We start from the raw sequence: 72089 nt of genomic DNA on the forward strand, positions 1-72089 counted from the left end.
TTTGTGTTCTATATAGGCTATATTGAAAAAGATTCAGAGGAATTTTTAGGCGAAGCATTGACCTTGGCATTGACCTTTGATTTGAGAGTGTTGAGACTTTATAGGTACTCAGGTATATATATAACTTTATGTGCTATATATAAGTTCTTGTTTGCACACTTTTGTGGAGATGGTGTATGATATAACTTTAGTGCAACTTCTATCATGATGTGTGATTAATCCATTGTTTTTTTAATTGATTGCATGTATCATCATATTCCTAGATACCCGTTCAAGGCTTTCTCATTAGGAGAAAGTCTTGAATAGTTCCCGGTTGGGACTGTTCTTGAACGTTTACTCTCACTTAGGCGGTGAATGTATGTCCTTTTTTTCAATTTTAAGGAACATCTTGGCTTACTATTTCCTCGATCACCATGTTCTCTGGGTACATATGTGGGTAAGTAATTACCTACGTCGTGTACTTGGAGAACTAGGGGGAAATGCTGCCGGATTTTCCTTAAAATTGGAAAGTCGACATACATTCACTAGTGAGAGTAAACGTTCAAGGATGGGTTAGGTTGGAGTGATAAGGGCCCTTTGGAAGCATATGCATTTTTTTATCTATATGAATGTTATATGCATGTTGTGTGTTTGAATTTTATTTACATATATAATAGATGGTAGCAATTATACATGATTCGTAATATGTTTCCCTGTTTAGAGACAATTTACTTAATGGAGAAGGATCGTGGCTGGATGTATGGTAGACGTGATACATTGGAATTCTTTAATGGGGTTCAAGAGTTTTGCGCGAGGGCTTCATCTTATCAGCGCAGAATGGGTTTCGATTGCCTCTATTGTCCTTGTGTAGATTGTAATAATGTGAAGGTGGTCAATAGTGTTGATATCATTAGAGATCATGTAGTTTGTCGTGGGTTTAGGCTTAAATACCATGTGTGGATTTGGCACGGTGAAGAAGGAGGGTACAGTGGGGATGTTATTGGGAATGATGTGCATGATGATGGAAACAATGACATTTGTGTGGACGATGAATACAAGATTGATGAACATATTGTTGATACTGGTGTTGAGGATGGATTTGAGGATGATCATGTGGATGAGGTCGAGGATGAAGGGGTGGATGAGATGATGCGTGGTTTTGAAGGTGACGTGTTTGAGTCATTATCGGAGGCTTCTAAAAAGCCTTTGTATCCTGGGTGCAAAAAATACTCTAAACTATCCGTCGTGCTAATGCTTTTTAACATTAAGTCGAAGCATTGGTGGACGGACAGTAGTTTTACTTCTTTGTTGAGCGTGTTAAGTGAGATGTTGCCCGACGGGAATGAAATTCCTAAGTCTTACTATTACGCTAAGAAGCTCATGTGTCCATTTGGTTTGGAGTATAAGAAGATACATGCATGTCCTAATGATTGTATTCTTTATCGAAATGAATATGAAAAATTGGAGGAGTGTCCACGATGTAAGAAGTCGCGCTACAAGCGCAAGAGTTGCAATGCTGGTAAGCAGGGACCGCCTGCTAAGGTGTTGTGGTATCTTCCCATTATTCCAAGGTTTAAGCGTCTATTCTCAACACCAACAGACGCTAAAAACTTTAGGTGGCATGCAAAGGGAAGAAAGAATAACAGAATGCTGAAGCATCCAGCCGACTCCCCGCAATGGAAGAGCCTTGATATCAAGTTTGGAGAATTTGGTGATGAAGTTAGAAATTTAAGGCTTGGTTTGTGCACGGACGGGATAAATCCATTTGGCACTCTCAGTACCCAGCATAGCACATGGCCGGTACTGTTAGTGATCTACAATTTGCCTCCTTGGTTGTGCATGAAACGGAAATACGTAATGCTTTCTCTATTGATATCGTGGCCAAGGCAACCTGGAAATGACATAGATGTTTATCTTGCGCCCCTTGTTAATGATTTGAGAAAGATGTGTGACAAAGGGGTTTCTGTTTTTGATGCTCATAAGAATGAGATGTTCATATTGCGTGCAGCTCTTATGTGGACCGTTAATGATTTTCCTGCGTATGACAACTTGTCCGGGTATAAGAACAAAGGGAAAAAAGCATGCCCCATTTGTATTGATGATACACCAAGCAGACGCCTTGATCGTTCTCACAAAGAGGTGTACTTGCGCACCTGAAGGTTGCTCAGGCGCGATCACCCTTACCGTAGGCAGAAAAAGGCTTTCGATGGGACAGTGCAAGAGGGGACTGCTCCTAGGCCGTTGACTGGTGAGGAGGTTTACGTTCGAGTAAAGGGTGTACGAACAGTCTTTGGGAAATCAGAAAAAGCGGCGGAGTCAACTACTCTCTTTAAAAAAGAATCAATCTTTTGGTTGCTCCCGTACTGGAAAGAACATGACGTTAGGCACTGTCTTGATGTAATGCATATAGAGAAGAATGTGTGTGATGCTCTTGTGGGAACGCTGATGAATATTCAAAGCAAGACAAAGGACGAAAAGGGTGCACGGGACGATTTGAAAAAGATGGGGGTTCGTCCAGAATTGTGAGTTCAGCAAAGGGTTAGTAAGGGAAAGGAACAGGAAAAGGAAAATGAATTGAGTTCGAAAACAGGAAAGGGGAAGAGCAAGGGAAAGGCCACGGATGCATCGAAGAAGAAAAATGAGGGAAAAGCCAAGGAGGGCACGGTCTATTTACCTTCGGCTTGCTACACATTGTCAAGGGTAGAAAAACGGATGTTTTGTGCATGTCTGTATGGAATTAAGGTTCCATCAGGGTACGCATCTAACATGAAAAGATTTGTATCCTTAAATGGAGAATTGAAGCTGACAAGTATGAAATCCCATGATTGTCATGTTCTGATGCAAGTTTTCCTACCAATTGCAATACGTGGTATTTTACCAAAGCACGTGCGGGAAGTCATTACAAGCCTCTGTTCATTTTTCAATACAATATGCAGAAAAGTGCTTGATCCTTGTACACTTGATGCTTTACAGGCGGATGTGGTTGTGACTTTGTGCAAATTTGAGATGTACTTCCCACCCTCGTTTTACGATATAATGGTGCATTTAATTCTTCATTTGGTGCGTGAGATTAAGTTATGCGGTCCAGTGTTCATGCGGTGGTGCTATCCTTTTGAAAGACATATGGGTACATTGCAAGATAAATTCAGGAATCGGGCTCACCCGGAAAGAAGTATGATTCAAGGGACCGTGGCTGAGGAGGTCGGTAATTTTGTGGCCGACTATATAGCCGTTGCTAAACCTATTGGTATTCCTACTTCTCGACACGAAGGGAGACTTGATGGTCATGGCACAATCGGGTCAAAACGAATGTCACCTGATCGAGATAAGTTCTTACAAGCGCACCTATATGTGTTGCACCATGTTGCAGATGTTCACCCATATTTAGACGGGCACATGGCTAGTTTGCGTGATGAATTTCCATCGAATGGTGAACGGGCACTGATGCAGTTTCATAATAAGAAGTTTGTGAGTTGGTTTTGTGATCGAGTGATGGGTGGAAAGTATGAGAGTGTCACAGATACAGTAAGGTGGCTTGCTTATGGTCCTAGGGATGACGTTCGCTCATTTGAGGGATATGACATAAATGGGTACACATTTTAGACTGAGCGTCAGGATTTGAAATCATCCTCGACCCAAAATAGTGGTGTAACGCTTGTGGTATCGTCAAGGGAGTTTTCAAGTGCTAAGGATAAATCACCTGTTGATACAGAGTTGTCATACTACGGTCGAATTCAAGAAATATGGGAGCTTGATTATTGTGACTTCACGATTGCTCTTTTCCGGTGTAAGTGGGTTGATAATATCAGGTGTAACATCAAACATGATGACTTTACTCTTGTAGATCTTGGCCACCTGAATGATAGTGCTGAACCATTCATCCTTGCATCTCAAGCCAAGCAAGTATTTTACGTAAGTGATCCAGCCGACTCAAAATGGTCTATTGTGCTAGTCGGCAAAAGAAGAATCCTTGGCGTTGGAGATGTCGAGGATGAGGAAGAATATGATGCGTTTGATGACTCACCACCTTTCACTGTTCCTAGACCTGTTGTCCCAAATGAGATAGACGACCAAGCCAATTACATGCGATCAGACCACGACGAAGGAATATTAGATTGAGGTACTATTTTTTGTTAGTTTGAAATTGTAGGCATCGAAAGTATTATTAAATCACATTTTTAGGTGAAAATGAATGAAATTGATAACTTACTTGCCCATTTTTCTTATTTTCTCTTAAATGAATGAAGTAACTTAGTTCCCCATTTTCTATGTTAATTTGTATTATAATTCAGCAATTTATATTTGATTATAAATTTACCTTACAAATTTATTTATATTACAACTAATAACGTATTATGTTTGTAATGACAGGTTTTACATCTCATGGCGGATGATCACTACCGTATTGGAGTGGAGGATGTAGAGGATGATGACGATGATTTATCTGGGGATGGGGACGAGTTGTATGATGTGAACAAGGAGCCTGATTTGGGTGAGGCAGAAGATCAGGCTCAAGATGTTTTGGATTGTATGCTTGATGAGTTTGAAATTGCAGTTGAACAAGCGCCTCCTATCGAGAATGCAATGTCTGAGTCGTTCGGCGAGGATCAAAGTGGAGGGGGGGTGAAGGGACCAGCGCAGAAAAAGCTGAGGGGTCCAACTACAAGTTTCAAGAAACCTGTCGGTCCAATGGTCTTAGAGTATGACAGGGTAGGACAACCTACAGGCAAATGGCGTCGTCAGTATGCTGTTCAAGTTGGGATTTGTGCGCGCAAAATCCCTATTACTCTTCGTTTGAGCAACGTACCTATTAGCTTGATAGACACGTTTTGGAATGATACACGGGTAAGTGATTTGTTTCCACATTTGTAAATTCCTTCAATATATTGTTATTTAATGGGAAAACTAATAATGACTGTTATTTGTGCTTGCAGAGTCTATTTAACATTCCAAATGAGTATGCCAAGCGAAGGGTGTTTAAATCCTTACTTGCGACAAGATTCAGAGGCTTCAAGACCACCTTAGTTCGTTGGTTTATCACAAAGAAGCTTGCGAGAAAACCAAAGAACAAGAAAGAAGGTGGCATGGATGAAGAAGTCATCGATAAAGAGAAACTCCCATGGCAAATATGGCCTAGTGTATCAAAGGAAGATTGGGATGCTTTCGTTCTTCAAAAAAGCAAAAAAGAAGCAATTGTAAGTTCAAGTAACTCTGATGACAATTGTAAAATATATTTAATATTTTTGTAGTTTTGAAAGTAATATGTCTAATTATGTAGGAAATAAGAGAGCATGATTCCAAGAATGCATTGCAGAAGCAATACTACCATCGTATGGGGTGTATGACGTTTGATGAATGGAGGGAGACGTGGGTGAGTGAGGGAGTATACCCCACTTCGCTACTAGGGTCCTCCACTGTGCCCTCTGACTCCACGACCAGTACTTTGGTGAGTCGTGCTGGAGATTTCTTCTGGTCTTTGCATTCTCGTGACAAGAAAACCGAAAAATGGTCCATCAAGGCTCCGGAAACAAAAGAAATGGCAGATAAACTTGTAAGCAACTATGAATTGTGAACTGCATGAATCTGTTGTATATATATCACTTTACATAAACATTAACTTGATGTTGCCTTTTTGCTTTTGCTACAACTTGAGTACACTGGAGAGCTTGTTGAAGGCAAGCTCGTCACAAAAGTGGAGAAGGACCCTTTCACCTTGGCTTTGGGAAAGCCCTACCATCCAGGACGCGTATTGGGTGCGGGGGGGAGCTTGCTAGGATGGGAGAAGGAGATGGGTCCGAAATATACCAAATCAGGGAGATCCCGGGCAAGTGTGAACTCACCGGTCAACTTGGATGCTACGGTGACATCAATTAAGGAACAAGTGCGCAACGAGATGCGAGAAGAGTTCAATGCATGGGAAAAGCAAATGAACTTGCCGAGCTTGCCTTTCTCCTCGACTACACCGGTCGACTCTTGTAGTTACCCACGAAAACAAGGAGAAGATGAGATACATGCAGACGAGGAGGTACATGATTAAGTGGTTTCTAATCTATAAGTATTTTGACTTGTTGAGTTACGTGGGTTCTAATTAGCCTCGCACGATCAATACACTGTTGCAGGTTGGTAATCCTGCACATGCGTACTTGAGGGAGCTTGAAAATCCAACACCTCATGACTTTCCGGTTCTACAGGTGAGTTGTGTAGTTATTTCTTTGGATGGTGATATTGGTTCTTTGATTCAGCTGTGAATTTGTGAAGTTTGTTGTGTTGTGCGGTTTTTGCGTTGTTTTGTGTTGTATGTTGTTGCGGTTGAGTTGCTAATGTTGTGTTGCTATTGAACTGCTGTTGGTGTTGTGTGTTGCTGTTGTTTAGTTACTGCACAAGGGGTAGCAATGAAGTGTTGTGCACAGCACCAGTGCACTGCACCAGTGCACAGCACAGCACACCAGTGCACAGCATACCAGTGCGCAACACAGCACACCAGTGCACAGCACACTAGTGCACAGCGCACCACTGCACGGCACAGCAGCTGGCAGCACTGCACCACTGCACAGCACAGCAGCTAGCAGCAGTGCACCAGTGCACAACATTGCAGCAGTGCACCAGTGCAGCAGGCAGCAGTGTTGTGTTGCTGTTTTTGCGTTGTTGTTGCTGTTTTTACTGTGCTATTGCTGTTTTTTATTTTTTTGTTTTACTTTTTTTTTTTGTTTTGCTTTTCTTTGTTCTACTTGGTTCTAACAACTGATCTTCCTAATTGGTGTAGGAAGAGACCCGTTGTGACTTCTTCACCCTGGCGATTCATACAGTGGAGCTTTGAACTTGGTTGCTTATGGAAGTGCTCAACCGGCCGAACAAGGTACGGTCCATTTACGACCGCTTCGGCCAGAGCACTATTCGGTTGGGATCAATTTTGTGGTGGCCGGGTTCGAGGACATCCTAATACCTGTGCCTGTAGAGGAGGATGAGTTCACTACACTTTGGGCAACCAAAGGTAGTTTTGTGCAATGGCCATGTGCTTGGATACGGTTTACGACCCAGGTAATTTACATTTAGAGTTCACGCTTTACTCTATACCCGATTTTAATCCCAAGAGTTGGAAGAAATTCTTTTTTAACCATTTGTGTGCTTTAATTTGTCTTATTAGCCATCGAGGAAAAGCCAAACTTAAAAGAAGAGGGTGGAGGGGCAAAAGAGCATTGATCGACCGATGTCAAAGAAGAGGAGTGAACATGGTTCGATGAGTGGAAAAGTGCCGAACAAGAGCTCTTCGCGAGGTTCAGCTATGCAAGCTACTCCACTAGTAAAAGACACGGTGCTTCAATCGCTCTCTAAGGAGTTAACTTATCTGCACAACCGTGTTTGTGTGTTGCCTAGTGATAGCCCCATTCAAGTTCCACTACCTAAGGAAATGTTCCACTACGATGATGATGCAATGGCATGGCTATTCAAATAAGATGTGAAGGAATTTCTAAGTGGTGCAATGCCCAGGAGCAAATATGGGAGCTTGAATCTCCGTGTCAAATTGGGTGGTTATGCCCTGAGCAGGTGTCCACTGCTAGAATCTTAGGCAACTCCGCTGACGTGTTGTACTATGTTGAACGGGCTATCAGGGAATCAGTGGCTGCGAGAGACAAGTTTATATTCGTCCCATATTATGAGGAGTACGTCTGATTATGATTGTCAAATTCATTTGTTTTCCCAGTTTATATGTTGTACTAGGATAAATATTGATTTGTTTGTCTCGTGTGTAGTTATCATTGGACCCTACTAGTGATTTGTGTTTCCAGTAACACAATCTTCTTCTTTGATTCTGCTCGGTTACCTCAACCAAGAAAGCGCCTCGTGAGGTCCATACTGCAAAAGTAAATATCTTGTTTGTTTCCATTCTTGTTATTGATTATCATAACCTAACTCATATGTATTAATTATACTAATCAAATTTGAACTTACTTTTGTATGTAGTGTTATGAAGAAGATAAATCCTCGAGCTCCTCGAGTTCCTACATGGAAAGCACCCAAGGTAATGCCACATGATGTTGTGATATTCTAAATATACAATGCGTAAGATGTGGCTAATTTGCTATGCATTGTGATTCATGTGCTTTGTTCTTCATGCTAGTGCGCACAACAGGAAAACGGAGTTGATTGTGGCCTATACGTGATGAGATTCATGTATACATAGTGATGAGTCATTGTACAGACACATAACAACTTGAAGAGGTATGCCATTTTGGTTGAAAATGCGTTCTAAAACCCCTTAATTTCTATTTTCTTGTAATTTCAAGCCTTTTCCACCTATAAATAAGTGATAAAGACATGTTATGACTATTTATGAGTTCACTAGACAAGAAATGTAGGAAATAGGCATCCTAGTAGTGAAAATGGCCTTACTCGGGCCATTTTGGTTGAAAATGCGTTCTAAAACCCCTTAATTGCTATTTTCTTATAATTTCAAGCCTTAGTCACCAATAACTAAGTGATAAAGACATTTTATGACTAATTATGAGTTCACTAGACAAGAAATGTAGGAAATAGGCATCCTAGTAGTCAAAATGGCCTTACTCGGGCCATTTTGGTTGAAAATGCGTTCTAAAACCCCACAAGTGCTATTTTCTTGTAATTTCAAGCCTTAGTCACTAATAACTAAGTGATAAAGACGTGTTATGACTATTTATGAGTTCACTAGACAAGAAATGTAGGAAATAGGCATCCTAGTAGTGAAAATGGCCTTACTCGGGCCATTTTGGTTGAAAATGCGTTCTAAAACCCCACAAGTGCTATTTTCTTGTAATTTCAAGCCTTAGTCACTAATAACTAAGTGATAAAGACGTTTTATGACTAATTATGAGTTCACTATACAAGAAATGTAGGAAATAGGCATCCTAGTAGTCAAAATGGCCTTACTCGGGCCATTTTGGTTGAAAATGCGTTCTAAAACCCCTTAATTGCTATTTTCTTGTAATTTCAAGCCTTAGCCACCTATTAATAAGTTATAAAGACATTTTATGACTATTTATGAGTTCACTAGACAAGAAATGTAGGAAATAGGCATCCTAGTAGTGAAAATGGCCTTACTCGGGCCATTTTGGTTGAAAATGCGTTCTAAAACCCCACAAGTGCTATTTTCTTGTAATTTCAAGCCTTAGTCACTAATAACTAAGTGATAAAGACGTGTTATGACTATTTATGAGTTCACTAGACAAGAAATGTAGGAAATAGGCATCCTAGTAGTGAAAATGGCCTTACTCGGGCCATTTTGGTTGAAAATGCGTTCTAAAACCCCTTAATTGCTATTTTCTTATAATTTCAAGCCTTAGTCACCAATAACTAAGTGATAAAGACATTTTATGACTAATTATGAGTTCACTAGACAAGAAATGTAGGAAATAGGCATCCTAGTAGTCAAAATGGCCTTACTCGGGCCATTTTGGTTGAAAATGCGTTCTAAAACCCCTTAATTGCTATTTTCTTGTAATTTCAAGCCTTAGCCACCTATTAATAAGTTATAAAGACATTTTATGACTATTTATGAGTTCACTAGACAAGAAATGTAGGAAATAGGCATCCTAGTAGTGAAAATGGCCTTACTCGGGCCATTTTGGTTGAAAATGCGTTCTAAAACCCCACAAGTGCTATTTTCTTGTAATTTCAAGCCTTAGTCACTAATAACTAAGTGATAAAGACGTTTTATGACTAATTATGAGTTCACTATACAAGAAATGTAGGAAATAGGCATCCTAGTAGTCAAAATGGCCTTACTCGGGCCATTTTGGTTGAAAATGCGTTCTAAAACCCCTTAATTGCTATTTTCTTGTAATTTCAAGCCTTAGCCACCTATTAATAAGTTATAAAGACATTTTATGACTATTTATGAGTTCACTAGACAAGAAATGTAGGAAATAGGCATCCTAGTAGTGAAAATGGCCTTACTCGGGCCATTATGGTTGAAAATGCGTTCTAAAACCCCACAAGTGCTATTTTCTTGTAATTTCAAGCCTTAGTCACTAGTAACTAAGTGATAAAGACGTGTTATGACTATTTATGAGTTCACTAGACAAGAAATGTAGGAAATAGGCATCCTAGTAGTGAAAATGGCCTTACTCGGGCCATTTTGGTTGAAAATGCGTTCTAAAACCCCTTAATTGCTATTTTCTTATAATTTCAAGCCTTAGTCACCAATAACTAAGTGATAAAGACATTTTATGACTAATTATGAGTTCACTAGACAAGAAATGTAGGAAATAGGCATCCTAGTAGTCAAAATGGCCTTACTCGGGCCATTTTGGTTGAAAATGCGTTCTAAAACCCCTTAATTGCTATTTTCTTGTAATTTCAAGCCTTAGCCACCTATTAATAAGTTATAAAGACATTTTATGACTATTTATGAGTTCACTAGACAAGAAATGTAGGAAATAGGCATCCTAGTAGTGAAAATGGCCTTACTCGGGCCATTTTGGTTGAAAATGCGTTCTAAAACCCCTTAATTGCTATTTTCTTGTAATTTCAAGCCTTTTCCACCTATAAATAAGTGATAAATACATGTTATGACTATTTATGAGTTCACTTGACAAGAAATGTAGGAAATAGGCATCCTAGTAGTGAAAATGGCCTTACTCGGGCCATTTTGGTTGAAAATGCGTTCTAAAACCCCTTAATTGCTATTTTCTTATAATTTCAAGCCTTAGTCACCAATAACTAAGTGATAAAGACATTTTATGACTAATTATGAGTTCACTAGACAAGAAATGTAGGAAATAGGCATCCTAGTAGTCAAAATGGCCTTACTCGGGCCATTTTGGTTGAAAATGCGTTCTAAAACCCCTTAATTGCTATTTTCTTGTAATTTCAAGCCTTAGCCACCTATTAATAAGTTATAAAGACATTTTATGACTATTTATGAGTTCACTAGACAAGAAATGTAGGAAATAGGCATCCTAGTAGTGAAAATGGCCTTACTCGGGCCATTTTGGTTGAAAATGCGTTCTAAAACCCCTTAATTGCTATTTTCTTGTAATTTCAAGCCTTTTCCACCTATAAATAAGTGATAAATACATGTTATGACTATTTATGAGTTCACTTGACAAGAAATGTAGGAAATAGGCATCCTAGTAGTGAAAATGGCCTTACTCGGGCCATTTTGGTTGAAAATGCGTTCTAAAACCCCTTAATTGCTATTTTCTTATAATTTCAAGCCTTAGTCACCAATAACTAAGTGATAAAGACATTTTATGACTAATTATGAGTTCACTAGACAAGAAATGTAGGAAATAGGCATCCTAGTAGTCAAAATGGCCTTACTCGGGCCATTTTGGTTGAAAATGCGTTCTAAAACCCCTTAATTGCTATTTTCTTGTAATTTCAAGCCTTAGCCACCTGTTAATAAGTTATAAAGACATTTTATGACTATTTATGAGTTCACTAGACAAGAAATGTAGGAAATAGGCATCCTAGTAGTGAAAATGGCCTTACTCGGGCCATTTTGGTTGAAAATGCGTTCTAAAACCCCTTAATTGCTATTTTCTTGTAATTTCAAGCCTTTTCCACCTATAAATAAGTGATAAATACATGTTATGACTATTTATGAGTTCACTTGACAAGAAATGTAGGAAATAGGCATCCTAGTAGTCAAAATGGCCTTACTCGGGCCATTTTGGTTGAAATTGCGTTCTAAAACCCCTTAATTGCTATTTTCTTGTAATTCAAGCCTTAGTCACCTATAAAAAAGTGATAAATACATGTTATGACTATTTATGAGTTCATTTGACAAGAAATGTAGGAAATAGGCATCCTAGTAGTCAAAATGGCCTTACTCGGGCCATTTTGGTTGAAAATGCGTTCTAAAACCCCACAAGTGCTATTTTCTTGTAATTTCAAGCCTTAACCACCTATAAATAAGTGATAAAGACATGTTACGATTATTTATGAGTTCACTCCTACTAACTTACGTTTTGTGTATGTATTCCAAGTTTTGCAAGGGACAAACGGGAAATCCGTTCACGAGCGAGGAACTCAATGTAATTCGAGACATGTTGGCGGCCTACATCACATTTAATTTGTAAATATCATTTATTTCTTTTTTAACTAGCTTAATTAGTGTATTACATTATTACTAATTAATTTTGTTTGTTTGTAGTTATGACACATTTTCCTAATTAATATCATATTTTGGGATTGTTATCAATATTTATGTCCTTGTTATTATTTTCAATTATTATTATTATTATTAATATATTAATAATACTAATTATTATTAATATTATAATAATAATAATAATTAATATAATAATAATAATAATTGTTATTATTAAAATTAATAATAATAATAATTATTATTATTAAAATTAATAATAATAATAATAATAATAATAATTATTAATTATCGGTATTATGTGCATGATCTCATTAGTATTATATTTATTAGTATTAATATTAATATATATTATATTCGGGAAAAAAAAAACAAGTCTAAGGCACCGGTTCATGATTAAAACCGGTGCCAACTACATTAAATTTATTAAAAAAAAAAACTGGCACCATTAAAGTTGGCACCGGTTAACCGGTGCCAAATGCTTTAGTTGGCACCGGTTAACCGGTGCTAACTTGATGGCGCCAGTTTTTTTTAATTAAATTCAAGGTAGTTGGCATCGGTTAACCGGTGTCAAATTTTTGAGGATTTGGCATCCCTCAAATCCCCAACGGTTCAAAACCGGTGCCTTAGGGGGGGTTTGAACCAGTGCCAAATTAGGATTTTTGTCTAGTGAATATTCTAAGTTATTATTAGAATTAGACCCAAAAAGACTACATCTATGGCTATCATTGATTTTAGAGTGATAATAGACAAGGTTATGCGGTTATGCCAATATAATCTGGCTCTTAATGAAAGATTAAGGGAAAATTTTCCTTGCTTGTCATTAAGAGAATAACTGCATATATACAATGTACATGCCTTCGTCAATCATCATAGGCTAAACTCTAGCTAACTATGTAATACCCTTGAAATTTCCTTCCTTTAAAATACTAATTCTACTCTAAATAAAACCCTTTTTAAGGAAATAACTAAAATATTGCTGCCAACGTGATAACGGCTAAGGCTAGTTTTCAAAGTCACACAACAGAAGTCCAAAAATAAAAACCAACTTTTAAAATAAAACTTAAAACTTGAGTTCATAACCTTAAAACAAAAGCAAAATAAAACATTCACAAGTTGAAACCAATTCAAACATGACCCTTCTTAAAACCAATTAAAAACAAACATAATAATGTTAGTCCATAACAAATCAATAATTCAAAAACATCAAAACTAAGAAACATAACAAGTAAGTCTATGCACTCTATCCCATCATGCTCTTCATGCTTCAAGTACCTGTTACTTCCTCTTTATTCAATCCTCTACTCACCATATACATGGATCATAGTAGGGCCAATCCAAAGGAAAGACAAACACAAACACAAAAGTACAAATCAGCAAACCTGAGTACATATGCACCACACTAACATGAATATCCAAGCATCAAAATAAAAATAATAAATAAAACATGCTCGCCACACAACCACAAGTCAACTTACCTCTGACTCATAACTAGCAATATTAATTATTAATAATAATTTTGGATAACGCATCGAACGGGTTTCCTTCCTTGAAAATAGCCTATTTAAATATTGAGCTTCCAATCAGGGAGCTACCCCAATTGGCACCTACTATGTCACCTTGTGACGGAATTTCAGCGTAGTAATAATAAAAGAAAGTATAGCGTCCTGTACCCCTGTAGAAGGTATGGTTAATTATAAAACCCCATAATTCCCCCCATATGTTCATACTCAAGGTATATACGTTCCAAGAGTTTTGGAGCGTATCCTCTTACACTTTACATGATTTACTAATTTAACTTATGATGACTCAAACCAATCAATCAAGAACAAACATAATAACAATCAACACAAACTTTCAAATTCATTTTTGAATTAATTAGTGAGCACATACTATTTATTTTAATTAAGGTTCCTTGCCTAGTTTTGGTGTACAAAATTGCACGATTACTACCTTGGTGCATAATATGCACTACTAAACTTCCTTGACTCAAACTCAACTTACTTGAATGAGTAAATAAATAAACCAACTTCTTGACTCAACACCAATAATAAATGGGTAAGAAATAAATTCATGAATCATGCTCAATAATTCTAACTTTAGCTCTTTAACTCATATATAAGCCTCGCTTATAAAATACATACTTTCTTGATACTTGAAAATAAAACATACTTCCATGATTCATACATACTCAACTTGTATCATACCTCAAATAATATATTCACATGCTTGCATAACAATTCATGCTCAACCAACATCAATTCTAAGCATATAATCAACCAAACATGCTACTAAATCATCACTTAAATCATACTTTACAATTCCTAGCATGATACTACGCATACACAAATATTCTTGTGCACATACGTACCTTGATAATGCCTAAACTCGGCCACACTCGCTAGAAATCACTTAGCTCGAAGTTTCCTACAAATAAGAATACATAACTGTAATTAATCCACTATTCTCACAAATTTTCAGCAACTATTATATTCTTTAAACCTTACTAATTAACCCAATTTAATGACATAAAAGCCATAAAACCTTTTCTTTAAGTGGGTACTTCAAATCCTTTCAAAAAGTCTTAATTTTTATGACTTAAATAAAATTTCAGCATACATATTTAATATAAAACATCACTAATAAACTAGAAAATCATATTTAAATCATTAAAACCTTTTCCCCTTTTATGGGTAATCAAACCCTAACTCAATAATTAAAAAGTAGTGTGCATAGATAAATTTCAGCATTAATTTGAGGGCTTTAAACTCATTAAAAACATGTTTAAACCATTAATTAAACAACAACATCAACCTAGGATCAAACCCTAACCATAAACAATAAATCCCCAAATTCTAGGGTTTGTAAATTGGGGTTTTTGATTGAATATAAATGTGAAAATTAATTTTAAATAATTTAACAACATTAAATACCCAAAATCAATACCAAAACATAATCAAAATCATACTTTAATTTAATAAAAACAATAGAATTAAATTAGGAAGAGAAAAGTGTTTTTTATTTTTTATTTTTATTTTTTTATAATAATACCAAAACACCAAAAACAAAAAGGAGAGAGAAGGAGAGGGTGGTCGGTGGGCTGTCGGCTGTTGCTGATGCCGCCGGTGGTGGTGGTGGCGCCGGTGGCTACTGGTGTGAGGGGAGAAGAAGAGGGAGATAGGCGTGGGGAAGGAGAGGAAAAAGATGAGAAAAAGAGAGGAAAAATAAGGGGAAAAGAGAAGAGAGAAAATAAAGAGAAAACCTTGGAATTTTTTTGTGAAATTTGACAATTATGATTTTAGAGTTAAAAATCTTGAGACTTTGAAGTATCTATACTCCCCTTTTAAATCAAAACTTATAATTACAAAAGTGTCATTACTAAATCCTACTCCCCCTTGACTTCTTCCTTTGGGGCCAACTTGTTGGGCTTTTAAGTGTTCTCAATTTCCTAACAAGTTGATCCAACTATTAACACAAAGATGACCCAATTCAAAACGCTTTTATTGCCTCAATTAATGACCCATATTATTTTATGCACACTTACATCAAATTTAAATAATTAATTTCTTTTAAAAATGAAATGAATTATTTTAATTTATAAAGTAAATAAAATAAATAATTTATATATATAAAAATAAACTATATGCAGATAATTATCAAGCTAATTATCTCCTTTGACTATATAACAATATATACGGCAAAATACTAGGGAACTATAGCCTATAATTGTACTTCGGGTCATGCTTGAGTCAAGTCATGTCGGGTCATACATCTTATCGAGTTTGGGTCGGGTTTAAGTCGGGTCAATAACAGGTCGGGTTACATTCGGGTCTGGTGAATAATAGGTCAGGTTTAATTCGGGTTTTAACGGGTTAAAATGAGTTATGGTCATTCTCAGGTTCGAGTCGGGTTCAGTTCAGGTCAACAATTTATGAGTTATATTCAGGTCGAGTCATCTCCAGGTTGGTTCATGTTCGGGTTCGGGTCTCAAATAATCGGGTTAACTTGGGTCTAGGGCTGGTTTTAGGTCGGGTCATATCGGGTTCGAGTCACCATTTTTTTAGGTTCAAACAGGCGGGTTAATAATCGAGTTCGGGTAAATTTTTCGGGTCGGGTCAGCTTTTGACAGCTCTAAGTAGCAATATGTTAGGTAACTTTGGTGCGGGATGCGGGTGAGTGTGGATGAGGGGTTAGGTAGATTTCCCTAGTCTTTGTCTGGGGATAAATTAAAAGCCAGACACTTTTTTCACAAGTTTGGCATGATTTGATGCCAAGGCTAATCTGACCCGAATTTTTTTATCACCTTTTACACTCTTATCTTATTGTTATTGTTATTTTTTTTACAATTTTTTTATCAGGAATATCGTATTGCTATTGGGTACCCATTAAATTAAATTTTTAATTATAATAACCGTAACCTCACTCAATTGTCGGACTTGTAATTGGGCTGCCCTATACCCACGTCGATTTGGATACCTTTTTTTCCTGGTTCGAATCCTTCTCCTAGTAGCCCAACTTGTGAAGCGATCACGAACAAAACAGGTAATCAAAGCCTTGTTCTTAAGCGTGTTTTCTTGAGTAGTACCCCATTCTAGAAACATCCTGAGGTGTCTTCCAAAAAAAGAAACATCCTGAGGTAAAATAATCAAATTCTACCCAAAACAAAATTCTACCACTTTTCAATTTTCGTTCCTTTATAAATATTCTCCCAATACATCAACTCTCTCTTCATTTTCGTTCCTTTAGTTAGGCCACGAGACAGTGACACTTGGCATTCCAACTTTTTGCCAAGTGTCGCGCCACGTAGGCAACAATTAATTATTAGTATAACACGTAGGATAAAAATGTTAGATAAATTAAGATAGATTTTGTAAGATAAAAAAAAAAATTAGTTAGGAGTTTTATTTTCAGTAGAATTTGGATAAATTTTAGGATAAAATTGCTGGTTTAGAGTTTTATTTTCGATAAAATACCAATATTTAATTGGTAGAAATTTAATTATAACCCTATTAAAAAAAATTAAATTATAACTTTCAATAATTATTATCTTAATAATTTATTATTTGTGTTAAAGAGTACTCCAAAAGAAATCAATTTATGATATACTTTAAAAATTATAACCCACAGCTTTATGAGCGGTAGTATTGTATTTTTTATTTTACAAGTATGATTGTCAAGTGATTACTAATCCATGAGTAGAAAATTCAAAGAATATAGAATTTTTCTCATATCATATTACTAATAAATAAAGCCGGTGTCACATCCAGGCCACAAGACAGCGACACTTGGCATTCCAGTTTTTTGCCAAGTGTTGAGCCACGTAGGCGACAAATCGATATTAGTGTGATTAAATTAGATGCCACGTTAGATTAGATTGGATATATTTGTTTAGGATAAAAAAGTATACATAAAATAATTTATAATTCATTTTTTAAAAAAAATTATCTTTTTATTGACAATAGAGTTTTTCTTATCGTTACACACCACATATTATAATTAATATGCATATCCAATTAACAATAGAATTTTACACTTATACGAATAACCATGTAATTACAATTATAAATATGTCCATGTATCATTACTTTTTTTTAATCTACCATTGATTTACCATTAAAGATTTTGAATTAGGTATTCTTCATATTCGGTTGTAATATTTTTGTGTATGTTTGTGATTTTGTTAATGAAATTAAAGAAGTCAAAAACTATTAAAATTAGGACACAACAGAAACTGTACAATACAAGAGAATTTTGAAGTGAAGATCAATGTTAACAAGGTCTTAGAACTTTGCGAGTTTTTCAATTAAAAAGCGTTTCAATAAATTTTTTTTTTAATGCTAATCATATTATTATTTTTTTAGCTTATTTTAAGAACAATGGAAGCAATAAACGGTAAAAGGTACTACTATTTTGCATCATCAAAAGGGTTATTTTACCGTATTTAACATTCAAACCAAAGAGTTTATCCTAAAATTTATCAACAATTTGGGCATCACCCGGGCACAAAACTAGTAACTAATATATAAAGCTAAACTTTAAGCCAGGCTACGAGACATCGACACTAGGCATTTCATTTTTCCGACCAATTTTAAGCAATTTTCGACGGATTTAAGCCACAAAAAATAGGCTTTTTTCTTGTAGTGGAAGATACTTACGAGGAATTATTAATTCATTGCAAAAAAAAAAAAAAAAAAAAAAAAAAAGACATTTTCCTTAGTGTATTAGGCAAATATCTTGGAGTTATAATTAGAGATATCAATTGTAATACCCCGTATTTTTATATGTATATTAATTAAAAGTATTATTTTATGATGTGTTTATATAATTTGAAATGAATTATTTATGGTATTTTAATAATTGAAAAAGGTTTACTTTAATTAAAAACCCATTTCTATTTATTTATTTTGGAAATGTTTTATTATTTAGAAACTTTGGGTCATATTTAATTTATAAAGGAATTTTTAAAGTCAATAGAATTTTAAAGATAGTCAAATACCAAGTTGAATGGGAATGATAATCATTAAGGGTAAAAAGGGAAATTAAGTTAGGAGGGTTTTGAGAGGGAGTATAAATACCCATCTTAAGAGCAAATTTAGACTTTGCCCAGGGTGGAGAATACCTTTAAGGTATACTCTCTTTCTCTCTCCTCTTATTTTTCACTCTTCCTTAATATTTCCCCTCTCCCACTACAAGAAATAGGCTTAATTCCGACGGAATTGCTCCGACGAACTCAAATTCCCTCGGAATATTCAAAATTTCCGGCGGAAATTGGAGTTGTCGGAAAAATCCGTCGGAAAAGGTACCTTCCAACGGAAAAATCCATTGGAATTATTTTGACGGAATTGAATTCCCTCTTGGAAATTTCAAGTTCCGAGGGAATATTCCGTCGGAAAAAGACAATTCCGAGGGAATTATTTCCGTCGGAACGTTAAAGCAAATTAAAAAAAAAACTGGAGTTTAATTCTTGTTTTGCGACAGAAAAGAAAGAACAAAAACAGGAAGAGAGCGAAAGGGAGAAAGAGGAAGAGAGAGAAAGGGAGAAAGAGAAAGAGAGAAGGAGAAAGGGAGAAGGAGAACGCACCTCCACCACCAGCCGCGGCTTGGACGCCGTCGGTGTAGGCAAGTCTCTCTTTTTTTTTTTTTTTTTTTTTTGTAAATGTTGCGGGAAAACCCTAACCACCACCACCACCTAGGCTTCACCGGAATTCACCATTAGCAGCGCCGATTTTCACCACAACAACCTAGGCTTCACCGGAATTCACCATAAGCGCCGTCGTTGGATAGTGGTAAGTGTTTACCTTTTTTTTTTTTTGTGGAATTGCTACTAACAGCCACGACCCCCACAACCACGACACCAGCCGGCCACCGGTCTGCAACCAGAATGACGCCCAGCCATCGCCGACAACAGGTTGTCTTTCCTTTTTTTATTATTTTTTTCTTTTTTTCATTATAACTTGATAGCATTTATTCATTTTTTTAGATAAATAGGCAGCACAAACTTAGTTACTAAGTTTTGAATTTGAATTATTTGTAGGATTTGTAGATTTATTTGGTTCTTTGGCGATAACAACTCCAGATCTACAGGTTAGAGAGTATATAAAAGCTATAATTATAAGTTTAGTCTATACTTGGCATGTTAGTGACTAATGATATGTAGATATATGTTAGTTTATTATTGTTTTAAGTGTAGTGTATACAATTTGTTGTATTTATATTTTAATATGTTGAAATATATAAAATGAATGTGTTTGTGTTATGATATGTTAGTTTAGTTTATTTAAGTTTAGTTTTTAATTGTTGTGTTATAACATGTTAGTTTAGTTTGGTTTAGTTTAATATAATAATGTATGTTAGTTTATTTTATTTTATTTTAGTTTATTTTAGTTTAGTTTTGTGTAATATAGTGTATGTTAGTTTATTTCGTTTAGTATTTTTGTTTGATATAATGTTTAATATAATATTTAATAATTGTGCTTATTTATTTGCTTAGTTTAGTTTAATTATGATATATCTCTGTTTAGTATAATGCATGTGTCCTTCACTATATATATATATATAATAAATGAATCATTTGCATAATCATATGCCTAGATACCCGTTCAAGGCATACACGTTAGGAGTATGTCTTGAATAGTCCCCGGTTGGGACTGTCCTTGAATGCTTATTCTCACCTAGGTGGTGAATGTAAGCCTTGTTTTTGATTCTAGGGAAAATCCTGCCTTTTCATTTCTCTACAGTGTTCTCTGGGTACATATGTAGGTGTGTTTAATCGCCTACATCGTGTACTTGGAGAACTGTAGGGAAATGCTGGTGGATTTTCCATAGAATTGAAAACCTGGCTTACATTCACTAGTGAGATTAAACGTACAAGGATGGGTTAGGTTGGAGTGATAAGGACCCTTTGGAAGCATTTCAAATCTCATTTGAATTTCCATAAACGCTTACATTGTACATATGCGTGAGTTGTGTAGAAGTTGTAATCATGAAACGAAGAGAACGTAGTTGGATGTATGAAAGGAAGGTTGGGCAAAGTATTAATCCGGAGTTCGTGAAAGGGGTTGATGAATTCATTGAATACGTCACAGATCATCCCGAGAGTAGTAACCCGAATGAAGTTAGGTGTCCATGTGTTAAATGTAAGAACAAACGGCTTTGGAATGCGGATACGGTTAAAATTCATCTGTACCGTAAGGGTTTCATACCTAACTACTATCAGTGGATGTGTCATGGGGAAGGGTTTCGGGAGCTCCTGAACGGCGGTCCAACAAATATCGTGAAATGGTTTTCGATGCTTTTGGTCTTAGCCAAGATCAGGGCACTTCGAGCAGGCTAGTGTTTCATCGGAGGAGGAGCCTAATGCAACAGCTAAGCATTTTCTGGATTTGTTGCAGGCTTCTGAAAGGCCATTATACGAAGGGAGTTCTTTGTCTGTGTTAGAGATGGCCGCTAGAATCACTAGTCTAAAGTGTGAGTATAATTTGCCTTACAGATGTGTTGATGGGTTTGCTTCTTTGCTAAGTGAAGCAATTTCGAACAACAGCCATATGGCCGACACATTCTATGAGGTGAAGAAGATTGTGAAGGGGTTGGAACTGTCTCATCAAAAGATTCATGCATGCCCGAAAGGGTGTATGTTGTTTTGGAAGGATGATGCTCATTTTTCTGCATGTAGGGTGTGTGGCAGCGACCGATACAAGCAGACTTCCAAAGGTAGCCTAGTGCCTTTGAATGTTCTGTTTTATTTCCCGATCACACCCAAGTTGCAAAGACTGTTTGCAACCAAGAACATCTCGGAGGAAATGACATGGCATTCGAAAAATCCCCGAGTTCAAGGCACAATGGCACACCTTAGTGACATTGAAGCTTGGAAACACCTCGACAGTTGCTTTCCAGAGTTTGCCTCTGAGCCTCGTAATGTGAGACTTGGCTTGTGCACAGATGGTTTTGCTCCTCATGGTAAGTTTGGGGGACAATATTCTTGTTGGCCTGTCATTTTGACCCTTTATAACCTGCCTCCCTCAATGTGTATGAAAAGACAATTCATGTTCCTTTTGTTGCTCATTCCTGGTCCTAAAAACCCTAAGGGAAACTTGGATGTGTACATGCAACCGTTAATAGAGGAGTTGAAACTGTTGTGGGAAGTTGGCGCGGCTACGTACGATATTTCGATGAAACAGAATTTCAATCTTCGAGCAGCCATCCTATGGACCGTTAGTGACTTCTCGGCTTATGGTATGTTGTCCGGTTGGGCCACAGCTGGTAAGAAAGCTTTCCCAACATTGCATGGAGAAGAGCAAAGCATTTTGGCTCGAACATGGTGGTAAAGTTTCTTGGTTTGATTGCCACCGCCAATTCCTTCCGACAGATCACCCTTTTCGGACTAGTAAAACTGCATTATGCAAAAACAAAGTCGAAAAAGGTGCCCCTCCACACATCATGTCAGGAGAGGAGCTGTGGGAATGTGTGAAGGACCTTCCAAAGGCGACAGATGGGCCCAATTCACTTAAACGGCTAAAAAAGGAAAAGAAGGGGTGGTTCAAGCAAAGCACACTGTGGGAGCTCCCATATTAGAAGCATTTGCTCATTCGTCACAACTTAGATGTCATGCACATTGAAAAGAACTTCTTTGATCAATTAATTCACACTGTAATGGATGTGAAAAAGCATACGTGTGACACGCCATCAGCTCAGAATGACATTGCCAGATATTGTAAACGTCTGCAGCTTCATCTTCAGGAGGATGATAGAGGAAAAAAGGTCATGCCAAAGGCTCCATTCGCTCTTGACAAGGCTCAGAGAAAATTTTTGTGTGAATGGGTTAAACAGCTGCGGTTTCCTGATGGTTACGCCTCCAATTTGAGCAGATGCGTAGATTTGCAAGCATGTAAGCTCCACGGAATGAAAAGCCATGACTGCCACGTGTTCATGGAGAGGTTGTTGCCCACTGCTTTGAGGGAATTGCTCCCTTGCTACATTTGGAATGCAATTACAGAGATCAACCAATTCTTCCGTGACTTGTGTTGCTATACAACCTCAGTTAGTGACATGGAGCGATTGGAGAAAAACATACCTGAGATCCTTTGCAAGCTTGAGAAGGTCTTCCCTCCTGCATGCTTTAACTCCATGGAGCATTTACCTATACATTTTCCATATGAGGGGAAGTTATGTGGTCCTGTTCAATACAGATGGATGTATCCCTTCGAAAGGTAAATCAAAGACCCTTTCACATCCTATGTTTTACATCCTATTCACTGGCATGACTTGTTCAAACTTTTACATAACTATAATTGCAGGTTCCTCAATCATTTGAAACAGAAAATTGGGAACAAGGCTCGAGTTGAAGGGTCCATATGAAATGCTTATCTCACTGAATAGATAGCAAACTTCTGCTCCAATTACTTTCAGTCGACAGTTGACACTAAAACACGAGATCTTGGTCGAAATATGAATCCCGACGTCGACTCCGCATTAGATGACACTGAAATTCTAGATTTGTTCAAGGAGGATAGCGATTGTGTGTCAAATGAGGGTAAAACTCGGTTCTTAGATGACAAAGAACTCGAGTGTGCACATTTTTTCGTGTTACGAAACACCGGCATTCTTGGAAAATACGAAAGGTATATTTGGTTTAGGTATGCAGTGTATTCATATTTACGAACAACTACAATGATTAAAATGTTGACCTACATTGTGTCTTTGGCCTCGTAGGAAGTTTGAAGATTACATTCTTAGAGCTCGTCCTTATCTGCGTAGAGAAGAAGCCATGGAGAAATGCGAAGCTGAATTCTCTGATTGGTTTCATCACAAGGTGATATCCATGGTCTAACATTGACATAATTATGAATTTTACTTATTGCACTTCAATTCATGAAATGTGACGTTTATAATCAAAACGTTCATAGGTGGTTGAAGAGAATCCGAATTCGGATGTCCTGCAAGCGTTGTGCATGCGTCCTTTCAAGCGAGTTCAAACTTGGAGGCAGATTTTTGTCGGTGGATTTATTTTCCATACACATGCCCATGGCAAGCACAAATCTACAATGAATTATGGTGTGTGTGTATCCAGTGAGGATGGTGGAGAGTACTTCGGCATTTTAGACGACATAATCGAACTTGTCTACACTGGTCCCAAAAAACAGTACAAGACAATTTTGTTTAGTGTAATTGGATGGATTGTGGTAGGGGAATGAACATACATGAACAATATAAGCTTGTCAAAGTAAATCATACTAAGAAATACCCCAAGTATGATCCATTTGTCTTATCTTACCAAGTGACTCAAGTGTACTACGCATCATACCATAGCCTAAAACGGGACCGAGTTCAATGGTGGTCTGTGTTTAATACACATGCAAGGTCAGTGGTTGATGCTCCGGTGGACTTAGAGTTTTTGCAAGCTTCATCCCCACAAGTACATGCAAGGCTATGCCCACCGAATGACATTCCAGACTACGCCGGAGATGATGATGAGGAAGATGATAACGATGGCTTTATTATCTCAAGCGATGAAGATGATGAATCTAGTATCGACTCCAGTGATAGTGACGAGGATGATGACATGGATGTATTATTAGATGATAGTAGTGATGACTCTAGTAGTGATGAGATTACTGAGTAGGAGAATATGTTAATTTCTGTTAAGGGACACTTCTTATTGTAAAATATAAATGAATTGGTCTTATGTTAAGTTTTTACTGTTTGTATAAAAGGCATATTACATTGCACTACACTTGTCATTTATAGTATCATGTCATGTTACTAACATGTATTTCAGGTGGTCATGGTCGGAAAAGAAACTGGAGAATCGTCGAGGAAAAGAAAGGCGAAAAATAAAGTTGCCGCTACTGTCATCGACAACCATGATGAGAAAATGGTTGATGCAGAAGCGCATGATTAGGGTGCCGACGAGTCACCCCCCTCCACCCCTATTGATGACCAGTCACAAGATGAGTCAGAGCTACCGGTTTTGGACCCTACTACGCTCTGGTACGTACATATCATGATATGGAGGATCAGATACAAGACTTATGTTATTATTTTCGAAATTGTAACCTATTTATTACTTCTAACAAGTATATATCATGTTGTTTCTCGTTTCATGTAGGTTTGATGATCACAAGGTGAGGAGTGCGGAATCCGGTACGATTACTGGATACTACCGAGCCCCTTGGAGGAACTTTGGAGAAGTAGATGAAGCTACGAAAGAGCATTGGTGGAACTTGTTCAGCGTATGCTTCTTGTAACTTAGTTAATACATGTTTTATAAATTGTATTGATTTAGTTGAGTTTATAACTTTTATATGTTATCATTTGCAGGAACAATTCAGATGGGCACCTTAGTTGAATAAGCAAGTGAAGCTCACATATTGGAGGAGGGCAGCAACACGCCTGCGTGACATGTTCCACACAGTCACGCACAAGATGAATGGCGCCAAGCCAAGTTGGCTGAGTGAGGAGGTCCACAAGAAGATGATGGACATTGTTGCCACGGATCCAACTTATAAGGCGAGGTCGGCGCAAAACAAAAAGAACAGAAGGGGAAGTTCTATGGAAAATCCCGTCCAAGGAACCCACTTTCAAGGTTTGTTGTCGGCTGACCAACATGCAAAAAGGATGGTAAGTTTGTTTATAAAGCAAGTATAATAGAAGGCATTGGTGTGTATTACAATGTAACGGGGTTGTGACATGTTTAACGTGTGTTCCTATTTTTTTCTATAAAAGGCGGCGAAGAATAAGGGCCAGCTACCAACAGCTCCTGAGTTGTTTATGAAGACACACTTCAAGGAGCTGACTGGGAAAGGCACAGTGCCAGTAAACCCCAAAGCTAAGGAAATTGCAGTAACAAATTCCTGAAACTTAGTTCCTTGGTTCGTTTTTCATGAATATGGTACCCAACACTAAGGTAATTTGGTTTTTTTTTTACCATTTCAAGCACTATACACCTAAAACTATCAATAATTGACATGTAATGAAAAAAATGGAGCTCATTTGCTAAGGCATGAAGAAAATGGGCAACATAGAAATCACAACGGCCAGTTTTGGTTCATTTCTCATGAATATGGACCCAAAACTTAGTTTCTTTGTTTTTTTGGGTCATTTCAAGGCCAACACACCTACAACTATCTATAATTGACATGTTAGGAGGAGAAATGAGAACATTAGCAAATAAATGGAGAAAATGGGCAACATAGAAGTCACATAGGCAAGTTTTGGTGCATTTCTCATGAATAAGGACCCAAAACTTAGTTTCTTTGTCTTTTTTTTTGGTCATTTCAAGCCCTACACACCTAAAAATATGTATAATTGACATGTTAGGAGGAGAAATGAGAACATTAGGTTAGAAATGGAGAAAATGGGCAACATAGAAGTCACCTAGGCCAGTTTTGGTTCATTTCTCATGAATATGGACCTAAAACTTAGTTTCTTTGTTTTTTTAGGTCATTTCAAGGCCAACACACCTAAAAAAATATATAATTGACATGTTAGGAGGAGAAATGAGAACATTAACAAAGAAATGGAGAAAATGGGCAACATAGAAGTCACCTAGGCCAGTTTTGGTGCATTTCTCATGAATATAGACCCAAAACTTAGTTTCTTTGTTTTTTTTTGGTCATTTCAAGCCCTACACACCTAAAACTATGTATAATTGATATGGAATGAGAACAAAAGAGCTCATTCACTAAGAAATGAAGAAATTGGGCTAAGTAGAAGTCACCTATGCCACACTTGGTTCATTTTTCATGAATATGGTACCCAAAGCTTATTTATATAACTTACTAACTCGTTTTCTCCTTTTCATATGTATATCATGTAGGAGGCCTACGAAAAGAGGGTTGAGCAGGCTAGCACTCAAAGGACTCAGAAGAGTCCGAATGAGCTGTACTGGGAGACCGTGGGTGGTCAGAACAAAAAGGGGTGTGTGAAGGGACTTGGCGGAAGTGCAAACCTTTACTACGGCAGCTAGATGGGTCGACTTTCCACATCTTCCCAGCAGTACACGCCCTCCCTTATTTCTCAGATGCAAGATCAGATGGAAAACAGAGTGCAGGCTCTTTGGAGTGAAATCCAGAGTGAAAAGCGGAGTGAAATGGAAGCCGAGATGGAAGCCCGGATTCAAGCCTCAATTCAAGTCCAAATGGAAGCCATGGAGAGGAGGAACCAGGAGAGGTGGGAACAGTGGATGATGAGTCGTTTCCCTAATGACACATGTTCCACCTTGCAACCTCCTCATCGAGACCCTAGGGACAACGACCCGGGTAGTGACAGAGCAGTGCAGGGTACTTCGGCAGCTGCTTAGCTTTATTTTATGTAGTGTTTATATGACTTCAAAATTTGGATTACGTTTTATGGCTGTATACAACGGAATTATTATTATATATATATATAAATATTTTTGTAAAAAACAATAATTTAATTTTGTCGTGATATTAGGTGTAGGAGGTATAGGTATTAAATGGTAGCAATTTCCCGCCAAAAAACACATTTACATTGTCTAATTCCGTTGTAACTTTCCTACAGAAATTATTTCCGTCGCAACGCACATTACTTTTCGACGGACAATTCCGTCGTAATCTTCCTACGGAATTTTTTTCCGTCGCAACGTTTCGACAGAATTAGTCCGTCGCAAGGTTCCCAAGTTTCCGAGGGAAAATTCCGTAGGAAGGTTGGAAACCTTCCAACGGAAAATTCCGTCGGAAGCTTGGTTTGTTGCGACGGACAATACTAGAAAACAGCTAATCAACGACGGAACTAATCCGTCGAAATATGCTGAAATTCCGTCGGAACTGACGTTTTCCGATGGAATTCCGTCAAAACTCACTGTCGCAAACTATTTTGTAGGAATTTCGCTATATTCCGACGGAATTTCCGTCGGAAGGGTATTTTCCGACGCAATGATGTTGTCGGAAAAAGTATTCCGATCACCGGAAAATCCATCGGAAAATTCCGACAGAATACAAATCTGCCGGAATATTAAGACGGAAATTCCGTCGGAATCTCCTGCAAAAATTATAAAAAAAAATACACCGTGCCACCACCGGCACGGCGTGTTACCACCTCAGACCACCAACCACCACCACCTCAGACCCACCCTACCCCAGACCCACCCTAACCCAGACCCTTAACACCACCGACACCACCACATTCCCACCCCATACCAAACCAAACCGACACCACCACAACCCCATCCCAACACCATCGACAACACCACAACAGCCCACCCACACCAAACAAAACCGACACCACCACAACCCCACCCCATAACCACCGACACCACCACAACATCCCACCCCACCACCACCGACACCACCACACCACCACCATTAACCCCAAAAAACCGGAAACAACCCAAAAAAAAACCCCTAGAAAATTCAAAAAACCAAACTTAAACAAGAAAAATTAATAGAAATGTATAAATATATGATTGTCTAATAAATTTTATAAATTAACATTACAATTACATATACAATTAACTAGATCTAAACACAAACTTAAATTACAAGATCTACAATTGATGTTTAGGTTGTTGTTAATGAAACCGGAATGAATATATAGTGAAATTAGCCGGCGACTCGGATAGATGGAGCACCAAAGAAATCGAAGCAGTAGCCGTCAAGTCCAGCTCAACGATTCCAAGCCTCGTTTCGACGCCGAACCTTAGTCGTCCCCTGAAAATTCGTCGGGAAATCTAGAGCCGTTTATGGGTGTTAAAGCTTTGGTGAGTGAGGGGTTGCGTATGGGTTGCGGTGAAAGAGGAGGTGAGGAGAGAGAAAGAGAGGAGGAGAGGAGAGGAGAAAGAAAGGAGGAGAGGAGGAGAGGAGAGAGAAAGAAAAATGAATAGAAGGAGGAGATGGAAAAGGGGCGAAGAGAGAGAAAGAGAAATGGAAAGGGAAGGGGGTAGGGGGTCACGGAATTCATTTAGGGTTTTGTTTTTGATTTTTTTTAAATAGATTTCCGTCGGAATTTTTCCTACGGATTTAAAACCGTAGGAAATTAATATGTTCCGACGGATTTTTTTCCCTCGGAATTTATTGCTTCCAACGAAATTTTCTGTCGGGAGAAATTTTCCGAGGGAATATTATGTCGGAAGCAGTAAATTCCGAGGGAAAAAAAAATCCGTCGAAATATTTCCGAGGGATTTTCCGTCGCAACTTATCTATTCCGACGGATTTTTTTGACAGACCAAAATTCCGTCGGAATATTCGAATTTTCCAACGGATTTAAGTCCGTCGAAACAAATCCATCGGAAAACGGCCTATTTCTAGTAGTGGGAATTTTCCGTCGGAAGGTAACTCATAACGACGGAAAATGTTCCGTCGGAACATTGCGACGGACTTCCCAATTAAGTCAAACTTGACACCGACAGACCAAAATTCGTCGAAAATTCCGTCGGAATGGACCTTTCCGACAGATTTTCCCTCGGAATATCGCGAAATTCCTTCAACATGTAATGCGACGTTGCTTTCCGACTGAATTTCAGGGTTTTCCGACAGATTTTTTCCGTCGTTGATTGGCTGTTTTCTAGTAGTGTCCACTCACACGAGCCCGTTGGGCTTAAAGTGTGGATGCATCATGGGCTCTCCTCATACCCTACGCTTAATATTCCACTTTGAGGAGGGTTGGATGAGATTCGAACCCGTGACCTTTGTATCACGTTGGCTCTGATACCATGTTAAAGGACCAAGTCAACCAAAAGCTTAAGCTGATGGTTGTGGCCCAGTAATATGTTTTTATCATGCCACAATTTTATTGTAGCCATTTGAAAAATATCCCTAATTAGAATTCAACTGCTAAACAAAAAGTACAAAAACTAAAATTAGTGCATGTGTGGGTGCATTTTTCAAACTAGAACTCAAAAATAGAATGAGAAAGAAACAGGTGCAATGGCCGGCCTAGTATGAGTTTCCCAACATAACATTAAACGGCACGGCCCAGCACGAAAAAAGCACGGCACGGCACAGACACGAAAAGCACGACACGGTACTATGTGTGTGGGTCGGGCTTCAATTCAGCCGCCTTTATTTGGGAGAAGCACAATAAGGTACGGCACGATCGGGCTCGGCACGACAAAACATGCTAAAATCAATGCAATTTTGCTTAGGCATGCAAGCCCAGCACGAAGGCACGTGGGCCTAGGCTATGCACGGGCCAATCTTTTGAAAACTTCGGCACGACACGACACGAAACTCGTGGGCCGAGCCATGGGCCGGGCCTAACTAACCCCAAAGCACGTGGGCCTGCCACGAGACACGACCCAACACGGTCCAGAGCCATCTTTACATAACATTTGTAAAGAGTTGATGCAAAGTACCCTCATCATCAACAACATGGAGTTTTGGTCTATTGGATTGGAAGGAAAAGGGGATGATGTAGATTGGAGATTTCATGCAAGCTCAAATTTTTGGAGGAATTCCTTAGTGAACTTTCCTTTGAGTGAGTATAATAAAATCTTGAGAACACTTGCGATCACCTCAATGCCAAGAAAAGTAGTGGAGTTCACCAAGGTCTTTGATTTATGCTAGAAATATTGTGCAAATGTGACTCCAGATTGTCAATTTCAGACTTGTTAGAACCAACATAAATGGTGATGCTAGAATAATGAACCATTTGTATCTCTCTTCAGAATAAGGGAATAATCATTCATTGACTTAACATAAACCTTGAAACTACAATTCCTCAAACAATTTACTCCTTCAGTCCCTTTATTTTTGCCCCATTGCTATATATTTTTTGGGTGAAATTTTGAAAACTTTGTCCATAAATTACCGTTAATTTATAAGAAATATATAGTGATGTGAGATCTTGTTGGATTCGTATCGTTGTATTTTTTTATTAATATCAAGTTTTTATATTTTTTTATGTGTATGTAAATGAAGATATAGACGTTTGAAAACGCGTTTTGAAAATCGTAAAAACTCAAATAGGACAAAAAAAATAGGGACAGAGAAAGTAGATAGCAAACCTTGGGACAGAGTAGACAAATCTTAGACTTTAGAGACATGCATCATCATATTATGAGTTGACTTATTATATTTTTTCATGCAAATGAGTTGGCATAGAATAGTAGTATGATCAATTGTTGCCATAATCAATTTCACATGAGGATCATGGAATGGAGGGACGGTTAGTCTCTCCATCTTCCCCATGAGTGACTTGAGTTCGATCCTCACCCCACCCTCTTGTGATAGAAGAGGTAACCCCCCATATCTTACCGTAAAAAAAAAAAAAAAAAAAAATCCTATTTCACATTCAATTAATCGATAAATCAATATTTTAGTTGAATCCATTCATTCATATCATATTGTTGATTTTTTTTTCCGACAAAAAATGGTTGATTTTTTTTTATTGGATTGAATTAACATTGCTTAATTGTACAAGGATATATGAAGTAAACGAATCATACGCTATAAAGGGCATGTTCGGCAAAGTTGTTGTTTTTTTTTTTGGAGTGAAGATGTGTTTTTTGGATTCAAAGTGGCTCTGTTTGATGGATTAGAGCACTCCCAGCAGTGAGTGAAAAACCCCTCACGAGTGAAAGTTAAGGTGTAAAAAAAAACCGAGCACCACATCAGTGAGTGAAATTGCTCTCATGGTTGAGGAGATTGAAAAACGCACAAGAGTTGAGGGGAAATGAGGATAAACAGTAATATAGTGGGACCCACGCTAAAGTGACGCCAGCCGTTTCAGTTTGCTGAGAAAGCATCCGAAACGACGCGTTTTGTGCTTCCTCAGGCCAAAACGACGTCGTTTGGTTGCATGCTCAGCCAAAAAAAATTTGAATTAGCTGGCAACTGACGCGCGTCAGGTCAGCCAATGGTATTGTGACACACGTCAGTGCCAGTTAATTCAACCAATCAGATTTTTCCTCTTTTTCCTAACGGTAATATACTTAAAAACGGCAATAATGCCATTATAAATATATAAAAAAAAAATTCACCAACGGCCATAAAATATTTTTCTCTATAAATAGACATGCATTCTGATATATTTTGATATACTTTCAAAAACCCAAAAAATCTCCTATATTCACTAATTTCCCAATCCTCAATTCTTGTTATTGTTATAATATTAATTATGGTTTCCTTAAAAAAAAATTATTATTATTATTATTATTATTATTATAGTTATTATTATTGTTATTATTATTATTATTGTTATTATTATTATTATTATTATTTAATATTATTATTGTTGTTGCTGTTTTTATTTTTTGTGAAAATATAAATTAGTTACTGTTTTTTTTAGTAATTGTTGAATTCCTTACTAATTATTGTTTAAAGCTTTATTACTTTACTACTTTATCAACTTATGGATCCTAACAAGCCTGATTTTTCTAATCATTTCTCTGATTTGGGTGATGATTTTGTCACTAATCCTCGATTTCAGCTTTTCCTAAAAAGGCTTGGAAACACTTCTTTGTAAAATTCACCACAACAAACACCTCATAAAACTCCTTTCAGAAACACTACCTATGAACCACATTCACCTCTTGTTTATCAAGGGACCAATTCTCAATTTGATGATGAAATGGAAGAAACTGTTCCAGACACCCCTCAATACTCTCCACCTCCTCCAAGAGTGTCTGTGAATCAAAACCAACCACTTACAAAAGGAAGTCGAATGTGGTCTGTTGCGGAGGATGAAGCTCTAATTGGTTTGTATCTTTAATTCAGTGAAGATGCAATTGTTGGTACAAACCAAAAAGCAGCTGCGCTATGGCGAAAAATATCTGCAGCATATGATCAAGTGCAGGCTGAGAAACCCTACATCCTACCGCCAAGACCTTTGAGGAGTTTGGAAAGCCGTTGGAGAAGGATGGCAACTGATTTAATACAATGGAGTAGTTGCTACGACGAAGCTGGAAGGGCAACTGGAAGTGGTTACAACGAAGCAGACCGAATTAATAATGCAAGTAAGTTATTTTATATTTCCTCCAAGCCTACTCCACATAATTTTAATTATCACAATGGTTGGGAAATGGTTAAAAATGACCCGAAGTGGAGGAAAAAATAGAGATGGGCGTTGTCAAGAGAGGAAAGATTAGCTTGCGGTGATTCGGTCGAAGATGACAGTAGTGGAAGTGAAAAGCGGTGTAGAACTGAAGATGAAGATGTTGTTCTCGTTACCGGTTTCTGTTCTGGAGGTCTTCCACAACCTGGTGGCGTTAAAAAGGCAAAGTCCAGGCGTTATAAGGGAAATAGAGTGGCTTTTGAAGTTTTAAACATTAGTGAGCAAATGCAGCAGAATAATGCAAGTAGGGAAATTGAGGCACAAAAGCGGTTGAAGAAGTTGGATTTCGACATGGAAAGGGAAAGAAGGAAGTAAAAACAAGTCGAGCTTCACCAAAAACAAGTCGAAATTCAAGAGAGAAGGCTCAACTATGAAATGTTGCAAGATCTAATTGCAAAGGGACCAGACCTAACTCCTGATGAAGAGGCATACAAGGAAGAATTACGTGCACTACTCTATGGTAGAAGGAACATGTAATTATGATCAGCTTATTGTGTTTGCTACTGTTTTATTTAATTAATGTTCAATGTAGTCCTTTTTATTTTAATTAATGTTTTTTTTTATTTTAATTAATGTTAGATGTACTCCTTTTTATTACAGTAATGTTAAATGAATTATGTTTTTATATAATTTTAATTATGCAGTCATTTATTTACTTTATTAAATATGTTTTAAATAATAATCACATTTATTGGTTAATCAGAAATATACAACTCTCAATAAAATCTTCACAGCTTTTTGTTGAAGAGTCATATCAACTGATCACAAGTATTGATAATTATATACAATATTGAAGAGTCATATCAACTGTTGAAGTGTCATAGATCACATGCATCAATAATTCAATTGCAATTCAGAGTGCAATGACAAATCGATTTCATTGCAGAGATTGCATTGAAGTGTCATAGATCACATGCATCAATAATTCATTTGAAATTCAGAGTGCAATGACAAATCAATTTCATTGCAGATATTGCTGTGAAGTGTCGTATGTCATATGCAATGATACATGAATTTCAATTCAGAGTTAATCACATGCAACTTCAGAGCAACTCACATGCATTGATAGTCACTTGTACTATATATACATGCATGTGTTATTCAGAACCGAAAGAATCCCAAACAAACCCACTATCAAACCATAACCAAAAGATGTCTTTTATTTACACCACCTCAAGCTCTAGTTCTTCTGATTTCTCAAATAACGTTGAATTTGATCGGTTAGTTGATGATTATGCTGCTAACCACCTACCTCATATTTTAATTCCCCAACACTCATCACAAGAATCCCAACTTAATAATGATACAGAAAGTGTCCCGGAGCCTAAAAGGGGTAGGGAAAGGGAAAAAGGGCATGTGCAACTATATAACGATTATTTTGTGAGTAATGCAGTGTATATCGACAACCAATTCCGCCGTAGATTTCGTATGCAAAGATCTTTGTTCTGTCGCATTATGAACAAGGTCGTTGAAGGGGATCAATTCTTCCAACAACGTCGGAATGCAGCTGAAAAGTTTGGTTTATCACCGTTGCAGAAATGCACCGCTGCAATAAGAATGTTAGCCTATGGAGTAGTCCTAGATGTCGTGGATGAATATCTACGTATAGGCCAAACAACCTTAAGGAATGCATTGCAACATTTTTGTCAAGGGGTTATTTCACAATTTGAAAGTGAATATCTACGTAAACCTACAGATGAAGATTTAAGGAGAATCCTTCATCAAAATGATTTGCGTGGGTTTCCAGGCATGATTGGTAGTATAGACTGCATGCATTAGGAGTGGAAGAATTGTCCTACGGCTTGGAAAGCACAATATGCTGGTCGTAGCAAGACTGCAACCCTCATTCTTGAAGCCGTTGCTGATCATGATTTATGGATTTGGCATGCGTTCTTTGGAATGCCTGGCTCATGTAATGATCTTAATGTCCTTTACCGTTCACCGGTGTTTGATGATGTTTTACAAGGTCGTGCACCACCAATAAATTTTTAGGTAAACGGACATCAATATGAGTTGGCCTACTACCTAGCAGATGGGATTTACCCGAGATGACCAACTTTTATACAAGGTATAACACATCCTCAAGTTCAAAAAGACAAGTTGTTTGCTGATCAACAAGCAGCAGTTCGGAAAGACGTTGAACGGGCTTTCGGAGTTTTACAAGCTAGGTTTGCTATACTACGACAACCAGCACTGCCTTCGACGAAGATATTCTTTGTGACATTATGAAAGCCTGTATAATAATGCACAACATGATCGTCGAGGATGAACAACACAACTACACACGTGCAGATGTTTTGAGACGATACTACGAAGAAGATCGACCACAACGTACAACAGCGCGGGCGGGACCGAGCACAAGTGCCACGGTGAATAACAACGAGCCATTTGAATTCAACGTCGGGCGGCCACCCAACATTGATTTCAACGCGTATTTTCAGAGGAGGATTGCCCTTCGTGATAGAGAAATTCATTCGTCTCTCAAACAAGATTTAGTAGAGCACATATGGTAGAACTTTCGTCATAATACGGCCGAATAAGCAAATTTGTAGTTTGTAATCGTATCGTTTTTAAGTTTTAATACTCATCTTTGTGTTTTATTTTAGGTCAAACCGCTGTTATTAAGTTTGTAATCGTACTATTATTTAACATCCGATGTATTTGTATTGCCGTTTATGTGTTAATTTCAAAAATGCGTTTCTTATGTAATCGTTTAAGTTTAAGAAAACATCTATCTTAGAACCTATAATTGCTGTAATTTTTTTCAATTATTATATTCTAATTAGAACGTTAAATAAAAAATTATATTGAAAATGTTCTATTTATTAATTTTAACCGTAATTAAATAAATAAACAAAAAATTACAAAAAAAAAATAAAAAATTACCAAAATAAATAAAAAATTAAAAAAAATTATTACATTATAATTAAAATGTAATTATAAAAAAAAATATTACATATTTTTAATTGTATTGGATAGTTAAATATGTAGTATAAACATTATTAAAAAAAAGGAGAAAAAAAAAGTGATTTGTATTATGGTGGGGTATAGTAAATAGTGGAAGATAAAGTGATGAGGAGTTTTTTTTTTTTTTTTTTTGAGCATTAGTGTAGTAAAAAAAACCTCTCATGAGAGGAATTGGATGGGAAAAGTGAAAAAGTGGGTAAAGAGAGATTGAGAGGTTTGTTTTATCCTCACTGCTGATAATGGTCTTAGAGTCACTGGACAAAGATATATGTGTGTTATCTTCAGAACTAGAGTTTTGGTGTGGGGCCCCCATTAAAGTGCTTGCTGACTCAACTCCCATGACCCCACTATTAGCCATGTCACTACCCCTCTATTTTTTGTTTCACCATCTGTATAAAACCCAACACCTGGTCCATAAAGCAACCTGTTGACTGACTCATCCTTCTCTTTTTGGACCAGGTATAAGTGGTACCAACCATCATTTTCTGAAGCATGCAGGAACTCAAGTTTCTCCACATCACTCTATATAAGTTTCCTACCACTAAACAAAGTACACCCTTTTCTCCTAAACCAGATTTCCCCAACTTCATCCCTAACTCCCTTTTTATCTAGTCTGCAAACTCAATATAACATACCTCTTCTACATTAGGATGTAGTGATACCCCATAATAATCACTGATCCCCTTTTCATATGTGGTTTTTTTCTTCTTTGTAACAAAGTGTCCACCATAGTATAATCTAATGTTAATGGCCTCCATTAATTTATACCAAGGAAACCAAATATTATCCCTACCTTTAAACCCTGATTCAATTAAAAAAAGCCAATACTAAATTCATAATCTAAACCAAATCAAACAAACCACACACATGCATGCAAATTAAAATTAAAAAATCCCTAATTTCAAGCACCATATTTTAATGCATTCAAACTAAGGCCTTGGTTGGTTCACCTTATTTTTGCTGATCTAATCTGATGTGGTCTGATTTGACCAAACTTTGACCTTAAGTGTACGATAATCTATAAGGAAAAAATATATCAAGTGGGATCTTGTTAGATCCGCAATAATGTGTAGTTTATTAATATGTAATTTTCACAATTTTATCATTACGAAATTAAGAATATTTAGCGATAAAAACCGCACATAAAACGATGTTCTGATCTGAACTTATTTTTTCTGATCTGATCTTATTTTTTCTGAAATAAGTAAAATTAAGGTAAACTAAATAAGGCCTAAAACAGTAAACAAACCACACACAAACATCTATTTTATGAATCCCCATAACAATAACACTATTTTAATCAACCACTTTAATTAATTATGTATACCAAACACAAACAATTTTAAAATTAGCCTCGCACAATTTAAAAAAATTTGACCTAACAATACATGGGATTTTGTAAAATTGTGTAATTGGTCCTCTTTTTGCACTTCCTTGAAGGTGATGCACTCCGCTTCGCTTTGTCCTTAGCCATGACAGAGCAAATGCTTAAATTATCAATGCTATGTTTTCAGAAATGAAAAGAATCTATTTTTAAATGCATACTTAATTGATTCAACTCTTACTATTTTTTGGTGGGTGTAAATTGAATGCAGGTTCACATCTTCATTGATGATTTAGCAGCCATGGCAGAGAAGGTGTTGCAGAGAGAGTAATTGCCTCGATGCTTGTTCACAAAGAGGAGAGAGAGGGGGTTTAATTGAAGGAAAAATAGAGTGGAATTAGGAAAAAAAGGTGTAAATAGAAAAAAAGAGGCATGTGACACACACATGCTAGGTCAAAGCCGAAAAAAGGCGAGTCAATGTCAGAAAGTGGCACTTGATCGTCCTCAAAAAAATTTTTTATAAAAAGTTTCTCCTAGTTAAAAAAATTTTAAAAGATTTTTCTGAAAAAGGTCGCTTTAAAAAGTTTATCCTAACAAAATTTCCTATTACTTATTTCAAACCAAATTAAAAAAATTAAGTTACAAAATTTGATTATATTAGAAAATTAAGTTCATATCTGATTATAACAGAAAAATAAGTTCATATCTACTTTATCAAAGGACCTTATTACTTATTTCTAATCAGATCAGAATATTAAATTCAAATCTGATTATATCTTAAAAAAATAGGATTATCTACTTTATCATTTTATTTGCAATTTTTTTATCACTAAATATCTTTAATTCCGTAATCAAAATATTATGAAAATTGCTTAAAAAAATAAACATGCATACAAATCTACTAAAACCTCATTTGATATATTTTTTCTTAAAATAAAGTGTACAGTTAAGATTAAACTTTAGTCAAATCAAACAATCAGATCAGATTAAAAAAATAAGTATGTTTAGATCATATTTGAAGAGCAAAAATAAGGTGAACTAAACATAACATGAGTGATTATATTTTATGTGAACACCATCCCTCTCGCCTACAAAAAAGATGAATAACAAAACGAATTGAGGGAGACCAATAGTTAGTACAAAGGTTTTTGTTTAATTGTCCACTATTTATTACCTTTTTTTTTTTTTTTTTTCCTTTTAGAGCAAATAAATTAATATATGCAATTAAAACTAGAATTTTGTTTGATCCAATTTTTATTAAATTTGCTACATTTGAATGATAGGGTGTGTTCTAGTGTTCTACCCACCTGATTTTCAATTATATAAATTTATTTATCTTTTATGAACTTATTAAAACTTATTTTGGTTGTAATTTGAATGTAAATAAGTTTTATCAACCTTAATTAAAAGGTATCCCCTTTGTCTTTTATTTTTTTACCCCATTTGACTTTCCACGGTCCCTAAAACGCATTTTCAAATGTATATATTTTCATTTCTATACGCGTAAAAATTATAAAAACTTGATATTAATAAAATATACAATGAGACAACTCTAATAAAATCCTACTTACATATATTTTCACTTATAGATTAACGAGAATTTACAGTCAAAATTTTAAAATTTTGACCCATATAGTTGCATTGGGGCAAAAAAATAATAAATAAAGGGTGTATTATCTTAAATGCATCTTATCGGACCGTATCTAAATTTATTATATCTGAAAATAAAGTGAACAAAATATGACCTCAATTAATACTGTATTCCTTTTCCATATAGAATTTCCTCGATCGAAAGAATAACGTTAATCCCATACCATACAAACTCTACTTGAGCTGTCATCATAATCAATTAATAAATTCCCAAAACCCTTTAAAAACCCATTGCCAAAAATATTCGGACACCAGTATTCCAGAACCTTCCCACGAGGGCAAAACCGTTAAATCATACACAAACCCAACTTCTACAACCTTCCAATTTCTGGGCTATTTATTCTCTCGTAACACCCCTATTTTTCTATCAAATTCTCTATCAAAAAAACAAAAAAAAAAAAAAAAACCCGAAGAAAAAAAAAAAACAAAAAAAAAAATCCTTCTTACGATTCGTTTCAAAAAGAAAATTCCTATATGCAGATCGATTAAAAGATGGAGAACATGATGAACAGCCACCAAGCAGAAACCCCGACATTCTGCGCAAAAGGCTGCGGATTCTTCGGAACAGCGGCGACAATGAATATGTGTTCAAAGTGTTACCGTGACCACCGTCTCAAGGAGGACCAATCCGTGACCGTTAGAGCCGTCGTTGAAAAATCGTTATCGTCGACATCTTTGTTGATACATGAATCTGTAAGTGGGGAACCGAAACAGAAGTCCGATGATGCTTCGGTGTCGGTGTCGGTGTCGGCGGAGAAGGAGGCAGAGAGTTCGACAAAGGCGGCGAATAGGTGTATGAGTTGTAACAAGAAGGTTGGAGTTGTCGGGTTTAAGTGTAAGTGTGGGTCCACTTTCTGTGGGTCCCATAGGTTCCCTGAAGAACATAGTTGTACATACGATTTTAAGGTTGCTGGTGAAGTTGTCATCGCTAAACAAAATCCTAAGGTTGTTGCTGCTAAGTTGCGCAAGATCTGAATTTTTAGATTTTTTTTTTTAGATTTTATGATTTATTAGATTAACACTTGTTTGATTATTTTGATTGGTGATTAGTTTTTATAAATAAAGAAAATTTTAGAGATTTAGTATTTTTATGTTGATAGTACTATTATTTATCCTGATTTCTCGTTGCAGTTTTGTTTATAAATTGATAAATTGGTCACCTAAAAGGCTAAATTAATATTTTTATGCTAATTATTAAAGAAAAGTCTGGAAGAAATTATTGATTATGAGAGGTTGAGACGTCGAGTAAGCATTGAGCCATGTATGATTTTTGTAATTGTTGGGAATTTAATTAAAATTCAACTGCAAAACAATGATACGGTTGGTACATAGATTAGTAATTGGCAAGTTACATCATTAATTTTAGATTATTATTCTTCAAATCTATCACATTTTGACAAATATGACAAATAACCAATTAACCACTACTCCTGTTCTCGAAAAAAATTATAAACAACTATTCTCTAAAAACATTATAACTATTGCAAATTTACAACCGCACATGGTTGGATTGGAATACTTAACATTGTCAAAACAGGAGTGCTGGTTAAGTTTGGGTTTGAAGATATAGTGTTTGAATCAATGTCGAATTTGGTCATGTTAATTGTGGTTAGATTAGTGAGTCTCTACAAATCAAATACTTCATCCGTCCTCTTTTGTTGTCACTTTTAATAAAAAATCACGGAAATTAAGGAAGTATATGAGAACTAAAATCCAATCATTTGCAATAAAAAAGAAGAGAGAAAAACTGATTTGCAATTATGACAGCCGGTTTTCAAGAGGAAAACCTTGGGTTTTTTTTTTTTTTTTTTTTTTTTTGCTTTATTAAACAACCAATGAAAATTCAGGAGTACATTAGTAATCCATGTGATTTGTTTAAACCAATCACATTGGCATAATCAATTACACCATCTAATAGAATTAAAGTACACAGATTGATGACTAAGCTAAGCTAAATGACTCCAATTTTTCATCTACCAGAGCTACACTATAAAATCCATTCCTTCTCAAAAATTCAAATCATTTGAGGGGGAATTACAAACAAGCTTAACAAATGCAACTTAAATTAAAAAAAAATAAAAAATTTACCCCCTAAAAACGTCATTGCCTCCAAAAACAAATGGCTTCAGACTTCAATTTCGATTTGAATCAAGCAATGGATGAAGATGCTGCTGATTTTGTTGATGATATGCACAACTTTTTTGATTGTGATCTTAACTCTGCTTATGATCCATATGAATATGGATATGAATCAGAAAATATCCAAAACAGCCTTGACTTTGACCTAAACCAAAGTCCTTCCCTTGATGCAACACAAAGCAGAGCAAGCAACAAGCAACCAACAAAAGGGTGAAGGAATCAACAACAATCAACAAGCAACAGGCAACCAGCAACAAGGTCAGCACAACAACAACAACAGTCAGCAAGCAGCATTCAACCAACAGGATGTTGAAGGTCATCATCAGCATATGTGGCTTAGTAGTGGGGACAAGTTCAACATATTGATATGGCTTCTGACCAGATCAACAGATGGAAAACTTAAATGTGGATCCATTCAACAAGGTGCCACTCATTTTAATTTGTCAACAAGAACTATATACTCAGAATCTGGAAAAAGGGGAAGCTACAAAGGCAAGCACAACAACTGTACAATATGGCAACAAGCTATCACAATTGTGGGAGAAAACAAGTGTCTATTTCTAATAAGGATATCAGGGCAGTTTCAATGGGGGACAGATCATGCCAAAGAGACTTAGCTTCAATGCTTAATGTGGGAAAAAGCACAGTTGGGAGAGTGGTTAAAAGAGGGGATATAAGGTCTCACACATATGCATTGAAGCCAAAACTCACAGCAGCAAATAGAAAAGAGAGGCTGAGGCTTATTCTCAACAACATTATAGGGGATACACCAGGCACAAAGAGAGTGTACCAATCGCATAGATCATACTTAGTAAAAGGGGAAAGAGGACCCCATAGAGTTATGCAATCTTAGAAGTTCATTCCTAAGTTCATGTTTCAAGGAGCAGTTGCAAAACCTTGGGTATAATGCACAAAAAGAAGTCATATTTGATGGGAAAATAGGCATTTTCCCTTTTGTAAAGAAATAGACAGCACTTAGGAACTTAAAGTACTGAAAAAGGGGGAATTAGTGACCAAAGTCATTGATCCAATCAACAGGGATGTGTCAAGATGGATGTTAGTGGCAAAGGTTATACCAGCAATTATGGAAAAGTGGCCCCAAACAGGTCATCACAACACAATCTACATTCAACAAGATAATGCAAAGGCTCATATAACCCAAGATGATACTGTTTAGCAAGAACATTATGAAAAACCAGGATTCACTTTTATCCTAACCTAACAACCTCCAAATAGTCCAGACTTGAACATTCTAGCTAGACTTAGGATTTTTCAGAAGCATCTAATCACTCCAACATAAAAAAAAAAAAAGAAATGGCTAAAACACCAGATTAGTTGATAAATGCTGTGGAACAAGCTTTTGATGAGCTAAGTGCAACAAGATTGTTCAAGGTCTGGGTAACTTTGTGCCACACCATGAATGCAATCATGAAAAGTAAAGGGTCAAATAGGTTTGATCCTCCTCATGTGAATAAGAAGAAACTAGAAAGAGAGGGAAGACTCCAAGATGACATAGAAGCTCATATGTGGGCTGCGATTGATGCATGGGAGAAAGTGTACATGGACAAACCAGATTCAAATGATGAAGAAGATACTCAAGATCAACACAATGCTAACACACAGGCAACTCAAGATCACAACAATGTAAACACAAAGGATACTCAAGATCAGAACAATGGAAGATATTTTACAAAAACAGATTGTTATAGGTCTGTTATGGCCAATGATCAGGAGACATCTACTTCAAATGCCGATGCACATTAGTTTAGGGGACAAACATCACATCTTTTGACATGTATTTATGCTTATGTTTTGCTTTGAAAATATGTAACTTGATAATGTAATAAAATCCTTTGTTATGAAATGAAAAACTCATTCTATTTTGGGAAAAATAGTGCCCAAAATATCATTGCACTTATTTTTTGTTAACTCAGACTATCCCCAAGCATCATTGATACTTGTAGGGAATTTTTCAAACTTAACCTTTTGAGCCCCCTTGTGTTCATGCTTTAAGCATGCCGGCGCTCCAAGGGAAGGAAGCTAGAGATAGAACAGTCGCCAACAAGTTTTAGGGACTTGTAAACCATTCACAGGTGCGAAAGTTACACCCCATTCACCATCACGAAGATCGCTAACTCCACAGTAGTCTGCAACCATGACTGGATATTTGGGGATGATGGTACGAATCCAACCTAAAAGAGATTGAACTCGCGCTAAATAAGCCTCTACTCAATTCTTATGATATTCATGTGTGCTTTCCGATCAACATTCATACATCAAATTAGTCCTAAACCTGTTTAATCTACGTTGGTTGATTATTAATGCACAATCAGATCTATTATTGGTGATCACTTGAATTAAAATCACATTAACCTAAATTAAAATTATTAATTATCTTATTAGGCGTGATTTCAAGTACAAATTCCCTTTAAACCTGCAGAAAGGGGCGTGATCAAGCAATAACAATAAATCATGAATAATCAAGCAACATATGATTAATTGACACAACAATCATCATCATAATCAAAATCATCAAAACATCATTATTGAGATCCTAGGAATGATGCTTTATTCAATATCAAATTCTTTAATCCTTATCTTTTGGGGAAATGATAAATTAGAACCTTCTAGAGACTTCTAAAAGCTCTTAATAAATCCTAATTGGTTAAGGATTGGGATTAAGATATTTGGACCCTCCACATGATCATTGGGTCGTAGGTAAGATGGACCTAAGTCCAGTTTGGGCTCAGTTTAGTATTTTGGCCATAACTTGTTCGTTATAAGTTGGATTCGGGCTTATAATATATCGTTGGAAAGATCTTTTCAAACCCCATCCAACTAAACTATAATTGGACCAGAATTATGGACCAAGATAATCAGGTTGGGACGTTTTTATGGATTGGACACGAAATGAATGATTTTAAGGGACACGAAATGAATGATTTTGGGTTTAAAGACACGAAATGTTGGGTTTAAAACATTTTAGGCAAATTTGGAAATATGGTTAAGGCTTAAGGGAACTTCACGAGACTTTTCAACTCTTTACCGAACTTGTTAATCAAAGACGTGAAAGGTACTCATCACTGGGTTTGGTTTTGGGGAGACACAATCAGGTGTCTACAAAAGCCCCCACTTTGATTGAGTTTGGAGAAATGCAAGTTTCGAAAACAAAAGTCAAAGTAGATTGAAAGGGACGCAGAATGATTCAGAACGTTCTGCGATCCTAAACCATCCTTTTTAACACCGATACTTGCAGAAAGCGTCAGTTCTACAAATAAAGGAGTTAATAAACGCTTATCTGGGTTTGCCGAGCACACGTCTCTGGGTGACATCTTTTCGAATCAAAGTTGTGTTGTTTGACAACGTCCATATTCTCTGGGAGCGCCTCGAAGATCGCTACGCTTCAAGCCATCTTCTCAAATCAAGGGGGACAACCTCCACATTCTCAGGGAGCGCTGTCAAAGACCATTACGTTTCGAGCCGTCCTAAAAAATTGGATGACAACCTCCGCATCCTCAGGGAGAGCTGTCAAAGACCACTATGCTTTGAGCTGTCTTTGAAAATCTTCTTGTCTTCACGCCTTGGAAGTGATAGCTTCTCACGCTTCGAAAAACCTATCGTAAAACGTTACTCTTCAAGATCTTATCGAGCTCAAATTGATTTCCGTAGAAATCCACCGTCTTAGGAGTATGTGACCATAATCAATTACTTCTCGATCAATATGCTCAATCTATACTCAAATGAGGCCATCAAATCAATAACGTGATCGCCATCAGGCCAATCATCAATAAAATGTGATCGTAATTGGGCTGACTATCAATCAAATCAACTTATTTGTTTATCAATCGCTCATCACGAGGCTTAAAAGGATTAATTTCTCATCAAGAGGCTCGAGTGGATAATTAGGGACCAACATTTTGACTTGTGGAACCCTCAAAGTGCTGACGAAGGCAAAGTCAGGTCCATCGCACGACGATAGAAGTATCGCGCCGCGATGACTCTTTCGCGCCGCGTTGGAATCGCGTTTTTTTGATTTAAAACCCTTTCTTCTTCCTCATGTCGCTGCTGCTTTTTTCGTTCGCCCGCAATTACGAAACTTCAAATTTCTCGTTCTCCTTTGTTTTTCAACTGAATTAACTCAAGTTTGTCTCAAATCGTTGCATTTTCACTCACCTACACCGATCTATGTAAGTTTTCCTCAATATTTTCTTTATTTGGGCGGATCTCAAGCATGTTCTTCGCTGTTTTTTCGAAAATCCGAAATGGGTTTCCTTCGTTTACTCGATTTTTGTTGAAATTCTTGTCATGAATTTGCTTGCATATGCTTGTATGTCAGTTTATGAGCAATTTGAGACTATAATTGCTTGATTTGGTTAAGAAACAAACAATTTTCCATTGTTGAACACTCTAAGTTCGTGAGTATAATGTAGCTTGTTCTCCACGATTTTTCTTGCTCTTTGCCTTTAATTTGTTGCAATATCTTGTCATAGACTTGCAAAAATTGTTTTGGTACTCAAAATCTTTGCGATTGTGCGAATCAAAATCATGCTTGTACTCTATTTTTGACGAACATAGTATCATGCGGCTAGGAGAACTTAAATACTTCAAAACAATTAATTTACTGTTTTTTTTTATCAAAATAGCATGCCTCGACGTCGCGGTTTCAGTTCACGTTTCCATTCTTCTCACCGAGAGGACAAGACTGTTTGAGAGGGGGTAGGTGATGAGGGACATGCCTTTACTAGCCAGACGTGGTCCGTTCCAGCTTGGGACGAGCACACTCTGGCTATTCAGCATGTTCACCACATTTCCCAGCGAGTTTTGCTGGGTTCGACTGAGGAGAACACGTGTTGCCATGGCTCGGGCAGCGATACTATCTTGTCTTTGTACCACCACCACATTGTTAAGAATGGTGTGGTGAGAGCTCTCTGGGAGTCATGTGGAGTAAATTCCTTACTATCCATTGTTGAGGCCTTCCAGACTTTCCGGGAGAGTTGTTTCATTGTTCGTGGTGCCTTGGAGTTTTTCTGGGATACCACGAACTCTCTTCATTTTCCGTGGGGTGAGATGAATATCACTCCACTCGACTTTTTAGTTATCAGTGGACTTGAGTTCCGCCCGACTCTGGTTCTTTTGACTGAGTCACTGTCACTGATGTCTCTAGAGACGACAGTTCTTCTAGGTTCTATCGTACATAGGGCCGCAGCTGACACGAGGGAGAAGAACTTGAGTATGAGTTCTGTTCGTACTCGGTTTCTAGCTCGCGCTTTTAACAACGATGCGACTACACCGGAGCAGCGGGTTCGCATTTTTGTCCTCAGCCTCCTGTCGGGGACCATCTCTCTTGACAGGGGGAGTCGTGCTTTGCTGCGTTATTTGCCCGCCTTGCGCGATCTCGCACGGGTCGACATTTTTGACTGGGCGAGTCTCGGCTATGCTGAGCTTCTTTTGAGTCTACAACAGGGATGCCGTCAGCAGCATGACGGAGTGGAGATCTCCCTCTGCGGTCTTTGGAAGGTTGTAGAGGTATAACTTCATTCAAACTTATGATTTCAACTCAAGTCTCGATTTTTATCATTTCTTAGAGTCATTGGATTCTTTGCAGGTCTGGCTTTACGAGTACTTTCCCTCACTGGCTTTGAGGAAACTTAGAGCCAAAGGGCTCCTAGTGGCTGCCAGCTGGCAGGCCCGCCTTGCTGGTCTAGTTATTTCTGTAGCTGCTATTAGAGCTGCTATTCTTAAGGTGAAGATATTCTTTCTTCTTATTTCTCTAGGTTTTATCATAAGTTTTGACATATCTCATTCTTTTATTTCAGCGCCCTTACGTCCTCTACCATCCATGGCTCAGCTTGGGCGATTTTTGACGGGCTTCTCAGATGACTTTTGAGAGACGCGTCTTCTGGGGTACCTCCCAGGTGGTGTGGTACCTAGGCAAGAGGGTGGCCCGCCAGTACTCCTCTGACGTTTCTTTGGTTCTTGAGGATCCTCTTTCCTCGATGATGAGCCAGGAGACGCTTAGGGCGTATTCCATAGATCAGGTCGTGGCTGCATATTTTCAGGTGCACGTCTACCCTGATCGCTCTTACGAGGAGGTGTTGTTTCCTCGAGTAGCTCGCCCGCCTTATTGCGAGGAGGTTTGTATATCATTATCGCTCATTTTGTCTTTTCCGTAGCCCCCAGCGGCGCTAATTATCGGATTATCTTGTAGGGGAAGAGGGAACCTGAGGTGTTTGAACCCCCACGCATGTCCATTCGTTATCAGGGGTTTCATGGCCCCATCGAGGAGATGATCCCTCCAGCTGCCGCAGAGTGGCAGTTGGTGGAGCGATCCATCCCTGGTCGACGAGATGGGTGAGTGTTCATCTTTTCTTTAATTTCTTGCACATATTACTTTGTTTTCTAACCCTCTTTAGTCATTGCAATTCTCTCGAGAGAGCATGGTGCGGATTACAGCTGTTCTTGACGCTTGTCGGTATCAGCTGGCGAGGTGGAGCCACCGGATGTCTTGTCATAGTTCGGATGGCGTTGAGCCGGTATGTGTTTATGCATCTACGTATTCTTCTCTTGTCTTATTTATTTGCTTTTGATGACTAACTCATATTTCTTTGTATTTGTTTCAACCGGGTCCTCGGCTGCGTACTTTTTTGAGGCCAGTGGGCTCGAGAGAGACGGGAGCGAGGCGCCGCCGTACCTCATTGGAGATTCTGGGTAGACAGGAGGCTGCTGATCAGGGGGTGGCCGATGATGCTGACAGTCCGAGTCATAGGTCTTCGTGATCCCTACGACGGGTGGTGCTTGTTCAACTCAGGTGGTGACTCCTCGGTCCGCATATTTTAACGATGTGATGGGCATTTCTCGGGAGCCTCGTCCGCCGGTGCCCTAGCTGTTCCTGCATTATCCTTTTGTTGTGGACATTTAAACTTTGCTTTTTCATTATACACTTTTTCGACTTTTATGACATTTATGCACATTATTCAGACTCATGTTTATATTATGTACTTTCTATTTGGACTCTATTCATTTTTACACTAACTTTATGTGCGTATGAGTGTGTTGTGATTTTATACAAATTTTGTGAAAAAATTCCGTCATTTTTATTATCATTAGAGGGTAACCAACTTTCTCCCCAAAAAAGAAAAAATGAAAAAAGGAAATGAGGAAAAAATAAGTGTATAATCAATTAATTCAAAATTTCTAAAAACAAATTCCAAATAAAAAAGGATTAAATTGAAAAGGTTGAATTATCATGGGCAAAGGTGAATATTGTTTGGTTAAGGTAAGAAAACGAATTTGGGGCTTAATTGAATTTATCAAAGTACGAGTTTTATTAGAAGTCAAATCAAAGAGTGCTGAATCGCGGCAACAATATCGCAGACACCAGGAACCATATATCACGGCGCGATAGCTTTAATGCGGTGCGATGTTTCTGTCGCGGCGCAATGGTTTCGGGAAAATCGACTCTAAATAAAAATCAACTCCTGCTTTAATTTTGCTTATAAAAAACCCCCGAATTCATCACATCCGGCATAATTCGAGTCATTAGCTTTCATATTTTTCTAGCTTTCATATTCTAGCAATCATGTCAAAGAGCTTTTGTGAGATCACTCGTGAATGGTGTCGGTCTTTGACCAACAGTGAGAGAAAAGAGCTAGAATATCTCAACATGAATGACCTATTGGGTATCAAGGGTGTAGATTTCGATAGCGATTTTATTCATACTGCCATAGAATATTGGGACCCCAACACTCACTGTTTTAGGCTAGGAAACGATGAAATTAGCCCCCTGCTGGAAGAATTTGGTGCTATTTTTGGCTTTCCCTCTTTGCATCTTGCTGTAATCCCCACAATATGTGAATATTATAATAAGGATTTTGAGCGTTTTTATAATCTTAGGGAAACCGATCTAAAATCTATAGTTCATGGAAAAGAAGTAGATCTAAGAAAATTTGCATCTTTTTTCTTTAACAGATCTAAGTCTAATTCTTTTCACATATATAGAAGAAGAGCTTTTCTATTCTGCATGTTTAGTCAATTCTTGCTCACTAGTGGTAGTAGCCATATGGGTCAAGCTATACTAGCATCAGTCATGGATCAAATTGATGCTGAAAGAAATCCCATGCCTTTAATTGTTGGAGAAACAATGATGAGTTTAGATGAATTGAAAAAGGATCCGAAAGCACCAATTCGAGGATCTCCTATATTATTACAGGTAGAAAATCAATACTTTTAATTACAGAAATAAAAAATATTTAATTTTGTAATGTAATAACAATTAATTTCCATGCTTGCAGATCTGGTTAATGGAGAGACTAGGATTAATTAGTCCTCCGGATGATGTTGACAAATACACCCCCAATTGCCTTGTGAGAAGGAAGAAACGCTTTTCCATAAAGATAGGATGTCGGGAGTGGAGAAAAATATTTGAAGCTCGCAATTTCTCCATCAAGTGGCTGTACCCTGGTGGAAAATTCAGAAGATCAATGGAGTCAATACTTAAGCTTTCTGTCGCATCCCAAGCTTATCAAAGTTGACTTTTTACTTCCCTTCTAGAGTGATGAGGCAGTATGGACTTGCTCAAACTATCCCTTCTGGTGATGATCGTCGTCCTCATGAGTACTCAGTATCAAAGAATGTTGAGAGGTTCGACGATTATTGGTATGGTAGACCATTATGGACTGTGGTATCTGATAGGGTTCCTCCTCCATTGTCTCGCGAGTATAAATAATGGCTACTTGCGCGAAATCAAAAGGACAAGAACAAGGCTCGAAATTCAAATTCTAAGGGTGTAGGGAAGAGTAACATAAAAGACCGCCTAGGGGACTAGAAGGCTCCTCCTAAAGATCGTCTGGGTTCAAGAGTTGAATTCAAGACTCTTATCATGCCTAAGAAAAAGGGTGTCATGTAGGGAAAAGGAAAAAGGAAGGCTACTCCTATAGAGAAGGAAAAGAAGGCTTGGGTTGAGAAAAAGGTGGGGGTCTTTGCTAAGGGGGAAATTTTTTCCTCTAAGGTTTCAGTTTGCTCATCTAAGGGCTCACTTCTAGTAAAGGAATTATCTGATGAGGAAGATGCTGACAAGAACTGGAAGAGGGCTCGAAAGGAAAAGGAAAATTAGATTTAGAGTATTGCTTTGCCTTTAATTTTTTTAGACAAATTTCAATTACAAGTTAATTTTTATTTTAAAGCTTTAAGTCATCAATAATGTAATTTAATTTTAATTATCAATGTAATTTCTAACTTTCAATTAAATTAACGTTATCCATATAATTTATTCCCAAGCAATGGAAATAATTTGAATAATTTCAAAATAATCCGAGTACGGAAGTCGGAAAATATTTGAAATAGTTTGCACCCCAAAAATATCAATTATTCGCAGTTTTAATCGCCAGAAAGAAAAATTCCATTGCGGCGCGATGGCCCTATCGCGGCGCGCTGGAACTTTATTTGCTGCAATTCTGAAGCTTCGACGCGATTTTGTAATTTTTCATTGATTTATTACGTTCAAAGGCAGAGTTTTAAAATTTTAAAGTGGCTGCTTCCTACGGAAGGGTTGCCTTCTTGTCCTTATAAAGGAATCAGGTCAAACGTAGTTCTCTTGAGTATGAAACTCATTGATCATGGGTAGAACTTCTTGAGTTGGTCAAGGTTTGTCATATTTGAAAACTCATTGCCGTCCATATTTGTCAACTTAGTTGCGCCTCCAGATAGGATGGTTTTAACGACGTAGGGTCCAAACCAATTAGGCCTAAATCCCCTTAGATGTAGAACATTCTTCCTAAGGGCTTTCAACGCCAAGTCTCCTTCCTTGATATTTCTTGTCTTGACCTTTTTGTTGAAGTGTCTAGCCATGTGATTTTGGTAGCATTGGACATGATATAAGGCTTCTAGTAGCTTTTCATTGAGTAGAATTAGCTCTTCGTATCGTGCTCTTGTCCATTCAACCTCATCAAGTTTACTTTCCAACGCTATGCGCAAGGAAGGTATTTCTAACTCTACATGTTGTACGGCATCCATTCCATAGACTAGAGAGAATGGCGTAGTTCCTGTGGATGAGCAGATTGATGTGCGATAGCCCCAATGAGAAAAATGGAGTTTGTCAGGCCAATCTTTGTAATTTTCCGTCATCTTTTCGATGATTGTCTTTAAATTCTTATTTGCCGCCTCAACTGCACCATTTGCTTGAGGTCTATATGGAGAAGAGTGATGATGCTCAATACCATACTTTTTAAGTAAGTCTTCACACTCCGCTTGATGAAAATAAGTACCATTTTCACTTATTATTTCATATGGGACCATACCGACATATGATGTTTCTTTCGATGAATAGTGCCACATGCTTTTCAGTGAGTTTTGCGTAGGATGCCGCTTCAACGCATTTGGTGAAGTAATCGATGGCAATGAGTATGTACTCATGGCCTCCTAATCCGGGTGGGGTAATTTTTCCAATGATATCTATTCCCCAAGTTGAGAATGGCCATGGAGATGTGTAAGTGTAAAAGTAGAGAAGGTGGAACATGTTGCAAATTGGTATATATCTGGCATTTTGCACACCTTTTTACATATTGATGGCAATCTCATTCCATGGTAGTCCAATAATAGCCTTGGCGCATGACCTTTTGGACTAGCATTTTACCATTCATGTGTGTTCCACACGCTCCTTCGTGGATAATTCCCATTTCCTTTCGAGCCTCCTTTTTGCCTATGCACAGGAGGGCTCTACCTTTAGGTACTCTTTTATGAAGTTTACCATCTATAAGTACGAATTGTGAGGCTAAGAGCCTCAAAGTCCGTTTCGCTCTTTTGTCAGCATTAGGTGGATATTCCCCTTTAGTGACATAGTTGAGGATGTCCATGTACCGTGGTTCTTCTTCGTCCTCTTAAACTTCTTCTCCATCCTTAAGAGCTAGAACATAGGTGGGTTCATGCCTTTTGTCTATGGTTAGAGGCATTTGCTCAACTTCCTTAGGAATCCTAACCATCGAGGCTAGTCTTGCCAAGGTATCGGTGAAATTGATTTTCTTCTCTTGGTAGGTACGTGTATTCTACCTTTTCGAGTTGATCTGTGAGAGTTTCCAAGTAAGTCTGGTATGGAGCTAGACTTTCACTCCTCACCTTCCATCTCTTGGAAATCTGGTTGATGATAAGAGATGAGTCCCCTAACATTCGAAACTTTTTGACTCCAAGTACTAATGTTATTTCGAGGCCTACCACAAACGTTTCATATTCTGCGGCATTGTTGGTAACGTTGAAGTCAAGCTCTATTGAGATTGGGATGTGCTCTTCATTAGGTGATACTAATAAGACTCCTACACCACATCCCTTTTGATTGGATTCACCATCAAAATATAGTACCCAAGTGTTGTCCTCGGTGACTTGAATTCTTCGTATGGGAACTCATTCTCTTGCCCTGGCGTTGAGTCTTTAGGTGGAAAATCAGCAAAGAAGTCAGAAACTGTGGATCCCTTAACAGATTTTTGAGGCATGAACCTTAGGTCGAATTAAGCTAAGGTGACTATCCATCTTGATATTCTTCCATTCAGTGTGGATTTCTCGAAGAGGTATTTGAGAGGATCCATTCAAGATACTACATGGACCGTGTGAACGAGCATGTAATGTCTAAGCTTCTTTTTGGCCCACACAAGTGCGAGGCACAATTTTTCAAGTGGTGTATAGCGAACTTCATATTCAAGCATCTTTTTTACTTAGATAGTAAATGGAGTTTTCTTTGCCTTCTACTTATTGTGCAAGAATAGCCCCCATTGTTTCCTTGGTGACTGTCAAGTATAGACGAAGAGGAATGTCTGGTAGTCCTGGTGCTAGTATAGGAGGATTTGCGAGGTAGGCTATGATCTTATCAAAGGCTTCTTGCACTCATCGTCCCATACTAGTGGTACATTCTTCTTGAGTTTCTTGAATATTGGTTCACATATTGTTGTGAGTTTCGATATGAACCTACTTATGTATTGCAACCGACCAATGAACCCTCGAATTTGTTTCTTGGTTTTGGGCGGTGGCATGGACATGATAGTCTTGATCTTGGTGGGGTTTATTTCAATTCCTCTAGATTTAATGACATAACCTAGAAGTTTTCCTGAGGTGACCTTAAATGCGCACTTGGCTAGATTTAACCTCATGTTGTACTTGCGAAGTCTTTCGAAGAATTTTCTCAAGGCTATTTGGTGACTAGAGCGATCTTTAGACTTCACAATCATGTCGTCCATGTATACCTCGACTTCTTTATGCATCATGTCATGGAATAAAGCAGTTGCTGCTCTTTGGTATGTGGAACCCACATTTTTTAACCAAATGGCATCACCGTATAGCAGTAAGTGCCCCATGGTGTGATGAAGGTAGTCTCTTTCATGTCTTCTTCTGCCATGAGAATCTGATTGTAGCCTGCGTATCCATCCATAAATGAGAGAAGTGCGTGATTTTCTATGTTATCTACTAGAATGCCGACGTGAGGTATAGGGAAATCGTCCTTTAGGCTAGCCTTGTTGAGATCCCTGTAGTTGACACACATTCTTACTCTACCATCCTTCTTGGGAACTGGTACCACATTAGTGACCCATTCTGGATACTTGGATACCTTGATAAAACCTGTAGTTTTTTGTTTTTGAATTTCTTTTTTAATTTTAAGTGCTACGTCGGGTTTCATTCGACGTAACTTTTGTTTTACAGATTTCATTCCCGGAATTAGTGGTATAGTATGTTGATCAATTTCTCTGCTTATACCTGGCATATCTCCGTATGACCAAGAAAAGACATTGATAAACTCAACAAGTAGATTTATTAATTCAACTCTTTCCTCTTGATTTAGAGTTAGTCCAATTTTAACTTCTCTTTTAATGGTGGGATCTTTTGAGATGTCAATAGTTTCAGTTTCTTTAATTACTGCTGTTTTATTCTCAAGTGCTTCCATTTCTTTAATTATTTCTTTGTCATTTTCATTATTAGCAAAGCAATACTCGTCATCTTGGGTAAGGGAATTACATGAAGAGTAAACGGAAGAAGTCATATTATTAAATTCTTGAACCATTACATCAAAAAGAGAAAGGTCTGCGGGAACCTGGCTACTAACTATTCTAGGGGTAGATTCTAAGCTATCTTTGATGGTAGGAGGTGCAACTATAAGAAACTTAGAAGACTCTAAAGAAGACTTAAACTCAGACTTAGACTCAGACTCATCAAACATGGGGCCTTCTCCCGTAGTTATAAATATCTTTCTTCCACTTGGCGTACTCACTTTCACAGTCTTGCGTCATCCCTTGAGTAGTCCTTCCGCTGGAGTGATGATCTTGGAGGGGTCAAAATCTTCGTTTTGTAAGGCAACTAATATAAGTGTGGAGTTGTCGTTGACACACTTAGGTTCGCTTTTCTCGTACCCAAAGAGAAGACCCATGACATTAAAGTCAAAGCACGGGGGTGCTCGTTCCTTATATGTTGGATTGGGAATTTCATCTAGAAGTTGCAATCTAAGAAGATCTCAAACCCAGGTTGGCATATCCCATTCCTGACGAGTGGTTTGGGGAATTCATAGCATGGGGAATTCAATGTGAGAGGATATGGATCTATTGGTATCACATCTTTCTAGATACGAGCTCTTCTTCGTGCATTGGACTTTTCCAAGGCTTGCTTAAGGTATTCCGGAGTTAGGTTGAATCCAAGTCTCAAAATATCCCTCTTAGGGAGGCTAGGTAGTCCCATGCGCTTAGCTATTTCTTTCATCTTTCCTAGAGTCATTCCGGGAAAGTGTCCTTGTCTTTTAAGAATAGCATTGACGATGAGATTTGAGTGGGGGTTATAGTTAAGAGGGGTCTTTTCATCTTCTTCGATAAAAGAGACCTCTTCGGCGCTAAAGCCCCACAAATCCTCGTTAATCATCGTGGTCTACATGAATGATTGGTCTGTCAATCGCTTTGATTCTCATGGGGGAAGCGTAAATTTTGATAGGAATTCCTCCAACTATAGCCTTTACTTATTGGTGGAGAGATGAAGGGACGACCTTGAGGTCTTGGAGCCAAGGGCATCCCAACGATAGGTTGAATGAAGCCTTAATGTCCACTACTTGAAAAGTGGTGCTATGTTTAATGACTCTTGCAGTGACATTCATAGTAATGGTGCCAAGGGCTTGGTGACGAGAGTTGTCATAAGTCCTTATGCCTTGTGTGGATGGAGTCAAGTCCTCACCTTTATTCCCAACATTCTGGTAGTGCGAAGTGGGCATACATTAATTGCTGAACCATTGTCTACAAGGGTCATTGGCACGTTCATCCTTTTGCATACCACTATGAGGTTTAAGGCTTTATTGTGCTTATCACCCTCCGGCGGCAAGTCTTTGTCAGAGAAAGTGATCAAATTATTTGCACTAGGGAGGTCACTTATGAGGAAGTTGGCCAACCCTTCTTGAGTAGTTTCGCAATATACTCCTACTTTTGCTAAAGCGTCCATCACTGCAAATCTATGCTCGTGAGATGAAGCTAAAAGCTTCCATACATTCATTTCTACTTTAGTCTTCTTAAGTTGCTTGACTATATCATTATCTTCTATGATGGATGTTGGAGCTTGTTGAGTTGTATGTAGAGGCATAGTTGTGACTGGTTGTTGTAACCTTCCGGACCTTGTCAGTACTGTAATTGGGGAATCTTCATCCCATATATCATCATTGTCATTGTATGGGTAAAGTGCAGCGAAGGGTGATTCAATCATGTCCTTGAGGTATACATCTTCATCATCACCGTCCCATATTCCATTGACAATGGTATCGTTGGAGGTTGGGATAGTGTTATCTTCTTTTGGGGTGTTCTTCTTTCTTAAGATGAAAAGCTCCCCATTATCTATGAGCTCTTGGACATAATCTTTGAACCGGAAATAACTTTCGATTGTGTGTCCTCTAGATTGATGATATTTGCAATAAAGGCCATCTACTTTTATAAGGGATTCAAATGGTTTTGTTTCAAGAGGCTTGACCATACCCCCTGTCAAGAAGTATGTCAAAGGCTCTTTCATAAGTGGTGCCTATGGGTTTGTAAGCCTTCTTGTTCCTTTTCTCTTGGGGCGCAATAACGTTGAAGATAAATGACTTTCTTCTAACGGTATTTGGTCCATGAGAGGAAGAAGAAGAGTAACACTTTCTCTTGAGAACAGGCCTCCTTTCAAGTTTTTCTACTTTCCTAAGAAGAACTTGGAGTTCGAGATGAGTTATTTGAAGAGATTCACAAAGATTAGCAATGTCTTCCTCCGTAGACTTTCGGGAGAGACTAGTAGCGTCCTCATTGGTAGTTTTCCTTAAGAATCGGTCATGGCATCGAAGAATACCTCTTCTTCTTCTTCAATGGAATCAATCTCTTCTATGGGAATATCTTCTATAGGCTTGATAAGGAGTGATGGATCGAGCAAGATTTGATCATCAGAAATAGCCAAGGCATCAGAAAGTTGAGAATTGTTGATGTTTGGCCTCTTATTAGCAGGAGGCACGGGAAGTTTATTATTATCAATTAAATACTGAATAACTTCTTTTAGTTTCCAATAACTCTCAGTAGAGTGGCCCTTACCTTGATGGTATTTGCAATGGGCATTAGGATTCCAATTAGATGACCTCTTTTCAAGTGCAGGATCTTGAATAGGTCCAATGGGAGTAATGAGTCCTTTGGCATGGAGGCGATCGAAGGCGGTATCATAGCTTATCCCAATAGGGGTGAACTCCTTTCTTAGTTGCTTCTTGGCCCTTGATTATCCATGGCTAAGACATTGTTGAGATTAAAGGTACTAACATTGTTACTAGAGTGGGTGTTCTTGGAAGAAGAAGGATGGTCGTTCTTCATTCCTTTCCAGCCGCTGTTGTTACTATTGTTAGCAGCTTTTGATTTTAAAAGGTCATCTTCAAATTTCAATACCTACTTTATAAACGACCTTGAAGGTGCTCAGATTGCATTGATATTTTAGATGCTTTTGATATTTTTCTTGAAGGTTTCGAACGAACATTCTCACAGATTCTCTTTCATTTGGGACTTCAATCATTCTAGCGGAAGTTTCCTTCCATCTATTGTAAAATGCAGTAAAGATTTCATTTTCTTTTTGTTTGAGAATTTCAAGCTCCCTATGATCAACTTCCACTTGAATATTACATTTGTATCTATTTATAAAAGCATGCGTAATATTTTCCCAGTCAGCAGTTTTCTCAGCACCTGTGAAAAAGAACCATTGTTGACATACTGGTTCAAGTGAAAAAGAGAAAAGTGAAGGGAAGACTTTCTTGTCGATGCCCTTGATTTCCATAATTGTCTCAAAAGCCTTCAAGTGAAAATAAGGATTGTCGGTAGCCTTGAATTTAGGGATGTCGCTTGCAGAGAACTTCTGTGGAAGAAGGTTCTTATCCAGTGAGATCCCCTTAGAGCTTATTCCAAGATACTTGTAGTCATTGGAGATTTGACTTAAGCTCTCTTTGATGCGCTTGATTGTCTCTACTGGTACTTGCTTATTAGGGTCATCGGCCTTCTCTATTCGAGTGGTGAGTCCTTTGAGCATTTCATCAAGATTTTCTATGGTATTTTGAATTCTGTCAACATCTTCTTGTTTGGCCGACATTGTTCGCTTTCTTCATGTTCGAACCGAGCTTTGGAAAAAAAGTACGTACTTCTATGAAAGTGTTATCTTTGATTAAGCGTCCTTCTCTCCTTAACCAAATGCTATAAAATTAAACCATTGACTCTTTTAATGACTTGACTCAAATCGACTCATACTTTTATTGGGTTGAAAAAGAAAAAAATGGGTGCATATTTTTGTGGGGATCAAGTAAGGGAATCAAGTATAGGAGACAAGCTTCCAAGAAACATGGTTTATGTTGGGAGGATAATATTCGACTTACCCCCATAAAAAAATGTCGGGAAAAACGCCCACAAGACTCTAAGCATGATCATGGTGAAAAGGGACATGTACAAAGTGTGTGCAAAGACTCGTGAGTGAAAGTGATATGTTCAAAACTCGTGTGATGACCATGAGACTACACATGTGATTAAACTCAAACAAAGACCAAGTTAAGACCTCGTTTATTCATTAAACCGGTTAATCATGAAGTTTAGACTCGACGTGAAAACTCTGAAAGAAACAGCCGAACCATCGCATGGCGATGGAACCATTGCAGAACGATGGGACCATCGCGGCGCGATGGATTCGAGTGTTCTGCGCCACAGACCAGATTAACGCGCCATTACCGGAACGCTAATATAATCTATTTTCAGTGATTCTCTCGAAAGTTCAAGCCTAGAGACTACTAGGTCGAGTATATTTAGACTTAATAATTTCATATTAACTAGCTAATTTAATTAAGCAAAGTCATTTTTAGTCCTTGGTTAGTTCATAAGACTTTATTTACAAGAAAACAAGTCAACACAAAGGGTTAGGTTAATCAAAAGTAAGGTATGCACAAGTAATCAAGTAATCACAATATGATGCAATGAGTTTGCCACCTAACCATGGCTCTAGTTCTCTAAGGTCAAGGATTATGGTGTCCAAGAGGGTCCATGTTTATGAGTCCGGATGCATCGCGCGGAAGCCTTACCTTAGAATGGTTGGCACAATGGATGGGACCCTGCAAGTTAAACTCGCTTCCATGGTTTGATGAATTCACAAACTCGGATGCACCCATTGTTGGACAGAGCGTTCATTAAGGTGGATGGAGTATGAATTCCCAAGGGCTAAAACCATATGTTGAACACATATGGGTTCAGAAAAGTCGAAAAAACTCAATTAGGAAGTATAATCGTTGATACAGTACTAGAATCGGGCAAAACAGGAAGGGCAGAATTCTGGCGTAGAACCGCCAGATCCATCGCTGGAAGATAGGAACTGTCGCCCAGTGATAGCTTCATCGCGGCGCGATGAAGCTATCTTCTTACGATGGTTCCTAGCGTCCTGCGCCAGTTCTGACATACTGAGGCAGTTTCTATGTTCGAAATTTTTCCGATTTTTTGTAGTGTTGTTTCGATTCTATGTGAAAGATATTTCCATCATCTCCTACATGTATAGATTCATATGTTTTTGACACATTACGGATAGCCTTTCCAATGCGAACCTTTTTTTGCTTATGCCACAATGTTAATCAAAATTACGCACAATGATTATGTAGAATCTTTCAAGTCTCATCCACTCATTCTAAATCGATTGTCAAAATAAATTTTAGGAATCAAAATTAGAAATTTTCCTTAGTGGAGTCGCCAAAAACTGTAGGGAATTTTTCAAACTCAACCTTTTGAGCCCCACTGTGCTCATGCTTTTAGGCATGGCGGCACTCCAAGGGAAGGAAGCTAGAGATAGAAGAGTCGCCAACAAGTTTTAGGAAATTGTAAACCGTTCATCGGCGCGAAGGTTACACCCCACTCACGATCACGGAGATCGCTAACTCCATAGTGGTCCGGAACCATGACTGGATATTCGGAGATGATGGTACGAATCCAACCTAAAATAGATTGAACCCGCCCTAAATAGGCCTCTACTCAATTCTTATGATATTCATGTGCGCTTTTTGATCAACATTCATACATCAAATTAGCCCTAAACTTGTTTAAACTACGTTGGTTTATTATTAATGCACAATCAAATCTATTATTGGTGATCACTTGAATCAAAATCATATTAACCTAAATTCAAATTATAAATTATCTTATTACGCGTTATTTCAAGTACAAATTCTCTTTAAACCTGCAGAAAGGGGCGTGATCAAGCAATAACAATAATTCATGAAAAATCAAGCAACATATGATTAATTGACACAACAATCATCATCATAATCAAAATCATCAAAACATCATTATTGAGATCCTAGGCATGATACTAAACAGATTAATTAACAAATCCTAGCATGTCACTAATAAAAATCATAATCAAAGCATTATCCTAAACATGATACTAGAAATCGTAATAACATCCTAACATGATACTAGAAATCATAATAACATCCTAACATGATACTAGGAATTAAAATAATATTTTAAGCATGATTTCTACTCCAAAATCAAAGAATAAAGATAGTAGATTTACTTAATTTGATGCGTTGGCTTTCTTGCTATTGAAACAGTACACGCGTCAGTAAACTTCAAGAAAGATTAAATCAAGAAAGTAAATAAATCAAATATGAATTGAAATATAGATTTGAGACCAAAACCCTCAGAACTATCAACCTTTCACGTCGAGGTCAAAGGCAACGTTGTCGAGGATGGCTTGGAGTATTCGAATCTCGTGAATGAGGTATTATGACTGATTAGGGAGAGTACCAAGGATGTGTTTAGGCTAGGCTAAGAACATGAAGAATCGAGAAAAAGAGAGAGAAGGTATTAGAAAAGGTATTGATGATGATTGTTGGCAATTTAAAATGGGGTGAAATGACTTCTATTTATAGGGAAAAAAGAGAGTTGAAGCACTAGAAAAGAGTCAGAATTTGGAATGGAATAAATAGGTTCCATCACGGTGCGATAGGAGTATCAAAAAAGAGATGGTCCTGTCGTTTTGCGATGGATTCCTAAGGATAAGGATCTGTATGGAGTCCGACTTCCAATAGAATTGGGTTAATCAAATATCCGTAAGTATTCTATTTAAACTTGGATTAAGATTATCAAAAAAGAGATGCTTTATTCAATATCAAATTCTTTAATCCTTATCTTTCATGGAAAGGATAAATTGGAACCTTCTAGAGACTTCTAGAAGTTCGTAATAAATCCTAATTGGTTTAGAATTGGGATTAAGGTATTTGGACCCTCCACATGATCATTGAGTCGTAGGTAAGATGGACCTGAGTCCAATTTGAGCTCGGTTTAGTATTTTGGCCATAATTCGAGCTTATAATATATCGTTGGAAAGCTCTTTTCAAGTCCCATCGGACTAAAAGTAATTGGACCAGAATTATGAACCAAAATAATCAGGTTAGGAAGTTTTTCTGGATTGGACACGAAATGAATGATTTTAAGGGACACGAAATGAATGATTTTGGGTTTAAAACATTTTAGGCAAAGTTAGAAATATGGTTAAGGCTTAAGAGAATTTTACGAGACTCTTCAACTCTTTACCGAACTCATTAATCAAAGACGTGAAAGGTACTCATCACTGGGTTTGGATTTTGGGGAGACACAATCAGGTGTCTACAATACTCCAACCAAACAGCCACTAACATTCAAAAGTCAGCAAAGGAAATAAATCAATGTACTTTGACTTATTCACTAAAGACAACAGAATCAAAGAGCATTTGAAGTTGGCTATCTCAGCAAAAAAAGACTCATCATAGTTGGAAAAAAAGTAAAAACTTATGTCGTTTCAATGGATGGGGTGTATAAGTAGGTTAACACCATTGTTAAAACTATTGACACACCCCATTAGTTGAACAACATAAGAATGAGTGCAACATTACAAGGTCTTATATAACAAGGTGCATATCATTGAAGGCATGCTTTGGATTTAGTTGGTGTCTAATTTAAACTTATTAGCAATCTCATCAAACCAAAAGGAAGAAATAACACAACATCAAGTTATATGGCACAAACACAAAGCCTTATTACTTTATACTCCCATTGTTCATCATTGACCTCAAAAACATGCATATCCTTTAAACATCATATTCTTTTACTAAATGGGATAATTGTAAACTGTACTTTACTAGGTATAGTTAAACAAGAATCCCATTTGCAAAAGAACATAAAGTCAATTTTTTTAAGTTATTGAAAAAGGTCTTATAGTAGTCTTCCTTGTTATCATGGAAGGCTAAGTAAGCAACCAGATATAACAAGGTGCATGCAATCTAATCCCTTATGGCAGCTGCTACCTAATGGTCAAAATCCAAACACCAAAGTCCCTAATGCCTTCTCCATACAAACAAGCTATCATCACAGACTTATGTTTGAAAAACCAACAAAAAGTCATGTTGTGTCAACTGATGGGGTGTATAAATAGGTTACCACCATTTAAAAAACTACTAACACGCACCACCAGTTGAACAACACAAGAATGAATGCAACATTACAAGGTCTCAGGTAACAAGGTCATCATAACCATAGGCAACACCATGGCAACATAAATAAGAAGACTTAAGAGGAAGACACACATTAGAGTTAAAACAACAAGGCAACATGAACCAGGGGAACAAGCATAGGCAACAACAAGGCAACATCAACCATACAAAACAAATGAAGGCAACATCAATAAAATTTAGGCAACCAAATTTAGGCAACATGAACCATTAAAACAAGCCCCAAAGGCAAACCACATTATCAATTCCAAAGTACAAACATTCATACTGTTCAAAACTGTCCAAACTTAAAACTTAGCTTTTTGATTCCTTATTAGAATCTTTGGAAGGGGACTTAGTGTTCTTAGAAGGATAACAACCACCATCACCATCATTAGAGTCTGGTATGTCTCAGAATTGTAGTGTGATTTGGAATCAGTATACAACAACTTGTCAAATTCTGAACTAGTTTGCTTCTCTAAGGGGACTTTGGCAGGAGAATTGGCTGGGGTTTTGGCTGGTTGATCAACCTCATCCTTACAAGCCCTCTACTTTCTATACATTAATATTTCATAGTTGTGGGTGTGATGAGAGTGTGATTCTTGTGAACCAGGAGACTCACTCATGATCACAGGCAGCTTGAACCACAAACATTAACACAAACACATCAATCCAAACATACATAGGAAGGCATGAAACATGAGAGGAAAACATAACACATGAGAGGAAGCTAAAGGGACTTGAGAGGAAGACATGGATAGGGACATGCACAAGAGGATTCATGAGAGGAAGACATGGACAGGGACTTGAGAGAAAGACATGGACAGGGACATGCACAACAGTTCAATCCATGATCCTTTATTTCTGTTTCATCCATGAAACATTCAAACAAGAGGATTCATGAAAAAAACCTCCATACAAAGATTGACACTTAAATCCAAACTCAGACAAAGATCATGTTCAAATCAATATTATGGTCTCAGTATTAAATAAATCATCATGCTCAAAGCAGTGAGTAAGTGAGAGTAACATAAATAAAGGAAGACAAATCACATGAATAGTGAAACCCTAGAGCAGATGAACAGTGAAACCCTAGGTCAAAATTATTCGAATTAACCACCACAAATTCACATTTTATTCATCAAACAACATAATTATTCATGTAAATCCACAAATTCAGAATTACTCGTCCAACAACATAATAATTCAACAAGCCCAACAATTCAACAAAGTGACAACCCAAAAAACCGTAATCCATGATAAAAATTTGTATTTAAAGTAATTCGAAACATAATCAACATATTTTCGCAACATAATCGAACAAAAAAAAACCTTAAAATACCAAAGAGGGTGCAAAGAACAAAAATGATATCTAGCACCTTTTAAAATGCCATACCGCAAAATTTTTTGAAGGCTATGATCTGATTCAACAAGCAGAGCACCGATCCACAATTTTTCCAAGAAATTTTAGCCTTAAAAATGCCAAATCGAAGAGAGAGAATGAAAAAAAAATTTAGGATTCTTCACTGGAAGAACGGAGAGAGAAGTGAAAATGTAGATCCAGAAATGAAGAGAGAGAAAATAATGTTGAAAAAGTAGAGTCAGAGTAACAAAAATCAAGAAAGACAATGAATTAAATAATGCACAAGTACACTTGTAAATATAAGGGCAAAATGGGAAGCAGAGATAATAAAGACAAAAAATATGAGGGCATATTTGTCAAACTGTTTTGTTAGATGGCACCTGGAAATGTAAAATGTGACAAACATTTAGGGGCACCCAAAATGACATAAGTGACAAACAAAAGGAGACGGAGGGAGTTCAAAGTAAAGCTTGTGATCTCTTCATATTTGGTCAGCTTGTTTACAATACAAAAATATTTGATAGCTCTAGTCATGAGATCATGTCAAGGAGTACTAGAGTCAAACATGATGTTATTTATGGGCTCATAGCCCTTAATCTTTAAACTTTCTATGACTCTATTCCACATGAAGTATTTCTCAAGGAATACTATGAATTAGAATAGTATCATTGTCAATGTTCTTTGTATGCACTCAGGAGTTAGGAATACATGAACAATCAAACAAACATTTTGGGCTTCATTCATTTAAGGCCTAGAAAATGAGCCCAAAGTGTGCAAAGGCTTTATTTTTAAAGCAAAACATTTGTCCAAACCATACCTTAATCAGCCCAACTCATAGTTTTGATCAACCTTAGACTCTAAGATCACCATATTTTTGTAACTTATCCGGTTTCAAAATATTTTATCCCATCTGATCTAAACTTTTCTTTTATTATTAATTTTTTTTATATATTTTTTTTAAAATGGATAATTAGAGTTGAATTCATGATAAATAGTTAAATTTTTAGGGTATGTTTTAACTACAACTACCCAAAATCCAAATCTTCAGATTACCTTTACTTGTAAAAGAAATAATAAAAAATTCAAAGAAGCTTATAATAGGAAAGTCTTCAATCCCAAACAATCAAACCATTACTAAACCGACTTTTTCACATTATAAATTGGAGGTAAAGACCCTCAAATCCATAATATTAAAACTATACAGCACCATCTGTAATCGTCATTAAAAATCCTCAAAGGTTTTAACGTAGAAAAGTGAAAAAAAATCGCGATTCAACATGGAGAAGATGATGAAGAACAATAATGAAACAAGTTTCTTGCAATCAAATGATCCAATATACTGCGCTAACGGGTGTGGTTTCTTCGGGACCGCGGCGACAAAGAATCTATGCTCAAAGTTTTACAAAGATTACTGTCTCAAACCCTTGGTGACAACCACTTTGGAGAAGTCCTTAAGCTGCTTATCTTTATCTAGCGATAAAGAAAAGAAAGAGGATAATAATGTTAAGGAGGCTGTTGCTGCGGAGGAGTCGGGTTCGAAGAAGGCGGCTAATAACAGGTGTGAGATGTGTAACAAGAAGGTTGGAATGATAGGGTTCAAGTGCAAGTGTGGGAGTACTTTCTGTGGATCTCATAGGTACCCTGAAGAACATACATGCACGTTCGATCACAAAGCTGCTGGTATTGTTGCCATTGCTAAGGATAATCCTCTAGTTGTACCGAAGAAATTACAGAAAATCTGATCTTTAATAAGTACGATTTAATTAGAGTATCAAAACACTTTTAATCTATAGTTTCAAATTTGTGCTATTTAATTAATTATGAGTGACTACTTGTTTACAATGGGTAAATGTATATGACTAGATTAGGGAAATCATATAATAGTCGATTTTATATGATTTTGGGTTACGACTAATTAAGAAGTTGTATATGTTGCGTCCACTGTATACAAGACTTAGTGTTAGTATTGTTTCAATTGTGAAGCGTATTTTTTTTTTTTTTTTATATAATAATAAGTTTGGTTCTTGGTAATCCTAATGGGCAAATCTATACTATATAATTTGTAACAATGATGTTTTAGTTCAATATATTTCTTTTAGAGTGATATTGATAAAATGTTATGGTTGCACCAAGAATGATATTATTGAGGATAGTGCATGCTGGTATATATGCACTAATTGATCTTGAGTGAGCATTAAGAAACTTTCGATTTCCCTGATTATTACTAATTAATTCAAAGTCAAGATTTGCAACTACTAAATTATGATTTCTTGCTGGTAGCCGGTTAGTCTATGATGACAATCTTGTTTTCGCCATTGGTTGATCAAAGTGCCGAATCTTGGAAAACCTATCTTTGGCTTTGCTTTCGTCTTTGTGAAATTTTACTATATATCACATACCTTCCTTTCATTGCACGAACTCATGTCAATTCTTTTTTAATTTGTAGTGCTAAGCAACTATCTGAATATTATGTTTTGTCATGTTATGTTATGTTATATTATGTTCTGCCTCTGTTTTCTTAAGATATATGCATTCAATTTGTTTCATGTTACAAAGTTTATCAATTGGACAAAAGAATTTGATGTTACATACTTACATATGCATTCCAATTTTCTCTTTGATAACAAAACTGTTTTGTGCAAAATAAGTAAGACAGTCCTATAGTAAAATTTTGTCAAATTGTCTGCATAATCGGTCTGAGTTCTTCTAATAAATTAGTTTGAGCGATGCTAATTACCTCTTAGGTTAGTTATCCTGATGCCTTTAATATAAATAATCCAATAATCATATCATCTACGGAGTAACTTAAAATCTTGACATTGGTTGTTAAGTATAATTACAATTGTGATTTGTGTCTGATAACCGAGTTCTTGTCATTGTAAATGTGTAAATTTTGAAAGAGGCCGGTTGAGAGATAAACAAACACCTCTGTTCTTTGAAGAGTAAACAAGATTGGACTGTGTCAAATATCATGCTAAATTGAATAAACACAATAGCTTAATTCTGATTGATGGCTTCAATCACACATATATAATACAAGCTTACCCTAATATGATAAAATTAGGAAACTAACCAAAGATAACCCAAAAGATATTCTAGCCATAAATTATGGTCACAAAATATATCCTATGATTTCCAAAATATATCCTCAATAGCCCCCCCCCCCCTCTCAAGTTGGAGCATGGGATCAAAAATGTCCAACTAAAAAAGAAGATGATCAAACTGAGCTTCCCAAGCGCCTTAGTAAAAACATCCGCCAATTGCGACAAAGTGGAAACATAGGATGGAGCAGTTAAGCCCTCTGTAATAGCATCACGAACAATATGACAGTCAATCTCAATATGCTTCGTACGTTCATGAAAAACTGGATTTCTGGCAATATGTAGGCAGGGCAGATTGATTATCACAAAACAACTTGATTGCCTCAGGGTGTTAAACCCCCAAACTCAATAATAAGGCCTTTAACCATTTCAACTCACATGTAATCGAAGCCATGGCTCGATATTCGGCCTCAGCAGAAGATTTTGATACTGTAGGTTGTTTCTTGGTCTTCCAAGAAACAGGAGAGTGACCAAGAAACACAAGCCAACCTATCAACGAACGACGAGTAAGAGGACACGCCGCCTAATCTGAATTACACCAACCTTGCAAAGCCAGGTCACTATCTGCACTCAACAAAATACCCCGACGCGGGGTGCCCTTTAAATATCGAACCACCCGCAGAACTGCTTCCCAGTGCTCACTGCAAGGCTCTTGCATGTATTGCGAGAGAACATGAACAGTATACGCCAAGTCCGGTCTTGTAACCGAGAGATAAATTAACCGCCCTACCAGTCTGCGATAAGACTTAGGATCCGCAAGTAACTCACCACTAGCAAGACTAAGCTTGTGATTTTGCTCAATCGGAAAACCAATTGGCTTTGCCCCTAACAACCCTGCTTCTGAAATAATATCCAAGGTGTATTTTCGCTGACACAAAAACAAACCCGATTTACTACGAGCAACCTCGATGCCTAAAAAATACTTCAAAGGACCAAGATCCTTCATCTTGAAACAATCACAGAGGTAAGCCTTGAATACAATCAATGCAGCGAAATCATTTCCATAAACAATAAGATCATCGACATAGACTAAGACATTAATCTGAACATTGCCATTAGTGTATGTGAAAAGAGAATAATCAGAGTAAGATTGGAGAAAACCATAGCCTTTCAAAGTCGTAGTTAGTTTTGCAAACCAACACCTTGGAGCTTGTTTCAATCCATACAAAGACTTTCTCAAGTGACACACCAAACTCAGATCCGAGTTCTCAAAACCGGGAGGTAATTTCATGTACACCTCCTCATCCAGATCACCATGTAGGAAGGCATTATGAACATCCATCTTATGAAGCTCCCAATTTTTAGAAGTGGCTATAGCAAGGAAAGCGTGCACAATAGACATTTTTGCAACCGGAGCAAAAGTCTCACCATAATCGATACCTTCTTGCTGATGATTAATAAAGACAACTAAGCTAGACTTGAGACATTCATTATCACCATTAGACAAAAATTTTGTCTGGTACACCCATTGACTACCTAGAGCCTTCTTGCCGGGAGGAAGATGCTCTAATGTCCAAGTTCCATTGTCTTCTAATGCCCTTATTTCTTCTTTCATAGAATGTCACCAACCTTCAGATTTCATGGCTTCTTTAAAGGATTTTGGATCCTTTTCATGAACAACAGCTGCAAGGAATTTTTGATAATTCACAGAAAACATGTCACAATTCATATAGTGTGCCAAAGGATGAGGTGTACCTAAAGGAGTGTTGGACGACGGAGAGGACGGAGACGGATTATTAGCAAAAACGAAATGAGTCACATAATCTCGAAGCTTGACCGACAGAAAATTTTTACGATGACCCTTACCCAAGACTTCCGGTTGGGGCTACTCGGAGGGGTCCTGGGGCTGGTCGGCATCTGCACTGATGTTGCTGTGCGCGGCATCTGCTATGTTACTGTGCTCACTTGGCCCAGCTGCCGCTGGAAATCCAGCAGGTGAGGCGGTAGCTGGGCTGCTTGGCTGCGAGATCCGCAGCCTGCAAGATTTCCTGCGACAGGTGCATTGGCTGGGCGAACTTCCTGCCCAATCGCGGAATATGCTGCGCCCGCAGGATGTGGGGCAGCTCCCTCTGTCCTCGGGGCAACCTGCACTTCTTCGACTACCACCACCCGAGCATCATCAATATTCACCTCACCATCATCAAAGACCTCATACCCCATTAAATCCTCATGAACGTCTCCATTATCATAGGATATCGACGCTATATTCACATCAGCCGGTGTATCAAAAGGGAACACTCCCTCAACAAATTCACATCACGAGAGATAAAAAAAAACTTTCGACTCAAGGTCATACACTTTCCATCCTTTCTTCCCAAAGGGATATCCCACAAAAACACATTTCCTACTCCGACTTGCAAATTTATCACCATTTGTTTTCTGATTATGGGCAAAACACAAACATTCAGAAGTGCAAATTGCATCAAAAGAAGGAGTTTTATTAAAAAGAATTTTGAAGGAAGTTTTATTTTGGAGCAAGGGTGTGGGTGTACGGTTAATAAGATAAGCAGCAGCTAGAACACACTCACCCCAAAGATAAATAGGTAAATTAGCTTGAAATCTCAAAGCTCTCCCAACGTTAAGAATGTGTTTGTGTTTGCACTTAACCCTCCCATTTTGTTGTGGAGTACCGACATAAGTGGTTTGGAAAATGATACCCGAAGCAACAAAATAATCATGCAAGCAATTAAACTCAGTACCATTATCACTTTGCACAATTTTAATGGTTTGTGAAAGTTGTTTATCAACCATTGCAACAAAAGCCAAAAACATCTAAAAACTTCGGTTTTATCAACCAACAAATAAATCCAAACTGCTCTAGAATAAACATCAACGATAGTAAAAAAAAAAAAAAATAACGAGCTCCACATGATGAAACATGTCGATATGGACCCCACAAATCACAATGTATTTTCTCAAAAATTCTAGAAGCCCTACTATCACTTAAAGGAAATTTATCTCTAGGATGTTTAGCATGCATACATACTTCACACCCCTTATCTAGACAATCTTTATTGCTACTAACATGAGGAAGTAACTTAACTTTCTCGGAAGGATGACCCATTTGACGATGCCACAACTTCAAATTTGAGGTCGCTTCACCAACACCAACATGATGCACCGAATCCGAATTGCTAAAATAATAGAAACTGTCTCTCCTAGCTCCCGTTCCAATCAGCTCCTTCGTTTGGTCCTGAATAACACACATATAAGGGTTAAATTGGACAATGCAATTAAGCTCATCGGTAACTTGTGACACAGAAAGTAAATTACAACTCAAATAAGGAACATAAAGAACCCCTGTGAGAGTGATTTTGTTTCACAAACGAACAGAACCAATCAAAGAAGCCACGACAGTATCACCATTAGGTAAACCAACCGGACATTCAAAATTCGAAGTATCAAATAACCAAGATTTTCTCCGGTAACATGATGGGTTGCTCCGGTGTCTATAATCCAAGAAGTAACATCAAACTTACCATTCAAGCGATTTGCAGGAACATTTGCGTTACCAAACAAACTCGTGATAATTTTCCATTGTTCACTTGAGAACACTTGTCCTTGAGAAGAGGAGCTTTCGGTAGGAGCATTAGAACCCGAAACAGCATTGGCTCTCACCGAACCTTGACCACGACCAGCCAAATATTTCCCTACCTGGCTGCCATCTCTCGGGGGAGGTCTTCCATGTAGATCAAAGCATTTTTCCTCCACATGGCCACGCTTCTTGCAGTAATTACAAGTTTTATCCGACCAACAACTCAAGGTCTCATGACCCACTTAGCACACATCGAACCATGCCCCTCTCGACCACGATCTGTATTCTCATAGCCACGAGTTGCTGCTGTACGGACAGCAAAGCTAAGTTCCTCTGAAGGCTTTTGTTCTTGCTCCTGCTTTGCTGCTCGTACTCTTTCCTCCTGCACAACCAACTGATATGCATGGTCTAGGCTAGGGAGAGGATATTGAGACAATATATTAGAACACAAGGAAGCATAAAAATCAAAGTATAGTACAAGCCCATCAAAAAATCATGTAATTTCGATTTCTCTCGCCTAGCTTTATCTAATTGACTGGCAACATACTGTGAACAACAAGAACATGAAATTAATGACTCATGGTGATCCAACTCTTGCCACAAGGAACACAATTTGCCATAATAAACCGAGACAGGCATATTACGAGTTTGTTCACACTTAGCAATCGAAGATCTTAATTAATTGCTGAATTCTAGGGCCATTGGTTTGAGCAAATCATTTCTTGAGATGCTCCCATAATAACCTAGCTTCACGAAATTTAGAAAGGGAAAATCATTCCTCTGGATCAATAGTATTGGTAATCCAAGAAATCAACATCACATTGAGGGTCGTCCAATCTGACTGTGTACATCAATACATGGCGGAACAAGGGTGTTGATAGTACCGTCTAAGAACACGAATTTACGTCTAGCCTCCAACGCATTTTGCATATCGGCAGCGCAATCATCGTAATTGTCAGATTTTAATTGAGAAGGGGTAATGAAATCCCCGGGTCGATCTTGTGACCCAAGGTAAAAAGGAGAATTCGGTTTAATTTCAGTTGGAGGAGGTGGTGGTGCGTCATCAACGACCATGTTTGTGGGTTGAAAAAAAATTGAAAGAAATTCAACCTGCTCTTGATACCATGTCAAATATCATGCTAAATTGTATAAACACAATAGCTTGATTCTCATTGATGGCTTCAATCACACATACATAATACAAGATTACCCTAATATAATAAAATTAGGAAACTAACCAAAGATAACCCAAAAGATATTCTAGCCATAAAATATGGTCACAAAATATATCCTATGATTTCCAAAATATATCCTCAATAGACTGAAAATTAATCCTTGTTTCTCGTCGTCTCCTGTCTGCAGTCTTGCAATTCAATCAATTCTGTGGTTTCCTTTTGCAGTTTCCTCCCTATTTTATTTAGTTGATCATGCTTAATTTGATGGTTTGGAAAGGCCATACTGTCAGTCTGTCACTTAAATTTTTCACAATGGTGATCAAACATCACTCACTACTTGAAAGCTGTATTTCTTTAATGTACTTTGTACGACGTTTAAATGTGAATATATGGTGACTAAGGCCCCAACTATGCTCCTAAATTATTATGTATTAGGATATCAAAGATATTATCTGCTTTCCTCAAAATTATAAATAAAAATAAATAAATAAATAAATAAATAATAAAAAATTATCTACTATTACGCTCCCATGAAACGTGTGATTTGTTTTTCATTATGGATGATGATTGTATTTACTTTTGATTTTTTTTGTTTTTTTTAAAAGGTAATGTTAAGCTTATGTTAATTACTTTGTTACTTTGAATTGTTGTCATATACAACTATATACTCCGTATGCTTTCAAAAAAAAAAAAAAAAAAAAGTTGTAGTGGGTTTATTAATTTATTATCCAATCTAAAATGTATCTTTTATATGATAAAATATATCTAGATTATAGGTTAACACCATATCCAACTTATCCTAATATTTTATCAACAATCTAGGCATTGCCCGGACACATATTATTGTGATTAAATTAAATGTCACGTTAGATTAGATTGGATATATATATATATATATATATATATATATATATATATATAAAATGATTTATAATTCTTTAAAAAAAATTATCTATTTATTGACAATAGAATTTTACTCCTATACAAATAATCACGTAATTATAATTATAAATATGGCCATGTATTATTAATTTTTTTTAATCTACCATTGATTTAATATTAAAGTTTTTGAATCATGTATTCTTCATATCCAGTTGTAATATTTTTTATTATGTTTGTGATTTTGTTAATGGAATTAAAAGAAGTAAAAAACTACTAAAATTAAGACACAACAAAAACTGTACAATACAAGAAATCTTGAAGTGAATTTAGATCAATGTTAGTAAAGTCTTAGAAATTTACGGGTTTTTTTCGCTTTAAAAGCTTTTTTT

The 72089-nt window shown here is 37.3% G+C and overlaps 3 protein-coding genes across 3 annotated transcripts; all 3 read left to right on the forward strand.

Moving 5' to 3' along the window:
- Positions 1-33727: 33727 nt before the first annotated feature.
- LOC110719157 lies at positions 33728-34354 on the forward strand. Its single transcript, XM_021898061.1, has one exon. It carries the CDS (start codon positions 33728-33730, stop codon positions 34352-34354), a length of 627 nt encoding a protein of 208 aa, XP_021753753.1.
- A 4175-nt stretch (positions 34355-38529) lies between these two features.
- On the forward strand, positions 38530-39613 carry LOC110719390 (zinc finger A20 and AN1 domain-containing stress-associated protein 4-like). Its single transcript, XM_021898318.1, has one exon. It carries the CDS (start codon positions 39009-39011, stop codon positions 39489-39491), a length of 483 nt encoding a protein of 160 aa, XP_021754010.1. The 5' UTR covers positions 38530-39008; the 3' UTR covers positions 39492-39613.
- A 24162-nt stretch (positions 39614-63775) lies between these two features.
- On the forward strand, positions 63776-65213 carry LOC110719260 (zinc finger A20 and AN1 domain-containing stress-associated protein 4-like). Its single transcript, XM_021898155.1, has one exon. The coding sequence runs from the start codon at positions 64285-64287 to the stop codon at positions 64747-64749; it is 465 nt and encodes a 154-aa protein (XP_021753847.1). The 5' UTR covers positions 63776-64284; the 3' UTR covers positions 64750-65213.
- The last annotated feature ends 6876 nt before the right edge of the window (positions 65214-72089 follow it).

This window comes from Chenopodium quinoa, unplaced genomic scaffold (assembly GCF_001683475.1).
Source record: "Chenopodium quinoa cultivar QQ74 unplaced genomic scaffold, ASM168347v1, whole genome shotgun sequence".
NCBI classification, from domain to species: domain Eukaryota; kingdom Viridiplantae; phylum Streptophyta; class Magnoliopsida; order Caryophyllales; family Amaranthaceae; genus Chenopodium; species Chenopodium quinoa.

What these genes read in the sequence shown, in the direction of transcription:
- LOC110719157 (XM_021898061.1), top strand. Translation starts at nt 33,728, where the DNA reads ATGTCTTTTATTTACACCACCTCAAGCTCTAGTTCTTCTGATTTCTCA.
- LOC110719390 (XM_021898318.1), top strand. Translation starts at nt 39,009, where the DNA reads ATGGAGAACATGATGAACAGCCACCAAGCAGAAACCCCGACATTCTGC.
- LOC110719260 (XM_021898155.1), top strand. Translation starts at nt 64,285, where the DNA reads ATGGAGAAGATGATGAAGAACAATAATGAAACAAGTTTCTTGCAATCA.